The sequence below is a fragment of the Eutrema salsugineum genome, unplaced genomic scaffold (assembly GCF_000478725.1).
Source record: "Eutrema salsugineum unplaced genomic scaffold, Eutsalg1_0 scaffold_9, whole genome shotgun sequence".
In the NCBI taxonomy this organism is placed as follows: domain Eukaryota; kingdom Viridiplantae; phylum Streptophyta; class Magnoliopsida; order Brassicales; family Brassicaceae; genus Eutrema; species Eutrema salsugineum.
In genome coordinates this window covers 10329399-10394198 of record NW_006256342.1, presented here as the reverse complement: position 1 = coordinate 10394198, position 64800 = coordinate 10329399, and the positions used below count along the sequence as shown (strand labels likewise).

Genomic DNA, 64800 nt, shown 5'->3' with positions numbered 1-64800 from the left:
TTAATTGGTTTATGGGCCATACAATTAGTTTGCTCTATATAAGTGATAAAGTGATGGGCTTTCATTATACTATAACAAAGGGTTGTAAAAAAATGTGATGAACTTTGATTGTTTAACATCTGTAAAACTGTCAACAATTTTGTTTTCTATACGAAATATATATTTTAATAAATTTGCATTTTAATTTGCCCTCTTGATCGCTAACCTATACTTAAAATCTACATCTCCATATCATAAATATCATACGTATCGATGTTTAAACTACACATATCATTACATCCATAACATACAACTATATACTGAACTAAACATTATTACCATATAACTTAATATTTTTAGTTTTATATTTAGCCAACAAAAATTACGCTCGCCCACCCATGGGCGGGTTATAATCTAGTATACACATATTTAAAGACTCCTACATTAGCATCCAAATTTGTGTCATATAACTAGAAAACATTTTAAGATAATTTTGTAAGTGTGTGTGTGTGTGTGCAACCATTTCAATTAAAAAAAAAACAAAAGAATAGAGTTAGCTTTCAATAAGAAATGAGTTATTACAACGTAAAAGAGCCAACTTGGCTAAACTATCCGTTTAACTATTAGCTAAAAAAGGATTATGATGAAAAGAAATGTAGACAAAGCCACTACAAACAGCTTTAATGCCGAGAAAGAGACTGTAATTATCCAAAGCTTGTCCACCGTATTTGAGAAGAAAGATAAGTTCTAAGCAATCCGAGAAACATGTCAAGTGAATGATACCCGAAACTTTTGAAAAACAAAACACTGAGAATAGAGAAAGAAGTTCCGCCATTCAGGCGGAGAAGACAAAGTTATTCGAGGAAAATCCTTGGAATAACAGTGAATCTGACATGGTTTTAAAAACCCAACCTGAACCATAATGGTAACAATTAGTTGATTAAGCAGCATTCGATTACAACCAGTAAGCCTCATCACAAGGAGGAGTCACCGCAACCACTTGCTGCGAAGGACCTCGTGCAGGATCTTTCACCTTTGATGAACACATGAGGTCCATGATCTTTCAGCTTTGATTTCTACCACATATGGGCTTCAAAATTATATAAAAATTGAAATTACATAAGATCGTGAGTGCATTTAATATATGTCATCAGACAAAATTACAGTTTCTGTATGTTCCAGGTAAATGAAAAGCATATTTATTTTATCAGTATTTTTAATTATTATTTTTTTTAATTTTCATTCTATAATTAGTTTTATTTTGGTTTCAAAAGCTAATTTTTTTCTTTAAAGTTTGTGCTTATTTAGTTTACTTTTTTATTTGTAAATTAAACTAAAAATTTGTATTGATTAAAGTAGCTAAATTTTTAACTATCTTGCTTCTTATGTATTTCATAGATAATATATATAATGAGAATAAAATTAAATTAAATAAAAAATATTATTCACTTTGATTGGAATAAGTGAGGTATAATCACTAAAAATCATTTAAAGTTAACATAAATAGTATGATACAAAATAAAAATTGTCATGAATCTGAAAGCAATAATTGTAATTATTAATTTGTTTTTAATGTAGTATACTAAATTAGAAATTTGTATTGGTTAAATTAGCTAAGAAAGTAAAATATTTTTTTATATTATTATTTTTTGTTATATTTATAAATATATATATATATATATATGTATAACAAGGATGAAACTAAAATGATAAAAAAATGATATTTTTTGTTTTGGAAAACTGATGTAAACTTTTTAATCTTTGTATTAATATTATGATTATCAAATAGCATTTAATTATTTTGTTATATTTTTAGTTAGCTTTATATACAATTTATAAATATGTATTATACTAAATTATAAGTTTTCCGAACAGAATATATTATATATTTAAAATAAGACCATAAAACCTCACAAATTAGATATAAATTTTAAGATTAAAACTGCAACTTTTATTTTACATATTATTACATTTAATAATATACATAAAGTAATACCTTAATATATATAATTAATTGCATATAATTTTTTTATCAAAATAGTTTTTTAAAATATACCTACGCTAAAATCTGGTTATATTAAAACTACAACATTTAAAATAATGAGATGAGGTGATTTTGTTTAGGAAAAAAAGAAGACGAGGTGATTTTCTAGGCTTGCATAAAACAAAATGAAATAAAAACAAGAAAAATAATGCATCAGTCGTTTTTGCAACGACTAGGGATATAGTGGTTGTCCAGCAAAACTTTCAAATGATTACGTGATTTATTACAATAAAAAAATGTTATATTCTTTATTGGAAGTCAAATTTGGTTATCTTCCAAATAATAAAAAAATAAGATAACAAAAAAGGAAAATCACATAAAAAATTTTCAAAGTGACAGCAACTGACACTTTAAACCTCGAAGGTTTTAGACTAGCACTTTAAACCTTCAACCTTGTAACTTTAGCATATAAAACCCTCAATTTGGTTTCCGAGTATGCGTCGCCAAATTTTTAAACGGAATAGTTTACTCCGTTAACGGGAACTTTAACTCCGTCGAGAATTCTAATTTCTCCGTTTTGGGTATTCGAAAACGTGATTAAATTGATTTAAAAAAATTAATATCTGATTTATTCAATTAATTAACTAATTAAAAATACAAATACAGATATAAAAAAACAAAAAAAAAACAAAAAAGACCAGAACCCCCAAAATCAAAATCGATTTAGGGTTCGTCGTTCTCTTGAGTAAAAACCCCAGAAACTTGAAATTAGAGTTTCGAGCATAATTCGATCTGTGAAAGCTTCATAAAGGTAAGTCGATTGTCCTCTAATTGCGAGCTTATAACAGAATTGTGTATGACTTTTGTGAACTCTTAATTTACAGATGGCGCAGAGTTCAAGCTCTTCAACAATGGAGGTCAAAAACGAATTTGGTGTTTTGTGTAAATGTATGCGGGCAGCTAAGATTGTGAAAGCTTGGACAAATGACAATCTTGGAAGGAGGTTTTATGCTTGTCCAGGGCGTAAGGTTGGTAATGGATATGAGTCCTGCAACTTTTTTCGTTGGTATGATGTCGAGAAGCCTCAAGGGTGGCAACATTTAGCGTTGCTTGAGGCAAGAGATGTTATCCGTGACCTGAAAGACGAAATTATGAAGTTTAAGGAAGTGGGAAGAGCACCAAGGCGTGAGTTGAAGGAAACTTGTGAGCAGTGTGATACGCTCAAGCAAGAGGTGCTGGTTCTTACCGAGAGAAGCACCATTTACCGCAATGTCCTGTTGTCTTCAACTTTTGGGTTTGCAGTGGCATTGGGAGCCATATTTGCCATGTCGAAGATGTAGGATTTGTGTGCTGAGAAAGGCTCTAGTGGTATTGTGTCTGTTTTCTGATATGTTTTGTTGTTTTTAACCGTCGAAGTTTGGTGAAAAGACCTCGTTTGTGTTTCAGTTTGTTTTTGTGAAAGACCTATGTTATATGATGCAGTTATGGTTCACTATGATGACTTGAGAAACCTGTCTACCATAAATATAGATCATTCATGATCAATTAGGTTCTAATATAACATAGCATAATGACACAACAATGTCTACCAAAACCCATGAAATCCAATATCCAATAACAAAAAACTGAACACAAGCAAACCACTTAGATATCCAACTCCATCCAATAACAAAAGCAAGAACAAAAGCAAAAAAAAAACTAAACTCCATCGGATGGAGGCTGCGACCGAGAAGCCCTGTTCTTGAAGACGTCAAATGCTCTATCAGTGAAAGGACTCATCAATGTTGAGGTAACGCTTGGAATGTTCTCGGCCTTTGTTATCTGTAATGGTTTTCCACGGTTAGGCTTCTTCACTCGGGTTTTTTTTGGTTTTGCAGCGACTGATGGTTCAGGAGCTGTAGATGCAGCAGGATATGAGTCAATTGCTTCTACTTGCTGCACTGGCTGTGAGCTTGAAACAGCTTCATCAGTCTTCCTCTTTTTCCTTGGTTTTGTAGGCCTTTTAGGAACAACCTGTTATACGGCTCAACAAACAATTACGATCAAACTTCAAATCAAAATAAACCAGAAAACACATTAAACCAAATTGGAGAGTTAGAAACTTACATCAGCTGGATTCTTACGAGGTCTGCCTCTTCTGTTTTTAGGTCCCTCGACAACAACTTTCTCGTTTTTACATCCACTTTTAATATGTCCAGCCTCACCACAGTTGCTACAATGCATTATCCTCCCATGTCTGGTTACTTTGCCCTTGTTTTGGAGGTCTTCAAAAGGTTCCTTTCTTCTATCACGGGTGGGAGGTCTCCCTCGCGGCTTACGAAATTCTGGAATCAGGATTGGAGGCTTATGTACCTTTGGCGGCATTCATAGGTTTAATGTTATGAGCGTAGGTGGCTTGCATGAGGCTTGTAGAATAATATGGAGACACGTAGTTGACAGGCGATTCTTGATTGTCATCAAGAACACATATTGCATGACGACAAGGAATACCTGTTATAAAAAACATAAATAACAAGATAAAACACTAAAAATTTATAAAAATTAGAAGGTAAAGAAACAACTTACCAATTAGATCCCAACGTCTACAAGCACACTGGTGGCTACTTGTGAGAACGCTAAGCCTGGGTGCTCTTCCCACTTCCTTAAACTTCATAATTTCGTCTTTCAGGTCACGGATAACATCTCTTGCCTCAAGCAACGCTAAATGTTGCCACCCTTGAGGCTTCTCGACATCATACCAACGAAAAAAGTTGCAGGACTCATATCCATTACCAACCTTACGCCCTGGACAAGCATAAAACCTCCTTCCAGGATTGTCATTTGTCCAAGCTTTCACAATCTTAGCTGCCCGCATACATTTACACAAAACACCAAATTCGTTTTTGACCTCCATTGTTGAAGAGCTTGAACTCTGCGCCATCTGTAAATTAAGAGTTCACAAAAGTCATACACAATTCTGTTATAAGCTCGCAATTAGAGGACAATCGACTTACCCTTATGAAGCTCTCACAGAATGCTCGAAACTCTAATTTCAAGTTTCTGGGTTTTTTACTCAAGAGAACGACGAACCCTAAATCGATTTTGATTTTGGGGGTTCTGGTCTTTTTTGTTTTTTTTTTGTTTTTTTTTATATCTGTATTTGTATTTTTAATTAGTTAATTAATTGAATAAATCAGATATTAATTTTTTAAATCAATTTAATCACGTTTTCGAATATCCAAAACGGAGAAATTAGAATTCTCGACGGAGTTGAAGTTCCCGTTAACGGAGTGAACTATTCCGTTTAAAAATTTGGCGGCGCATACTCGGAAACTAAATTGAGGGTTTTATATGCTAAAGTTACAAGGTTGAAGTTTTAAAGTGCTAGTCTAAAACCTTCGAGGTTTAAAGTGTCAGTCGCTGCCACTTTGAACGTTTTTAATGCGATTTTCCCTAACAAAAAACGACATTTCATTATTTTTCTTGTTTTTATTCTATAGTCTATAGATTTTAAACGCCAACAAGAAGACCAAGAATTGATAAAGCCGAAAATGAAACATTATTGGCAAGAGAACAACGTCCACAGAAATATCTCCAAAGATAAAAATTTCTCAATAATATGACATAAAATTTTGTAAGGAAATGGCTTACAGAGAGATGAGAATTATACCAAACTACTACCATTCTTACACCTTCGTCTTCATGTTCATCTTCTTCGTCTTAATTCTGTTTCCTGCTTCCTCCATATCTGCAAATACTTTGTCAGCTACAGAATCTCTCACCGTCTCAAGCAAGAAAACCATCAGATCTCCTAGTGAAATCTTCGAGCTCGGTTTTTTCAATCTCGCATCAAGTTCTCGTTGGTATCTCGGGATATGGTACAAGAAAATTCCTACAAGAACCTACGTATGGGTTGCAAACAGAGACCATCCTCTCTCTAATTCCAACGGAACTCTCAAAATCTCCGACAATAATCTCGTCATTTTCGATCAATCCGGTACGCTTGTTTGGTCGACGAATCTAACCAGAGGAGATGTAAGGTCTTTACTGGTTGCAGAGCTTCTTGATAACGGTAATTTTGTGCTCAGAGACTCCAACAATCCAGATGGATTTTTGTGGCAGAGTTTCGATTTTCCGACAGATACTTTACTTCCGGAGATGAAACTGGGCTGGGATAAGAAAACCGGAATCAACAGATTCTTGACATCCTGGAAAGATCCAGATGATCCTTCAAGCGGAGATTTCTTCACTAAACTCGAAACCAGAGGGTTCCCTGAGTTTTACGTATGCAACAAGGATTCCATATTGTACCGGAGCGGTCCATGGAACGGAATCCGGTTTAGCACAATACCGGAGATGGAACCAATTGATTACATAGTTTACAATTTCACAGCGAGTAATGAAGAAGTGACTTACTCATACGAGATCACCAAAGCCAACATTTACGGGAGAGTTAGCCTAAGCACCACGGGATTATTTCAAAGATTCACTTGGATTGAGACAGCACAGAGTTGGAAACAATTATGGTACTCACCAAAGGACCTATGCGATAACTACAAAGAGTGTGGGAATTACGGTTATTGCGATTCTAACACTTCACCAGTTTGTAATTGTATCAAAGGGTTTAAGCCAATAAATGAGAAAGCATGGGCGTTGAGAGATGATTCCGCTGGTTGCGTGAGGAAGACAAAGCTTAGTTGTGACAGTAGAGATGGGTTTATGCGGTTGAAAAAGATGAAATTGCCGGATACTACGGCAACAACTGTGGACAGAGGAATTGGAGTGAAAGAATGTGAAGAGAGGTGTCTAAAAGATTGTAATTGCACGGCGTTTGCTAATACGGATATTCGTAATGGTGGGTCAGGTTGTGTGATTTGGACCGGAGATATTTTTGATATCCGAAATTATGCTAGGGGAGGTCAGGATCTTTACGTTAGGCTAGCCGCTGCCGATCTTGGTTAGTTCTTTCTCCTCTGAATTTTTAAACAGTTATTTATTTTTTTTTTTTTAAACTGTTTATTAAGATGGTATGAGCCGTCTATACATCCCCTCCGAGCGCGGACCAAATTATGTAATACGGTATTTTCCCAAGCGCGGTTTAAACTCCCTGTCTTTGGATCCAACAGAGTACTGTATATTGATGATGCTTGCTAATATTTTGTAGGTTTATTATTTGAAGAGATACTTAATATCAAGTAGGTAAACAAAATATTTAGTATAGAGAAGAGTGCTAATGAGAAACACGTTCGTATACGGATTTTGAGTATAGTTATTAACTTTTTTTTTTTGTCGGGAGTATAGTTATTAACTTGGCTAGTGAAAACTTCAATATCTCAAGATTAGTATGGATCCAATACCGAGAATAAATTATGTTTCGGTTTACCAGTGTTTTGAAAAGTGCAAAACAATTATTTTGATTGTTTTTCTTATAATTTGTTATTGAAAGTACAGAAGAATTTTATATTGAGGAAAGAAATTCTCTATTTTTGTTTGTAACTACACAGAAGAAAATATATGCTTCGTTGTTTAGTGGAATGCTTGATTTCATCAACTTTTAATCAACCTAAATGGTAATTTAGAGGAATGCTTAATTCCACTAACCTATATGCTTCATTTTATTGCAGAGGACAAGAGAACCAAAAATGGAAAAATCATAGGTTCGAGTATTGGAGTGAGCATTTTGCTTCTTTTAAGTTTTATCATCTTCTGTTTTTGGAAAAGGAGGCAGAAGCGATCAATATCAATTAAAACATCTATTGGTAAATCTCATTTCTATTATTTTTGTCTATATATTTTGAGAAGCATGTTTTGATTGTTTTTTTCGGGTCTGAATGAAACGTTAGATCAAGTGAAAAGCCAAGATTCGCTAATGAAAGAAGTGGTAATACCAAGCAGGAGATTCAAATCAAGAGAAAACAACACTGATGATCTAGAGCTTCCATTGATGGAGTTTGAAGCTGTTTCCATGGCAACAAACAATTTTTCAAACGCCAACAAGCTTGGACAAGGTGGTTTCGGTATTGTTTACAAGGTGAAAGTGAGTCAAAATTTATTGAAAATCAATTACTGCACAAGGTTTCAGTATTTTATTGTCAAATGTGTGGTAATAGGGAAGGTTAGTTGGCGGGAAAGAAATCGCGGTGAAGAGACTATCAAAAATATCTTTACAAGGGACCGATGAGTTCACAAACGAGGTTAGACTAATTGCAAGGCTTCAGCACCTAAACCTTGTCCGACTTCTTGGTTGTTGCATCGATAAGGGTGAGAAGATGTTGATCTATGAATACTTGGAGAATCGAAGCCTTGATTCTCATCTCTTTGGTTAGTGACTCAAAACAGCTATGTTCTAACTATTGAACATATTTAGGTATAAGTTAACACGTTTTTGGTTGTGGTCTATTTGTAGACAAAACTCGACGCTCTAACTTTAACTGGCAAAAGAGATTTGATATTACCAATGGTATTGCTAGAGGACTTCTATATCTTCACCAAGATTCACGGTTTAGGATTATCCATAGAGACTTGAAAGCAAGTAACATTTTGCTTGACAAAAATATGACTCCCAAGATCTCGGATTTTGGGATGGCCAGGATCTTCGGACGGGATGAGACTGAAGCTAATACGAGAAACGTGGTCGGAACTTAGTAAGCAATCATTCTTTGAAACAACAAAGAGGTTTTGTCTTAAATCCAACTCAAAAAAGAAGACCTCATGATAAATGTTTTTAATCGTTGTTATGCAGCGGCTACATGTCTCCTGAATATGCAATGAATGGGATATTCTCCATCAAGTCAGATGTTTTCAGCTTTGGGGTCTTGCTTCTTGAGATTATAATTGGTAAGAGGAGTACAGGATTCTACAACTCAACTGGTGACCTTAGTCTCCTTGGTTATGTAAGATAAGAACTCCTTGAATTTGATCTTGTATTTCTGCACTCCTAATCTGATGATAACACCAAAAGAAAAATTCAATCTTTATTGCACAGGTGTGGAGGAATTGGAAGGAAGGAAAAGGGCTAGAGATCGTAGATCCGGTCATCATAGATTCTTCATCTTCAACGTTCCGAACTCATGAAGTATTAAGATGTTTACAAATTGGTCTATTGTGTGTTCAAGAACGTGCTGAAGATAGACCAGTGATGTCGTCAGTAATGGTGATGCTTGGAAGCGAAAATACAGTTATTCCTCAGCCTAAACGGCCTGGCTTTTGCATTGGCAGCAGAAGTCCTCTTGAAATTGAGTCAAGTAAACAACCCGACAATGAATGGACAGTGAACCAAATCACTCTCTCGGTCATTGACGCTCGATAAGTGGAAATTTACCGAGCCAATATTTTATATGCATATTCTTTTCTAAGTAAGTTTCAGTAACAATGTTTTACTACATGACTCAATAACTTTCTCTATGAAATGTAACCAGGTGTTCAAATTATTTTAGAAAAAGACGCATACGTTAGAATTTGTAGTAAAATTTAAACTATCCAATCCCCTAGTCCCCTGATATTACATTTGTGAAGTGTGTTTTAACATTTACTAGATTCTAAACTCGTTCTTACTCACAATAATTGTTTTTTAAATCAAAATTTATAATGTAATTTGTATTTATTTTTGTGTTTAAATATAATTATTTCTGTAGATTTAAATTTTCTAAAAACTAAAATTTTTGTTATCATGTTTTAATAGTTCAGATTTGTATATTAGTAGAATAAGACTATGAGTTAATTAAGTACATATCAATGTAATATTGATTGTAAATTTTATACAACCAGTTTATATATTTATGAGTGTTCAAATGAGTTAACACGTCCTTTTAATGACCTCAAATAAACTTATTATCTTACATATTTTTGATAAACTAACACACATAGGAATATAATTATAAAAAACATAATATTTAAAATATACTTATTACTGTATAATATAAATCTACTTATTTTAAATATTTAAAATTTAAAATTTTAAGCTGATTGATTATGATAAATACAATAATATATTAATTTAACATTTGCACTATTATAGAAATATATTTAAAATTTGAATATTGTAATTAAATTTAAATCAATATCCAGTTTTTTCTTTTTTTATAAATATATAATAACAAATGATTTTTGTGATTTTATCTTAATATGTAAGCTGTATTTAAGAAAATCAAAATAATCAAATTAATATCTATATTTTCGGAATAAAGTTTAAACGTAAAATAAAATAAAATTTTTAATTAAATATACATCAAATCGGATTAAAATTAAAAAAAAATTTCAACAAATTTTCTTAAAAAAAATAAAGAGTGTTTGGATGAAAAGATTAAAAATGCATCCGTTTTAATAGTATAAATTAAGAGATTTTTTTCACATAAACATACTCCAATTATTGATTAAAGAAATACATTATTTTATTAGGATTGAACCCGCACTATAGCGTGAAGTTATTTTAAAAAAAAATAATTTTGACATTATTCTAACCTTTATAATATGTTCAACTAATTATTAGAAACTAGATTATGCATCATTAATATGCTAAAAAATAAGAAAATATTTAGATTTTAAAATTATTTACCTATATAGTTATAATTCATATAATTAGATTCTAAATTAAGATCACGTTAAACTATTTACAATTTATGTTTTCTGATTTTCAATTTAAAAATTAGAATTTAATCTATATTATTCATAAATCTAATAAAAAATTATTTCAAATAAATAATAAAGTTCAAAAATACAATAATTTTTATCATATTGTATTTTTTGTTACAAAGTCAATATTTTGCATAGATGAATGGTCATAGAGCCCATATATCATTATATCTTGCAGTAGTGTATGTTGCTTTTTTACTCTATATAAGGCATGTATTCGTTCATTGTAAATGACACACCAATATTCAATACAAAAATTCTCTCTCTTTTCTCTTTTATTCAAGTGGTATACACATTTCTCCACTTTTTCTTATTATTATGTTCTTTTAAAATAAACATATTAATATTATTTCTAGCAGATAGTCTTGCAAAAGGAGATTGAGCAAAATGACTAATTTTCTCCCAAATCAATCATACTGAGCCGGTCAAAGATGATTTTCAGACCATTTCTCCGACTAGCCATATTTATTTACACTATTTAATTATTATGCTTATATGGATGATTCATGTCACCATAATTCAATTATTATTGTTCTAATATGGATGAACACCATACATTTATTTACCATACCCATATGGATAACCTAAGTCACTATCATTTATTTATTTACTGTTTTAATATAGATGTTTTAGTCACCATATATATATATTTTTTAATTACTGTTTCTATTATAATTATAAATAAATTTTTATCACTTATATTTATATATATATATATATATAAACTAGTATATTATTTCATATTCTGTGTTTAAATTGTTAGTCTGATTTTATTTTATTTTTTACTTACAACGGTTGTAAACATATTTTTTTTAACTTTTTTAAACTTTTCGAACAGCTATATAACGGCTAATAAACTGTATTTTATAGTCTATAAATATATTTATCTTTCATTTATTCATTGCACTCAAACATTTCATCACTCAAGAAAATTATTTCTTTTATATAAAGATGGTTCATCCATCAGTTTTTGTAATAGGTTATATACTTTTGAAAGCAATTAAAAACATAGAAAAAATATTTCAAAACGATCCATAAAAGTGGTCAAAATACGTTGTTATCAAATATGAAGATAATCAAATACTCGACCATGGGAGATATCGTCCCAGTTACTCGACCTAAAGAGATAAGCACATCAGCGATACAATGCCCTATGTTGAGTTCGATGAACTACACCGTTTGGGCTTTACAGATGAGGGTTCTTCTCAAAATCCACAAAGTCTGGGAAGTTTTGGAAGTAGGATCAAACGACGGAGAGAAGAATGTCATAGCGATGGGCCTCATCTTCCAATCAATACCTGAAACGCTTATCTTACAAATTGGCGAACTAGATACAGCGAAGAAAGTTTGGGACGCAGTTAAGACAAGGAACGTAGGATCAGAAGAGTCAGGGAAGCTCGCCTACAAACTTTAATGGCCGAGTTAGATCGGTTGAAGATGAAGGATACCGAAACCATAGATGAGTACAGTGGCAAGCTATCCGAAATCTGCTCGAAGTCTGCAGCCTTGGGTACGAATATCGAAGAATCTAAGGTGATGAAGAAGTTCCTCAAAAGTATTCCTCGGAAGAAATACATACATATAGTAGCATCGCTTGAGCAAGTACTCGATCTTAATGCTACAAGCTTCGAGGATATCGTAGGACGCCTAAAAGCTTATGAAGAATGAATCCATGAAGAAGAAGAGGAAGCTCAAGAGAATCAGAACAAACTAATGTATGCAAATACGGAAGCACAGCCAGACCGAAACTATTACAGTGAAACCAGAGGTAGAGGTCGAGGTGGACGTTTCTATAACAGAGGAAGACGCCAAGGAAGGTCATACGAGGCAAGAGATTTGTCGAAAAATAGTGTGTTACCTGTGTGAAAAAACAGGGCACTTCGCCTCAAACTGGCCAGACAGGCTTCTAAGCTTCAAGAAGCACAAGAAACCGATGCTGATGAAACTCACGAGGCAGAGAAGTTAATGGTACATGAAGTAGTATTCCTTAACAAGAAAAACGTGAAACCTAGCAACTTCGAAACCTCAAGCGACGATGACAATATATGGTATCTGGACAACGGAGCTAGCAATCATATGACAGGAAACTGAAACTACTTCTCCAAGATTGATGATAAAATCACAGGAAAAGTAAGATTTGGAGAAGACTCCCGCATTGATATCAAAGGAAAGGGTTCGATATTGTTTGTGACTAGAGATGGAGAAAGAAAAGTGTTAGCAGACGTCTACTTTATACCAGATCTCAAAAGCAACATCATCAGTTTAGGACAGGCTACGGAATCGGGTTGTGATGTCAGAATGAAAGGTGATTACCTAACCTTGTCCGATCAAGATGGAAAATTGTTGGTGAAAGCGACAAGATCAAGAAATCGATTGTACAAAGTACGAATGGAGGTGGAGAACACAGAATGTCTACAGATACAAACGTTAAGTAATTCATCTAAGTGGCACGCGAGGTTAGGACACGTCGGTATAGAAACAATGAAGACTATGGTCAAGAAGGACTTAGTCACTGGTTTACCGAGTATGAAAGTCGAGAAAGAGACTTGCCAATCGTGTTTACTTGGCAAACAGATCGAGAAGCCTTTTCCCCAAGAAACGATGTATCGAGCAACACGCACACTTGAACTCATTCATGGATATCTGTGTGGACCCATTACACGTGCAACTGCGGCACAAAACAGATACATATTCGTCTTAATTGATGATTATTCCAGGTATATGTGGTCGATTCTTATGAAAAAAAAGGGGTGAAGCTTACAACAGATTCAAGAAATTCAAAGGAATAGTTGAACAAGAGACAGGAACAAGCATCAAGATGTTTCGAACTGGTCGTGGTGGAGAGTTCACATCCCAAGAATTTCAAGAATTTTGCGAAAACTCAGGGATACAAAGGCACTTGACTGCTTCGTATAGTCCGCAACAAAATGGGGTTGTAGAAAGACGAAACAGAACCCTTTTAGAGATGAAAAGGAGCATGATGAAGCATATGAAAGTTCCAAACTACTTATGGGGAGAAGCATTAAGACATGCTCATATCTTATAAACAGAGTTGCAACAAAAACATTGGACTCACAAATACCATATGAAGCTTACAAGGGAAGAAAGCCTAATATCGAACATCTGCGAGTCATTGGTTGCATCAGATATACTAAGATATCAGTGCCTCATTTGAAAAAATTGGATGATCAATCTCAAGTACTGGTTCATCTGGGAACAGAACCAGGTTCAAAGGTATACCGGCTGCTAAATCCAAAGACCAAGAAAATAGTGGTAAGCAGAGATGTCATCTTTGACGAGAGAAGAAGCTGGAAGTGGAACTGTTCAGGGAAAACAGGAGATGATGGAACAGATACTTTCACGCTTGAGTTTGATGGTTCTAATAATGATGACGATCTCGAAGAAGAAACAGAGGAAGACGAAAACAGAGCAGGGGAAGATACTACTAAACATGAAAGTATCGAAGAAAATGAAACTGATGTACCTGATTTCGAAAACACGGAGATTACTGAAGAAGAAACACAAGTTGAACCAACTCTTAGAAGATCAACTAGACAGACGAAGAAACCAGAGTATCTAAGGGATTTCGTGTGTTAGTTAGCAGAGGAAGAAGGTGAACGACTTTTTCTAACCATGAATGAGGAACCGTGGGATTATCAAGAGGCCAAAGAACTAAAGGTATGGAGAGACGCTTGCGGAGAAGAAATCTCATCCATTACCAAGAATAAAACGTGGACCTTAGTCGATCTTCTTCAAGGTGCAAAAGCAATCGGACTTAAGTGGGTCTTTAAGATCAAACAAAATTCTGATGGTAGCATCAATAAGTACAAGTCAAGGCTCGTCGCAAAAGGGTATGTGCAGAGGTTTGGCATCGACTTTGATGAGGTGTTTGCTCCAGTTGCTCGCATTAAAACTATTCGATTCATCATTGCTTTAGCTGCGTCTAACAAGTGGGAAGTACATCATCTTGATGTTAAAACCGCATTCTTACATGGAGAACTTAAAGAAGAGGTTTATGTGACGCAACCTGAAGGATTCATAATCAAAGGGAATGAAAGTAAACTATACAAGCTACACAAAGCTCTTTATGGATTAAGGCAAGCACCAAGGGCCTGGAACGACAAGTTGAATGAAATTCTTAGAGGATTGGATTTCACAGAGTGTTCCAAGGAACCTTCGCTATACCAAAAACAGAGAGAAGAACACCTTCTGCTGGTAGCTGTTTATGTCGACGACTTACTTGTTACTGGAACAAGTTCGAGTCTGATACATGAGTTCAAAAGGGAGATGTCAGAGAAGTTTGAAATGAGCGATTTAGGAAGGCTGACTTACTATCTTGGAATTGAGGTGTTACAGCAAGGAGGCAGTATTACTTTGAACCAAGAAAGATATGCTAAAAGAATCCTTCAAGAGAATGTTTTGGACTCATGTATCAGACTCGACCGGACTTGGCGTATTCAGTTGGGGTACTACGCCGATACATGCAGGAACCAAAAGAATCTCATGGTGTCGCAATGAAACAAGTCTTGAGGTATTTGCGAGGTAATTTAAACTATGGTTTGGTTTTTGGCAATGCAGACGAGAAAGGATTGGTTGGATACAGTGACAGCAGTCACAACGTTGACATCGACGATGGAAAAAGTACCTCAGGTCATGTCTTTTATTTGAATGCTTGTCCGATTACTTGGTGTTCTCAGAAGCAAGAGACTGTTGCATTATCTTCATGTGAGGCTGAGTTTATGGCAGCTACAGAAGCAGCCAAACAAGCGATCTGGCTTCAAGAGTTACTCGGTGAAGTCACAGGGACAGAGTGTGAGAAGGCAAAGGTGTGTATAGATAATAAGTCAGCAATAGCGTTGACAAGAAATCCAGTTTTCCATGGGCGAAACAAACATATACACCGGAGATACCATTTTATACGAGAGTGTGTTGAGAATGAGCAAATCTTTGTTGAACATGTTCTTGGAACCGAGCAGAAGGCTGACATTCTGACAAAGGCACTTGGAAGGATTAAATTCAAAGAGATGAGAGATCTCTTGGGAGTTCAAAGAGTATCCAAAGAAGACTTCAAGTTTAAGGGGGAGATTGTTGGACTAAACTTGAAGAGCAAGTTATCCAATTCCTAAATAAGTTATGTTTAGGATTAAAAGGTGTTTTTAGGAAATATTCTATTTGTAGTCCTATTAGGTTTAGGAGATATCTAAACCTATATAAAGGAGTTGCAGAGTTGTCGCAAATCCTTGAGAGAGTTTAGGAGCTTTAGTTTTGAATTATTTTCTAAAGCAATAAAGAGAAGAAGTTTTTAGTGATCTTATTGTCTAAAGTATTCGAACAATATAACGAGCTCCATATTAAAAATCATATGACACAACCTACTGGATCTAGGGCAGTTTTTGAAGCGAACGCATTGGATGTTAAGAATCCGGTGAAAGAAAACAAAGCATCTCGAAACCGTGGCTGTTGAAACTACTCCGAATGTGGGAGAAACTACAACCTGCAGAACAGGAAGTCATTCTAGTGGAACCGCTCTGAACAACCCCTGAAGGGAAAAAAAAACCAAAGAAGTACCTCCCAAAATCAAGAGGATGCTTGTCTCAGATGCAGTACCAAAGGAAATTGGTCTCGAGTATGTCGTATTCCTGCACATCTTTATGTATTGTACAAAGAATCTGCCAAAGGCAAGAGAAAAAAGTCAATCTTGCAGAGAATTCTGAGGGTACAACGCACCTCGATGCGTCCAATTTTGCAAATGATTTTGACGAGACCGTCCTTATGGAAGCCTGAAATACCCGCCATGTGATTCTTGAAGTTCCAACAAATCTCCCTTCTGGTTTACATCATTCACACAAATGAGATAGAATCAAATCTTGTGATCAAGAAAAATTCTGAAAATTTCACAATATGGCATAATTGTTTTGGTCATCCAGGCACCACTATGATTCGAAAAATCATAGAGAATTCACATGGACATTCATTGAAAATCCAGGAGATTTATCAAGGAAAAAGAATGATATGTATTGCTTGCTCTCTCAAAAACTGATCATAAGACCATCACCAACCAAAATCGATAAATAGTTACAAAGTTCATTGAACAGATTCAAGGCAATATATGTTGACTTATACATATACCATATGGACCATTCTAATATTTTATGGTAATGATTGACGCGTCAAGTAGATGGTCACATCTTTGTCTATTATCATCTCGAAATGTGGCATTTTGAAGATTTCTAGCTCAAATAATTAAACTAAGAGCTCAGTTTCCTAATGATTCAATAAAGATAGTTAGACTAGACAATACTGGTGAATTTACGTCCCATGCATTTAATGATTATTGTATGGTAACTGGAATCGATGTTCATCCACAATATGGTTTGACAAAATCATTAGTAAAAAGTCTGCAACTGATTGCAAGACCATTGATCATGAGATCAAGCTATCGACCTCCATATGGGGACATGCTATCTTGCATGTGGAAGCACTTATTTGAATAAGACCAAGTGCATATCATAAATATTCTCCACTACAGTTGGCATTTGGTTGAGAACCTAATATTTCTCATTTAAGGATCTTTGGTTGTGCGATATATATACAAATAGTACCACCACAACGTACAAAGATAGGACCACAAAGAAGGTTAGGGATATATGTTGGTTGTGATTCTCCATCAATTATATGATACCTATTACCGTAAATTGGTGATGTTTTTATACCACGTTTGCCGATTTTCATTTTGATGAAAACATATTCCTGGTGCAAGGGGAAATAACAAACAAGTAGAGAAAGATATCAAATATAGTGTATCATCTCTGTTACACCTTGATCCCCCTTCTAAAAATTCAGAACTAGAAGTTTGACGAATTATGCATTTACAAAGCATAGCCAATCAACTAGCTGATGCATTTGTGAATACCAAAATGGTAACAAAATCACATATACCAATCGCAAATGTTTATGCTCGTATAGAAATGCCACAAGAACGTGAAAGAGAAGAGGATACACATGAGTTTAGAACACACCTGAAGCATGGTAGACCTACTGAAGGAAGTTGAGAAACATAAAGATCCTAAAATAATAGAATTTGTTCCGGAAGAAACAAATCATTAATCAAAAAACAATGTAAAACATTCTGAAACCGAATAAATTCATAATATTTCTATTAACTACATTCATAATGGAAAGATATGGAATCAAAATGACATGAATGATGTTGATGAATTTTTCTAATACCTTGTACCAAAGGAAATAAAAGAGGAAACTAGAGACCCATAGCCTAAGTCTGTATCAGAATGTCAAAAGAGATATGACTGGATAAAATGGAAAAGTGAAGTTCAGGTTGAACTTGATTCACTTAATATACGAGAAGTATTCAGACCAATTGTACTCACACCAGAAGCTATGAGATCAGTAGGATACAAATGAAATTTTTTTTATTTTTTTTTGGGAAGCAAAATGAGAAAAACAAGGTTATGAGATACAAAGCTCATCTCGTAGCTCAAGTGTTTTCTCAAAGACTTGGGAACGATTACGAGGAAACATACTCTACTGTCATGGATGTGATCACATTCAGATTTTTGATGATTCTACCGACTAATGAAAATCTAGAGATGCATCGTATGGATGTTTTTATAGCATACCTATATGGATCATTAGACAAGGATAATATATGAGAATCCTTGAAGGATTTAATATGCCAAAAACATTAAGTTCCAAACCAAAAACGTTATGTGCAAGAAAATTGCAAAAGATCATTATATGGATTGAAGCAGTCTGGATGCATTTGGTATCATCGTCTCAGTGAGCATTTAACAAAAGAAGGATACGTGAATAGTCCTATATGCCTCTGTGTTTTCATCAAAAAAAAAAATATCCAGATTTGTAATTACTGTGGTATATGCTGATGATCTAAAATATTTTCGGAACTGAAGAGGAAATATAGGAAGCATCAAATTATTGTCTCGGCTTACAAATTGAGCATTCCCCAAAATATGTATTTGTGCATCAATTAAGATACACAAAAAAGTGTTAACACGTTTTAACATGGATGAAGCAAATCCTTTTAATACCCCTATGGTCGTTAGATCACTAATGTTGAATAGAATCCATTCCGACCACATGAAGGAAATAAAGACTTACTCGGTCCTGGAGTACCGTATCTACATGCAATTGGAGCTCTTATGTACCTCACAATTGCACTCGACCTGATATATCATTTGCCATTAATCTTTTGGCCAGATTTAGCTCATCTCCTACACAAAAACATTGGAATGGACTCAAACATGTTTTTCGTTACCTTTAAGGGACGATTGATTTAGGACTATTTTTTCCTAAAGGCTCAAATGGACAAATGATTGGTTTTGCTGATGCAGGGTATCTATCTGATCCTCATAAGGTCCGGTCACAGACTGGATACACTTTCACAGTCGGAGCAATTGCTATATCATGGCGCTCTCAGAAACAAACACTTGTGACCACTTCCTCAAACCATGCTGAAATCATTACTCTCCACGAGGAAAATAGAGAAAGTGTCTGACTTAGATCAATGAGCCAACATATCAAATCAAGTAGTGGATTTTGTGTTAATACAGAACTGACTATCTTATATGAAGACAATGCTGCATATGTAGCTCAGTGAAAGGAAGAATATATCAAAAGTGATAAAACTAAACATATTCCATTAAAGTTATTCTCATATATTTATCCAAGAGTTTGAGAAAAATAAAGAAATTAAAGTGAAATATATTCGATCATTTGATAATGCTGCAGACCTCTTCACAACGTCATTACCTACTTCGATGTTTCGACAACATGTCTACAACAGTGGGATGCATCATCAACGAGATTTATTAATTTCCTCTAGTCACTCGAGTGGGAGCTTGTGAGGTTGTACTTTTTGTACCTTTACTATCATTTTTTCACTGATTTTTTCCTTGAAAGATTTTTAATGAGACAATTGAAGATAAATCGCAAGAGATATGAATGACAAATACACTCCAAGGGGAAGTGTTACAAAGTCAAACCTTTGCATAGATGAATAGTGATGAAGCCCATATATCATTATATCTTACAGTAGTATATGTCAATTTTTTTACTATATATAGGACATGCATTTGTTTATTGTAAATGACACACCAATATTCAATACAAAAACTCTCTCTTTTTTATTTAAGTGGTATACACATTTTTCCACTTCTTCTTACTATTACATTTCTATAAAATAAACATATTAATATTGTTTTACATATTTATTATATAATATAAATATACGATATAATTAGGATACCGATATAATTATAACATTTTATGTTTTTTTCTTATGTTATTCGTATTTAGTAAATTTTCTTACAAAAAATAACTAAACTTTAAAATTGATATCCGCATAAGTGTAGTCTATATAATTAAATTATAAATTAAGATCTCATTAAGTTATTCCCAAATTATATTTTATATTTTCAACTAAGAAATTAAAATTGATCAATATATCCATTAATCTGATAAAATATTTTTAAATAATAAGCTTCCAACAACATAATGTCTATTATATGATAGTTTCTGGTTTTTTTTTTACCTTTAAAATTTCGTTAAGTTATTCACAAATTACATTTTGTAATTTGAGATTAAGGAATTAAAAACTGATCAATATATCTATCAGTCTGATAAAAATCCTTTTATAAATGTTAAGCTTCCAAAATACAATTTCTATTATATGGTAATTTCTGTTTTTTTTCCTTTCCTTTACTTTTTTTAATAGTAATTTTTGTTTAGAAAAAATATAATTTAGTTTTTTCATTACAACACACATGTTACGATCTAAATTAACAATGACATAAGTCATGATCTTGTGATTTATAATTGTTTTATGTATTGTGCTCCAATTAAACGCGTTCAACTTTATTTAATAAAACAAATTTCAAATCGGACTGTCCTGTTTATTTGTTTACAATGAACTAAAATATAAACTTAAACTTAACTCTTATCATTTTGTTTTGTTTGATATGTATTCAATTAAAATAATATAAATTATAGTGAAAAAATTGCAAAGTTTTGAATAAATTTTATACTTTGAATATATGTATTATGTCTTATTTAAAAATATATAATAATTTTATATTTTAATAATTAAAATTAAATAATAATATCTTACTTACTGAAAAATAAAAAATTTCCATATTCTTTTTAATAGCTTTAAAAGACATTATTTTTGATTTTAATTATTCTTTATTATTTGTAATGCTATTTCATGTAATAACTTACAAATAAAGTTTATTTTTCAATATCACTATTTAAATAACTAGGTTTGTCCCTGCGTACAACAACGCCGGATAATGATTTTGGAAACATTTTTTGTGAGATTGATTTTAATAAGACAATGGATTATTATTTGTTGTTAGTCTGTAGTGTATATTTGTGGAAAAAGAGTATGAATTAGTCTACTACCGTCTACCGATACCATAGTAACCTGAGCATATTACATAGATGTACAGTTACATTTTGCTGCGTATACAGAGCGATATGTGAAAGATAGAGGCATTGGTTTTTGCATTTTTGGCATACTTTCAGAGTTTTGAGAACTCGAAAATCTGACTGTGTATTAGACTTGAATGAGATAATGCTATACAACAAGAATTCTTTCTGGTCAGCTACCTAACAAGTTCTGGATTAAAAAAAAAAAAAAGAGTTTGCCAAGTCTTCGGTTCAGTTCATGATCTTCAGTCCCACATTAAACTTGATTATGAGTTGAGGATTTTGTAGATTCCGGATACTTTCTCCCCTGTTTATTCCAACATCATATTATCAGACATCTAGAACCAAAAACAAAAAAAACATCCAAAAGGAATCAAGTGTTCATCAGCAGCCAGATGACATACCTAACACGTCAAATTCCTCCAGCCAAGCTTCTAGATTATCTTCCTTCTTCTTCATCTCAGACCGAAACTTTCGTAGGCTGGTTAAAGTTTCTACCATGCTCTGTTCCTTTGTCTCGATGTCAGACCGAAGCTGTCCTACACTGGTTATAGTGTCCATGATGCTCTGTTTCACCTCAGCCAACTGATGTGTGAAGGAGCAAGGTTGAGGGACTTTCTTGCACTGCAAGTCTCCGGATTAGTGAGCTGTATTCTCCGTCTCGCCATGATGAGCTTTATGAAAGCTACAGCTTTGGCCGACTCGAGCTCGCTTGGGTGTCCGAGTCTCACTTTCTACAGGATTTTCTTCTTCAGCTACTGTTTCACATCACGAGGACACAGCCTCATGTCCATTCCCATTTGTAGAAGTAATAGCTGCGTTTACAGATGAGTTTACAGTCAGATGAATCATGAGGAACTGAACTTAATGAATGCTCTAGGCTCAGTCTATCTCTTAGGTACACAAGTTTACTCACAGGTAGAAACTTCTACTGCATTCTGTATATCCTGCTGATTGGAAAAATAACATCACAATTAAACAATTCATTTTTTTCTTCTACAAATCATCGAATTTCAGTGTTGCAGAGAGAAAAAAAAGCATGTCTTTATTGCCACATCCCTTGTACCTTGATGATCCTGCAGAGGACACAAAAATTGGCAAAATGGTATAAGAGCAAATGTAACTTGACAGCTCGCATAACCATTGGGTTTTGGAAACAATATTCCTCCGAGACAGATTATCTAAAAACGACAAAGGCAGATTCAAAAACCTACTTCTTTTCGATGAGCAACAACTGCGTTATGCTTCAAATCACTGAATGCTCCTTCACATATTGAAGCCACCACATTACTATACTTATCTAAAGAGATGCCTGATGATTTCACTGCTTCAGCCAGATACATTTGGAGCTTGCTATCACAGTTGATTAGAACATGTTCTGCCAACCTCCGTGATACTCGGGGAATCTGCTGCCAAGTTGAAAGAGTTACCAAAAGAGCATTGGTTTCCGAAATAGAGATACTGAGAATATGCACCTTCTTGTCATCCTTTTTAACGAAGTGTAGAATTGGTGAAAGCATCTCTAAATGTTTATCATCATCGCTTTCTTCTAAAACAAGGGTCATAATCTTCTCCATACATAAAAACACTTTCACCGGATGATGGTCCCTGAAAAGAAAAATATAAATTCATCATCTGTCAAGCGTGTATGTACAAAAAACATAAGCAATACTCAATTAAACTGCTGTGAAACTATATACAACACACATAAAGCTAAGGAACACATCATGAAGTCCATGGAGTGGCATACATAGGAGTGTTGCAAAATACAACACACATAAAGCTAAGGAACATATCCATGGAGAGGCAGACATGCGATTGTGGGAAATGATATCAAACGATATCAATCACATTGCAATAACTGATTTTGACATTCATGTTCACCATGTAGTTCACAAAATGCGCAACATCCGTGAGTCGAGCATGGCAGAAGAGATATGTAGGCAAAACGATTCAGGATTGATAAGGAAGATAGACAATTCCATGTATGCAATTCAGAAAGATTAATTCTTGCAACATAAACTGTTGCTTTTAAATCATAATTTCAGCTTTCAGCAGGAACGAAATTATCAGATTGTACCTTATTGGATGCAGTGGGCAACACAAGTTTTACCCTAGACAAGCGGCAAATGCACATCAAACGCAGTAGTACTTAGGGATCGAATCTACAGGGATTTATGTGTTGACGGCTTCTAACTGATGCTAAAAACAATAGTAGACCTAATCAGATAAAAAGGGGTTTTGGTTTGTCACAAAATCTAACTAAGCAGAGAATTAAAAAGCTTAAAATAAAATCGGGCAGGGATTAATGTTCATCTTTAGAGTTCATGTTCTATGACACAAAGAATTTAGGCAAAGATTTTCTATGATTCTGAAACTAGGATAGACACTTATAAGATTAGTCAACTCTCGTCACCCTTATCATATAATCAATTATTGTTGGCAATTAACTCTCGCTCTCATGCCAGAATAAGATCATGCATTTCAGATCAAAATCCATCTCGGCTTACGTATCCTTCGTAGGTAGTTTTCGTCTCCTACGACGGTGATGTCCATAAGATCCAGTTCAGGCACCCAGATACAACACTCTTGTGGCTTGGATTTAACCTAGGATCGGACTATGGGTGATCAATCAAGAGTTACCGCTCTGAGATTTGGATGAATGGGAGAATCATTTAAAATCGAAATCCTTTAACCTAAAAACCTAAATGTCAGTCGAAGATCCCCTTTGATGGTCCCTTCACCCAACTCGATGACTACTCAGACATGGCTGAGCTTGACATCATCATCGATTTAAGAACTAGAAAGCAGTAAAGTAAAGAAACAAAAGTTGCAGAAAAACTTCTCTTATTGAAAACAGTGTATGGCGATAAAAAGCTTCTACAGATGCATAAAAGTAAAACTTAAAACTACAATGAAGTTCTCTCTCATAAAGATGAAAGAGGCTCTCTTACAAAAGACCTCAAAATAAGTATTTATAGTGTTTCTTCAAGTCTGGGCGTCTAGGACTTGTAAAATGAGTGCAGGAAGTGTCTTGGGCCTTAGTTGGGCTTCTGAGGTTTGGAACAAGCTCCACCGCGGGTGAGGGAGGCTGAGCCGCGGTGGGTAGAAGCTTTGTCGCGGGTGAGAGCTTCTGTTCTTGACTGAACTGTGTCGATTGGCCTTCAGTGTATTGATGGTATCTGGAGATCTAACCGTTGGATTGCATTGATTCTAAGTGTGTTGGAAAGCTGGTTGTCTCCTTTATAATGTCTCCAAACTTGGAGATGATCAGACGGTGAGAAGGTCTTCTTTGGTTGCCAAACTTCTCACGGCCTGAATTTATCCAAAAGTGTACTTTTGCTCCAAAATGCACTCCAAAACTCCAAGTTTCCTGAAAAGTCTTTTAAAACTCCGAAACATGGAAAAAACTTATAAAATCTTTAAAACTGAGTGAAAACACCTGCATAATATATTGAAAGTGATCCATAAAAATGGTCAAAATCAGGTGTTATCACTTATACCCTTGAGGAAATGTTGGAACATCTCAAGAAGAAGCGCATCACATTCAAGATCCAACATCACACTGCATAACTTGAGCTCAGACACAGTTTCAAGGATCAGTATCCTCGTGGTATAGGAGGGGCTATATATGTCAGATAGATGTTGAAACGATGATACAATTAACTGGAATTCTTCATGCGCTCTAATCACTGAAGACAGTCAGTGACCATTGACCAATGCTCATTTTTCCTTAAGATAAAAAAACCTTACTTTCATCTGGTCATCATCATAGGTAATATCTGGAGCAGTTATTCTCGTTATCTGGGTGATGCAAGCAGTGACTGCGACTCTCACATCAACATCCGAAAGTCTCAAGAGTTTTGGAGCAACCAATGCTTCTATCAATGGACTTAGTGCCCTCATCGTTGAGTGAGGAGGTGACTGTTCGACATTTGAGATGCTTTGTACAACTTTCTGTAGATATAGACAGCTAAATTGATCACTAAACTACACAAAAAAATGGAATCCGAAAATTCGAGTGAAATGATATCAATTTCAATCTCAGGGGCAGTTCTAAAACAAGATGATACACCTAACAACACCAGAATAAGCAATCCACATGCTAAGATTCAATTCTACATCTTCCTAAGAAGCGAGGATAAACATAAAATCTCAAGTTGAAAGTTGACATATCTAGAATTCACAAGAACATATTACTTCATGAAACCAGAGTTTGAAATTAAGCAATACAAAAGACAAATTCTTGATAAGTTCGAGAACGGAGAAAGAACGTGAGCGAGATCTGAGTTCCAGGAAATGGTGAATGAGCGAGCTCACGTTGAGAATAGAAAGAATCTGATCAACGGAAGAAGGTGGGTCAAGAAGCTTTTTCCCAGCTTCCTCAAACTCTCTATCAGAAATCGACATGACTCCCTCTCTATATCTCTCTATCTCTCTATCTCTCTCTAAAAGATCTCTGTAAACCCTAAATCGATTCCAGGAATCGGAGGAGAGCGACACCAGGTTAAGCGAAAAGGAATGAGATATTTCCAATCTTACACTTCTGCAGGGAAAAATATAGAAAATTTCTCCCGACAGTGATTCTGTTGATGTGGCATATTCCATGTGGATGAATGTGCACTTCTAAAATGCATTTACAACCGACGTTAAAAATTTAATCATTAATTTTAGACTAAAAAATATTAATTTATTTTACTGTAAATACTAGATCTCAAATCCTTGCAAAATCGCAAAAAAAAAATCAAATATTATACAGTTTTAATTGTTTTAAATATATATAACAGAGCATACATATAACAAAAGGTAATGATACTTGGATGTGAATATTCATTTTTTAACTACTTTTGTAAAAATAAATAGGTATAACTTTATATAAAGATACAACGATAAATGAAGTTGTACAAAGCAATTAACATATATTTATATTTGAATTAATAGTTTACAATTAATGTAACAATTTATAACTCAACATATACATCCATATAAAAGATAATTATACAATTGACATTGAAAAAAAGTTAAATAACAATTATAACCAACATGATCAATTTTATCGATAGAACTACATCATTGATAGATATTTTTTTACAATGAAAAGTTTTTAAAACATTATCATGATATGAAATGTTAAAATCTACAAACAAAAAGAATAAAAATTTAGTGCAAAATCTTGTAAAACAAAAAAAATTCAAATTTATCATAGTTTGTAAATTTTTTGGAAAATACTTGGATTAAAGACCATTAGAAATAGTTTTGATACATTTTAAATCAATATTATATTTCATAAACGTAAAATTATCTTGAATTTATAACACCATATAACACTAGACATATTATTCTTAATTGTGTGATATTTTAATACATTTTGGAGATTTAGAATTTGTATGCTAAATATAATTAGTATTCATGAATGAACAAATGAAAATACAAATATTGTGGTTACACCGAGATCTAAAAACATTGTGAACTTAGACAATAATTGAATCAAGTATGAAGCACTTTCCTTAAAGAGTATTTTGACCCTTATGAAGCTTTAAATTACACAAATCCCTTGTAGGATAAGACAATCAAAAATTTCATTCTTGTTATAGGCTAAGATACAAGAGATACAAATAGAGTTTTATGTGTTTGTTATTATGTTTTCATATAGTTGTTATTTGCAATTACTTGCTCTTATCTATTTTTCTCTCCAAAGATTTATCAATCTTTTATAGAATTCCAAGGGGTATAAAAGAATAGTTGCAGTTGTTTAGAATAATCATAATTTCAATAGTTACAATGTTTTAATAATCATAAATTCAAGAGTTGTAATGGTTGGTAAAATAACCATAAACTCAAGAGTTGCAATGCTTAGTAAATAACTATAAACTCAAGAGTTGCAATAGTTGGTAAAATAACTATAATCTCAAAATTTGCAATGTTTAGTAAAATAACCGTAAACTCAAGAGTTGCAATGGTTCACTAAAATAACTGTAACATTTAATTCTCCAACATTCTTCTCCCATTTAAATGTAATCATAGATTCACTAAATAAATAACACATATACTAAATTCATGCATAAATTAAAATGTTGTGACGATTAAATTTTTATCTTATTGATATATTTACCAAAATAATTACAAGTTTTTAATATTTATGATTTCATATAAGTGGAAGAATCAGAAGAAAAAGCGTATTCGTGCAGAAAATTAAGAAGCGAATGTATTGAAGTAAATAATGCATTCACAATACTGAAGAATTACAAAAATCTTGCAGACGGTATAATGTCATCTCCTAATTATTCAATTGAGTAAAGTTTTTTTTGTCGACAATCTAAATACCTAGAATAGTTCAGTAACCCAATTCGGTGATACCGAGTTTAGCTTTGATACCATATTAAATTTCAAATATGAAATAGTCATTATTTTTATATATAATATTATTTTTCGTTCTCTGTAGTTCGAACTCTCTTTTCACGGAAAGACAATTAAACCAATTTAAAGATTACAGCAGGCTTTACTATGAAACAGACCGATAGATTTTAAAACAAAATTGGCTTTAATGATCCAATTAGAAAAAAAAATATAACATATCACTTTTAAAATACATGTAAGATCAATGAACCTATTAAAATCATCAAAAAACATCACATAAATCAGAAAATAAACTAACGACATGTCAGCACAAAAATACACATAAAATTGCTGTAAAAGCGATACATTAAATTTTTGACTTCACAAATAATAGTATAGAAGATAAATAAACCGTGTTGTATTTTTAAATAGTTGTGATATTGCTTAACACGGTAATAATGTAGACTTTTCTTATCTAATTCTATCATATAAAGAAAATATCGTAAGTAAAAAAATATACAAAGACTACCATCCATATTTAGAGAATTCTTGCTTTCAACCTCATAGATTCCCACTAATAGTCGGATTTTGAAGTCCGCAATAGTTGGTTCCCACATCTTGTGAACCAATTCAATATAATATTCCCTGGCATGAAATACTGCAATCACAAGGCGGAACACATAGATCAATCCATAGATATCATGTCAAAGACAGACTTCACCAATCACCATATATGACTAGACGATAATCAAACATGGGGTTGAAATCGGAGAGACCATTTTCCAAAAATTCCGGATGATTTTGAATATTCAAAAAAGGAGGGAACTTCAGGATATTCAGTCGTGCCTGGTCAAATCGATTACAAACCTGCCACGACTGAATATGCTGAAGTTACGTGGCAAGTCAACTCGATTACAGATATTTGATATTTCAAATACAAACAAGAAGACCAAGAAAATAAAGCTGAAAAGGAAATATAAACGATAATGATATAGAGAGAAATCGTGTACATAACGTCACGCATTTAACACGAAACATGTCTGAAATCTTCAAAGATAAATTTCTTAAATACATGTACAAAAGACTCCCAAGAAAGAAAAAAAAAACACACAAAACAGTGTCTTAGACAGAGATGAGGAGTGCACCAGACTACCACCATTCTTACACGTTCGTCTTCATCTTCTTAGTCTTAATTCTGTTTCCTGCTTTCTGTATCTCTGCCAACACTTTGTCGGCTACAGAATCTCTCACTATCTCAAACAACAAAACCATTATATCTCCTAGTGAAATCTTTGAGCTAGGTTTCTTCAATCTCGCACCAACTTCTCGTTGGTATCTCGGGATTTGGTACAAGAGAATCCCTGTAAGAACGTACGTATGGATTGCGAACAGAGACGATCCTCTGTCTAGTTCCATTGGAACTTTCAAAATCTCTGACAATAATCTCGTCATTTTCGATCAATCCGATACACCTGCTTGGTCGACGAATTCAACCGGAGGGGATGTGGGATTCCCAGTGGTTGCAGAGCTTCTTGATAACGGGAATCTTGTGCTCAGAGACTCCAATAATCCAGATAGATTTTTGTGGCAGAGTTTTGATTTTCCGACAGATACTTTACTTCCGGAGATGAAATTAGGGTGGGATAAAAAAACCGGATTCAACAGATTCTTAAGATCTCGGCAAACTCCTGATGATCCGTCAAGTGGCGATTTCTCGACTAAAGTCGAAACCAGAGGATTCCCTGACGTTTACGTATATAATAGAGAGTCGATAACGTACCGGAGCGGTCCGTGGAATGGAATCCGGTTTAGCGGCACACCAGAGGTGAAACCAATTGATTACTTAGTTTTCAATTTCACAGCGAGTAATGAAGAAGTGACTTACTCATACCGAATAACAAAAACCAACGTTTACTCGAGGCTAATCCTCAGCTCCGCGGGATTATTACAACGATTCACTTGGATTGAGACAGCACAGAATTGGAAACTATTATGGTTCCCGTCAAAGGATCTATGCAATAACTACAAAGAGTGTGGGAATTATAGTTATTGCGATTCTAACACTTCACCGGTTTGTAATTGTATCAAAGGGTTTAAGCCAATGAATGAGAAAGCCTGGGCGTTGAGAGATGATTCCACTGGTTGCGTGAGGAAGACGAGGTTGAGTTGTGACGGTAGCGATGGGTTTTTGCGGTTGAAAAATATGAAATTGCCGGATACTACAGCAACAGCTGTGGACAGAGGAATTGGGGTGAAAGAATGTGAAGAGAGGTGTCTGAAAGATTGTAATTGCACGGCATTTGCTAATACGGATATCCGTAATGGCGGGTCGGGTTGTGTGATTTGGACCGGAGATATTTTGGATAGCCGAAATTATGCTAAGGGAGGTCAGGATCTTTACGTTAGACTAGCAGCTGCTGATCTCGGTTAGTTTTTTCGCCTCTGCATTTCTAAAGGGCTTCTTCTTTTTTGTTCACTAAGAGGTTTTAAGCTGAAACCTGTACATTTTCTTGTACTACCGACCAAATCATATAATAGGGTCCCTTCCTAACCGCAGTTTAAACTCCTAATATCTGTTTTTTAAGGTTTATTTGAATCTGGTTGAATATTGAAAAGATGGTGTTGGAGATTTGCAAAACATTTGAGAAGAAAAATGTTTCTTAGTGTAGTTATTAACTTGGCTAGTGAAAATGTGTTGTTTTTGTTTTTTCGAACGTGATACTGTTGTGTAATATTGTTGAATAAACTTAGAATTTAACCAAACTTTCTCTAGTTCTGTAGTTCTTTCTTCAAACTTCTTGAACTTGATTAAGAAAGTGATTTATTAAGTCACTTTTATAGCTTAGAATTTCAGGTTTAGTGAGCTTCACTCATCTTAAAACTTGATCAAAAGTACAACAAAATTACTTTGGTAGGATTTTTTTTTTTTTTTTTTGAATGACAACTACGAAGAAGAAAATAAATGTCTCCTTTTTATTGCAGAGGACAAGAGAGCCAAAAATATAAAAATCATAGGTTCATGTATCGGAGTGAGCATTTTGCTTCTTTTAAGTTTCATCATCTTCAGCTTTTGGCAAAGGAATTACAAGCGATCAATAACAATTCAAACACCTATTGGTAAATCAATAACTTTCATTTCCTTTATTTTTTTTGTTTGTAAATTTTGGTAAATCAATAAAGATTTTATATAAAATTACTTTTTCTTTAGGTGTTTTTTTTTCTATGTTAATGAAACAGTTGATCAAGTGAGAAGCCCAGATTCGCTAATGAACGAATTGGTCATACCAAGCAGGAAATACAAATCCAGAGAAAACAAAACAGAAGATCTAGAGCTTCCATTGATTGAGTTTGAAGCTGTTTCCATGGCAACAAACAATTTTTCAAATGTCAACAAGCTTGGACAAGGTGGTTTCGGTATTGTTTACAAGGTAAAAGTGAGTCAAAAGTAATTCAAAATTGATTACTGCCCACGGTTTCATTGTATAGTCGAATGCGTGGTATTAGGGAAGGTTACTTGACGGGAAAGAAATCGCGGTGAAGAGACTATCAAAAATGTCTTTACAAGGGACCGATGAGTTCACGAACGAGGTTAGACTAATTGCAAGGCTTCAGCACATAAACCTTGTCCGACTACTTGGTTGTTGCGTCGATAAGGGCGAGAAGATGCTGATCTATGAATACTTGGAGAATCTAAGCCTTGATTCTCATCTCTTTGGTCAGTGACTCAAAACAGCTATGTTCTAACTATTGAACATATTTAGGTATAAGTTAACACGTTTGCGGTTGTGATTTGTAGACAAAACTCGACGCTCTAACTTAAATTGGCAAATGAGATTTGAGATTGCCAATGGTATTGCTAGAGGACTTCTATATCTTCACCAAGATTCCCGTTTTAGGATTATCCATAGGGATCTGAAAGTAAGTAACATCCTGCTGGATAAAAATATGACTCCAAAGATCTCGGATTTTGGGATGGCCAGGATATTTGGACGGGATGAAACAGAAGCTAATACGAGGAGGGTGGTGGGAACTTAGTAAGCACTTAATCTCCAAAACAACAGAGAACTTTTGTCTTTAATCTAAAGTAAAAGGAAAACCGCATAATGTATGAGTTTGATCTTTGTTATGCAGCGGCTACATGTCTCCAGAATATGCAATGAATGGGACATTCTCGGTGAAGTCGGATGTTTTCAGCTTTGGGGTCTTGCTTCTTGAGATTATAAGTGGCAAGAGGAGTACAGGATTCTTCAACTCAACTGGTGACTTTAGTCTTCTCGGTTGTGTAAGCTAAGAACCTCTTGTATTTAATGTTGTTCTGCACTCCTAATCTGATGATAACAGAAAAAGAATAAATTACATCTTTATCCACAGGTGTGGAGGAATTGGAAGGAAGGAAAAGGGCTAGATATCGTAGATCCAATCATCATAGAATCTTCATCATCAACGGTCCGAACACATGAAGTATTAAGATGTATACAAATTGGTCTATTGTGTGTTCAAGAACGTCCTGAGGATAGACCAGTGATGTCGTCAGTAATGGTGATGCTTGGAAGCGAAACTACACCTATTCCTCAGCCTAAACGGCCCGGATTTTGCATCGGCAGAAGTCCTCTCGAGACTGAGGCAAGTAAACAACACGGCGATGAATGGACAGTTAACCAAATCACTCTCTCGGTCATTGACGCTCGGTAATTGGAAGCTCATTTTTTATATGCATGTTATTTTCAATATAAGTTTTAATGGCCACATGATTTGATCACTTTCTCTATGTAATTTAACCAGGTAATGTAATTTATTTAGAAAAAGACGCAGAAGTTTGAAACATTACATTCCCATGTTGATTTTGTTTTCTATTTTTGGTCACCTACTATGTAAAATGGGCGTACATTTTATATATTTAACTTAGTTAGTAGATTAAAAATAAAAACGTTAGCAAAAGAAAAAGTTTGATATGGTGGTATACTGGTATAGATAAAATCGTAAAAATTAAACTTCTTAATCCCCTAATCCTTCAGACAATTATTGAATTCATCCCTAGGAGTAAACCTTTTTATTCATCCTTTTATATTAGGGATTTTTGCTAAAAATAACCTAAACTTGACTTTGAATACAAAAATAGACCCCTGAAAAAACATTTGACAGAAATAACCTAAAAGAATAGTGAAAAAACCATTAAATCCTGTATGAGTAAACAAAAAACGGATGTCCTAATTACCTTTTACACCCTGATGAAGTCTACTAAATAGCGAAAGAAGTCTAATAGTAGACTTCGTTTATCGAAATGAACTCTACTAACTAATTAAATCTGGAAATTTAATTTTAAATTTAAAAAAAATACTTTGGTATCAAATTACATTCATAAATTTCATAATTGTAACCCAAATGTACATAAAATATTTTTTCATATTGATAAATGGAAATTTATGTTTTTAAATTAAGTAGAAGAAAATCTATTATTTAGGTTTTAAAAGTTGTAGACTTCTATATTGAAGTCTGCTAAACCGAATAAATTATCTTAATCAAATTTAAACCGAAATTGAACCAAAAAATCTTTATCTTAACCGAAAATTTTATCCTACTATATATATAAACAAATGAACCATAACAAAACCCTAATTTTATCTAAAAGAGACATTCTCTAAAACGGCGCTTTCTCCAGCTTCCTTCGTCTCTCTCACCATTTCTTGTTGGGTGTCATTCTCTTTGTGAAGCTGTGTAGAAGTTTGCTCATGTGGCTGCTCTTATACTGTTTATCTGTTTTCCGGTAGCTTTCTCCGGCCATGATTACGGCCAAGCCCTTTACAAGAGTCTTTTCTTTTTGGAAGCTCATAGATCTGGTGTCCTCCCTCGCAACCTTTAGCTTCTACTCTTCCTTTGTCTCTTGAATTCGTTTATACCAAATCCGCCATTGTTGTTGCTTCGAAGCTATTACCCTACAACAACGTACTCTCTCTGTCTCTCTGTCTCTCTCTCTCTCTCTATCTTTTTTATCGCAATTTCTTTGGATTTTTACTGATTTTTTTTGCTGATTTTTAATGTGGAATCGTGAAATTGCGATGGAGAAAAGCTCGCCGGTGAGGAAACCACACACTTCGACGGCGGATCTACGCACCGGTTCTGGTTTCTAGTGAGGAGATAAGTGCTTCCTGATTACATCCACATAATTTTTTGTTCTTGATTCTTTGTAGCATCTTTGTAAAATCCATTGTTGATTTTTTTTTTCTATTTTGTTGGTTTGAGCTTGTTTTACCCTTTTATTGTCAACTTTTTAATGATTGGTTCGTAAAATTGGGGTTTTTGAAATCGAGAAGTGGTTCTCTGGTTCGGTTTTGGTGTGATGGCTGGATAATAAGTGTCTCTTTGCGTTTCGTTGATTGTGTGTTACAGCTTTTGGAGCTCATATTGTTTGTGGTGTCTGTATCAGCTTTTGAATTTTCAATTTTTTCATTGATTGTCTGTAACAGCTTATGAAGCTTGTGAAACAATGTACACCCTAAGATTTTATGTTGTTGATCCAAATATTCTCCAACAGATTTCATTTGTGATGATGTTATATCAACTATTTGTTGTGTTAGTCCAATCCCGAAGAGATCTGTTTGTTTTGTTAGTTCTCTTGAACGTTTTGATGCTAAAAATTGTAGATTTGTGGTTCTTGTCACAGGTGACGCGCTGAATACTTTGAGGGTCACTCTAGTTGATTCAAACAATGTTTTGCAGAGCTGGGATCCTACGCTTGTGAATCCTTGCACATGGTTCCACATCACTTGCAACAACGAGAACAGCCTCCCTTATTCCCTTTCTTCCTCTTATTCCCTTTCTCCCTCTTATTCCCTTTCTCCCTTAGTTTTTTGGATTTGGTGCTGATGCCTACGCCACAGCCTCTGCTGGATTGTTAATTGTAATTTTGTATGTGTATTTATTAAATGTGATGCTATTTTATGCAGAATGCCTTATTAATATAGTCAAGTTATTCTATATAGACACAAACGTCATATAGTTGAGAGTGATAATGCAAAAAAAAGTTTCACAAACTAAGTCATTAGGCAGAATCTTTATAATGCAAAAAAAACTATTTTATACAGAATGTATTATTTCAATGTCACAATTTTTTCTTTTCTATTTTATACAGAATGTATTATTTCAATGTCACAATTTTTTTTTTTAAATCACAAAGTATGTCAAATCCAAAGAAAGAAAAAAAACAGAAGAATGAGGTTGGTGTTACTAGCAAGACAACTTATAAATGTCTAACTCTACAATTTTTTAGAATTTATGAAGATTTATTTTTATGGAGTTTATCATTTTTATGGAAATTTTTGTAAGTCTAATAACACAAGAAAAATTGAAGCATAAGTATAACACAAACATATTTAATTGGTAGTTTTGTAAGAAAACATAAAAAATGACATTAGCAAACATAATTACAAAAAAAATTATAGCCAATACATAAGTATCATTTATTTTTTTTACACCGAAGACTTCATTCGAAGACTTCGTAGATTGTAAATGAAGTCTACTTTCACAAGCTAATTAGTTTATAAATAAAAAAATTTCGATTCCACAATAAATATCAATTTAAATCAAATGAAAGCCATTGAGTAATTCAATCAATTGCTAACACGCATGTCAAATCCTAAAAATTATAAAAAAACGTTATAAATATTTAAGATATGCGTTTTTAAAATAAATACAAAAAGTAGACTTCCTAAAGGGGTAATGAGAAGACCATTAAATCCTGTATGAGTAAAAAAAAAACGGATGTCCTAATTACCTTTTACACCCTGATGAAGTCTACTAAAGAGCGAAAGAAGTCTAATAGTAGACTTCGTTTATCGAAATAAAGTCTACTAAGTAATTAAATCTGGAAATTTAATTTTAAAATTTAGAAAAAATTATTTTGGTATCAAAATTACATTCATAAATTCCGTAATTGTAACCCAAATGTACATAAATTATTTTTTTCATATTGATAAATGGAAATTTATGTTTTTAAATTAAATAGAAGAAAATCTGTTATTTAGGTTTTAAAAGTTGCAGACTTCTATATTGAAGTCTGCTAAACCGAATAAATTATCTTAATCAAAATTTAAACCGAAATTGAACCAAAAAATCTTTATCTTAACCGAAAATTTTATCCTACTATATAAACAAATGAACCATAACAAAACCCTAATTTTATCTAAACGAGACATTCTCTAAAACGGCGCTTTCTCCAGCTTCCTTCGTCTCTCTCACCATTTCTTGTTGTGTGTCATTCTCTTTGTGAAGCTGTGTAGAAGTTTGCTCCTGTGGCTGCTCTTATACTGTTTATCTGTTTTCCGGTAGCTTTCTCCGGCCATGATTACGGCCAAGCCCTTTCCAAGAGTCTTTTCTTTTTGGAAGCTCATAGATCTGGTGTCCTCCCTCGCAACCTTTAGCTTCTACTCTTCCTTTGTCTCTTGAATTCGTTTATACCAAATTCGCCATTGTTGTTGCTTCGAAGCTATTACCCTACAACAGCGTACTCTCTCTCTCTCTCTCTCTCTCTCTCTCTCTCTCTCTCTTTTTTATCGCAATTTCTTTGGATTTTTACTGATTTTTTGTTGATTTTTAATGTGGAATCGTGAAATTGCGATGGAGAAAAGCTCGCCGGTGAGGAAACCACACACTTCGACGGCGGATCTACGCACCGGTTCTGGTTTCTAGTGAGGAGATAAGTGCTTCCTGATTACATCCACATAATTTTTTGTTCTTGATTCTTTGTAGCATCTTTGTAAAATCCATTGTTGATTTTTTTTTTCTATTTTGTTGGTTTGAGCTTGTTTTACCCTTTTATTGTCAACTTTTTAATGATTGGTTCGTAAAATTGGGGTTTTTGAAATCGAGAAGTGGTTCTCTGGTTCGGTTTTGGTGTGATGGCTGGATAATAAGTGTCTCTTTGCGTTTCGTTGATTGTGTGTTACAGCTTTTGGAGCTCATATTGTTTGTGGTGTCTGTATCAGCTTTTGAATTTTCAATTTTTTCGTTGATTGTCTGTAACAGCTTATGAAGCTTGTGAAACAATGTACACCCGAAGAATTTATGTTGTTGATCCAAATATTCTCCAACAGATTTCATTTGTGATGATGTTATATCAATTATTTGTTGTGTTAGTCCAATCCCGAAGAGATCTGTTTGTTTTGTTAGTTCTCTTGAACGTCTTGATGCTAAAAATTGTAGATTTGTGGTTCTTGTCACAGGTGACGCGCTGAATACTTTGAGGGTCACTCTAGTTGATTCAAACAATGTCTTGCAGAGCTGGGATCCTACGCTTGTGAATCCTTGCTCATGGTTCCACGTCACTTGCAACAACGAGAACAGCCTCCCTTATTCCCTTTCTCCCATAGTTTTTTGGATTTGGTGCTGATGCCTACGCCACAGCCTCTGCTGGATTGTTAATTGTAATTTTGTATGTGTATTTATTAAATGTGATGCTATTTTATGCAGAATGCCTTATTAATATAGTCAAGTTATTCTATATAGACACAAATGTCATATAGTTGAGAGTGATAATGCAAAAAAAAGTTTCACAAACTAAGTCATTAGGCAGAATCTTTATAATGCAAAGAAAACTATTTTATACAGAATGTATTATTTCAATGTCACAAATTTTTTTTTTTTCTATTTTATACAGAATGTATTATTTCAATGTCACAATTTTTTTTTTTAAATCACAAAGTATGTCAAATCCAAAGAAAGAAAAAAAACAGAAGAATGAGGTTGGTGTTACTAGCAAGGCAACTTATAAATGTCTAACTCTACAATTTTTTAGAATTTATGAAGATTTATTTTTATGGAGTTTATCATTTTTATGGAAATTTTTGTAAGTCTAATAACACAAGAAAAATTGAAGCATAAGTATAACACAAACATATTTAAGAAAACATAAAAAATGACATTAGCAAACATAATTACAAGAAAAATTATAGCAAATACATAAGTATCATTTATTTTTTTTTACACAGAAGACTTCATTCGAAGACTTCGTAGATTGCAAATGAAGTCTACTTTCACAAGCTAATTAGTTTATAAATAAAAAATTTCGATTCCACAATAAATATCGATTTAAATCAAATAAAAACCATTGAGTAATTCAATCAATTGCTAACACGCATGTCAAATCCTAAAAATTATAAAAAAACGTTATAAATATTTAAGATATGCGTTTTTAAAATAAATACAAAAGTAGACTTCCTAAAGGGGTAGTGAGAAGACCATTAAATCCTGTATGAGTAAACAAAAAACGGTTGTCCTAATTACCTTTTACACCCTGATGAAGTCTACTAAAGAGCGAAAGAAGTCTAATAGTAGACTTCGTTTATCGAAATGAAGTCTACTAAGTAATTAAATCTGGAAATTTAATTTTAAAATTTAGAAAAAAATATTTTGGTATCAAAATTACATTCATAAATTCCGTAAATGTAACCCAAATGTACATAAATTATTTTTTTCATATTGATAAATGGAAATTTATGTTTTTAAATTAAGTAGAAGAAAATATATTATTTAGGTTTTAAAAGTTGCAGACTTCTATATTGAAGTCTGCTAAACCGAATAAATTATCTTAATCAAAATTTAAACCGAAATTGAACCAAAAAATCTTTATCTTAACCGAAAATTTTATCCTACTATATAAACAAATGAACCATAACAAAACCCTAATTTTATCTAAACGAGACATTCTCTAAAACGGCGCTTTCTCCAGCTTCCTTCGTCTCTCTCACCATTTCTTGTTGTGTGTCATTCTCTTTGTGAAGCTGTGTAGAAGTTTGCTCCTGTGGCTGCTCTTATACTGTTTATCTGTTTTCCGGTAGCTTTCTCCGGCCATGATTACGGCCAAGCCCTTTCCAAGAGTCTTTTCTTTTTGGAAGCTCATAGATCTAGTGTCCTCCCTCGCAACCTTTAGCTTCTACTCTTCCTTTGTCTCTTGAATTCGTTTATACCAAATCCGCCATTGTTGTTGCTTCGAAGCTATTACCCTACAACAACGTCTCTCTCTCTCTCTCTCTCTCTCTCTCTCTCTCTCTCTCTCTCTCTTTTTTATCGCAATTTCTTTGGATTTTTACTGATTTTTTGTTGATTTTTAATGTGGAATCGTGAAATTGCGATGGAGAAAAGCTCGCCGGTGAGGAAACCACACACTTCGACGGCGGATCTACGCACCGGTTCTGGTTTCTAGTGAGGAGATAAGTGCTTCCTGATTACATCCACATATTTTTTTGTTGTTGATTCTTTGTAGCATCTTTGTAAAATCCATTGTTGATTTTTTTTTTTCTATTTTGTTGGTTTGAGCTTGTTTTACCCTTTTATTGTCAACTTTTTAATGATTGGTTCCTAAAATTGGGGTTTTTGAAATCGAGAAGTGGTTCTCTGGTTCGGTTTTGGTGTGATGGCTGGATAATAAGTGTCTCTTTGCGTTTCGTTGATTGTGTGTTACAGCTTTTGGAGCTCATATTGTTTGTGGTGTCTGTATCAGCTTTTGAATTTTCAATTTTTTTCGTTGATTGTCTGTAACAGCTTATGAAGCTTGTGAAACAATGTACACCCTAAGATTTTATGTTGTTGATCCAAATATTCTCCAACATATTTCATTTGTGATGATGTTATATCAACTATTTGTTGTGTTAGTCCAATCCCGAAGAGATCTGTTTGTTTTGTTAGTTCTCTTGAACGTCTTGATGCTAAAAATTGTAGATTTGTGGTTCTTGTCACAGGTGACGCGCTGAATACTTTGAGGGTCACTCTAGTTGATTCAAACAATGTTTTGCAGAGCTGGGATCCTACGCTTGTGAATCCTTGCACATGGTTCCACATCACTTGCAACAACGAGAACAGCCTCCCTTATTCCCTTTCTTCCTCTTATTCCCTTTCTCCCTCTTATTCCCTTTCTCCTTTAGTTTTTTGGATTTGGTGCTGATGCCTACGCCACAGCCTCTGCTGGATTGTTAATTGTAATTTTGTATGTGTATTTATTAAATGTGATGCTATTTTATGCAGAATGCCTTATTAATATAATCAAGTTATTCTATATAGACACAAACGTCATATAGTTGAGAGTGATAATGCAAAAAAAAGTTCCACAAACTAAGTCATTAGGCAGAATCGTTATAATGCAAAGAAAACTATTTTATACAGAATGTATTATTTCAATGTCACAATTTTTTTTTTTTTTAAATCACAAAGTATGTCAAATCCAAAGAAAGAAAAAAAACAGAAGAATGAGGTTAGTGTTACTAGCAAGACAACTTATAAATGTCTAACTCTACAATTTTTTAGAATTTATGAAGATTTATTTTTATGGAGTTTATCATTTTTATGGAAATTTTTGTAAGTCTAATACAAGAAAAATTGAAGCATAAATATAACACAAACATATTTAATTGGTAGTTCTGTAAGAAAACATAAAAAATGACATTAGCAAACATAATTACAAAAAACATTATAGCAAATACATAAGTATCATTTTTTTTACACAGAAGACTTCATTCGAAGACTTCGTAGATTGCAAATGAAGTCTACTTTCACAATCTAATTAGTTTATAAAAAAAAAATCGATTCCACTATAAATATCGATTTAAATCAAATGAAAGCCATTGAGTAATTCAATCAATTGCTAACACCCATGTCAAATCCTAAAAATTATAAAAAACGTTATAAATATTTAAGATATGCGTTTTTAAAATAAATACAAAAAGTAGACTTCCTACTTTGATAAGCTAAGTAGCTTAAAAACCAAAGTATGAAATTGGTTTGAAATTGATTTTGAACAAAAGTATGAAAATGTATAAACTTAGCAAAAACTTCACTTTTTCGTCTAAGGGGATAAACCCAAAGAAAATGTGTGAAATGGTCGAGAAAGAGAACGTAATATCGAACACCACTCACACTTGGTAAGGGAGATGTCCAGACATCAGAGTGAATTATGTCAAAAGGATGTGAAACTTTAGTTTGAGATGAAGAAAACGGAAGTTTTATTTGTTTTCCACGTTGACAAGCCTCGCAAATCAAAGGCAATCTGTCTTTATTACAAGCTAAGGAATTAGAAGAAACAACAGAACGTAGAGAATCATTAATGAGATGCCCAAGTCTCTTATGCCAAAGGTTTGGAGATTGGGCAGAGAAAGCGGAGTGAGGCGGAGGTGTGTGAGCTGAGATAGGAACAGAATAAAGGTCACCCGAGCTATTACTGCGGAGAAGCGTTCTCCGAGTGTTCAGATCCTTCACAGAGAGAAATGATAACACCGTATTTTGACCACTTTTATGGATCGTTTTGAAATATTTTTTCTATGTTTTTAATTGCTTTTAAGTACTTTTATTACGTTTTTCTAATATTTGTAGTTCCAAGACTCTTTTCAGGAAACTTAGGGAAAAGCTTAACAAAATGGATAGAAAACCAGATTTCAGCTCAGAATCAAACCGTCAAAAGTTCACCCCTGATTGAAGGCCTTCTCACCGTCTGATCCAGCAATTTGGAGACCTTAAAGATGGAAGTATCAGCTTTCCAGTGCACTTTACAGCTTGGCAATCCAACGGTTCAATCAAAAGATACGCGAAGAGCAAGATGTCCCGTAAACCAGCCGGCAAGCACTTCCACCCGCGGCCAACAAGCAATTTTCTGCGGTCAGGAGCATCCCGACCGCGGCAAACTACTCATTCCCCACGGTCAGAGCCCTCTCGACCGCGGCCATCAACCTCCGAGCCCAAAAAGCCCATTTCTGAAGCCCACATTTGGAGAAACCCTAAGTGACGTCCACAGAGGTCTTGAGCACTATAAATACATGTCTTAGGAATCCTAAACGAAGTGTAACCGAATACCACCGAAATATATACTTCATATTTTTATTGTTTTTGCTTTAGCTTTTAGGGAGAGAGAGATTTGTTCTCTTGAACCCTTGTTCTTTCTTTTTCAATTTCGGTTTCTATTCTACTTCTTAATACTATGTCTTTGATTTCGTTCATCATGTCTGAGTAGTTTTATTGTTGGGATTAAGGGATTTTCGATGGGGATTTATATGTTCGATGAGGATTCCATGAGCTTTTGAGCCGAATCTTAGAACTTTTTCTTCTGAATTCGTTTTACTGCATGAGAGTAGCGTCATGAACTACAATCTGATCCAGATGCTTGGTGACACGAAAGTGTTCATCAGGTATCAGATCTAGTTTGGGAGAGCAAAACAAACATAGGAGTGGAAACCTACCTATGGGCGATTTGTGAATTAGGACGAGTCTTAAACATAATGCATCTCTTCTCTTCCAGGGCCAGAGTGGAAACCTACTGGTCAGGGTTGAGAGAGATAGTTGTCTATGATCACGACAGTGGCGTATTCATACGTCCGTGACTCCAGTTCGAAAAGTTTAAGCTAAGATCTTATCAATTTACTCTTTAGCAATGTTTTGAATCGTTCGTACCCCTGAGAAAACTTCCCTGAACCCCAACGCCTTCTTTCCCATTGATTTACACCGATTTTTCTTTCAGCCTTAGTTCAATATTGTCTTTCCTTTTTAGTTCATCCTCATTTAAGCAATTAGATATCCGTTTTTTACATTTTTAGTCATTTTCATTAAGTTTAGTTATTACGTCATTTAATTCCCGTATTCTCTTTTAAGATTTCGTTTTTGCATTTCAAACACACTACCAAACCCCCACAAATCCGTTTTGGTTCTAGACTTCCTTACTTAATACTTATTTCAAAGGCTTTCTGAGGAAAAGATCCTCCTTCCCTGTGGATTCGATCCCTAAGTACTACAATCGATCAGCTGTGCACTTGCGGCTATTGATTTCATTTAGGGTAAAACTTGACAACCCTCACACCCCCGACAACACCAGCACACATCAAGTTTTTGGCGCCGTTGCCGGGGAAGGCACGTGTTTTCTTTTCTGAAAAACCCTGAGAAAGGTTAGTAAATCGACTCTAGAACCCCCTTTTCTGCAACTTTCCATTTTTCGGTTATTTTGTTTCCATTTCAGAAGATATGGATCCTATAAATCGAAATATACACTATGAGGAAGGTTTCTATAACACTCCTCAAGCCACCAGACGCAGAGAGAAGCATCTACGCAATCTCTACGAAAAAACTCAAAGCGAAGACTACAGATTGTCCCAGAAGAAGCTCTACGCACCTCAAATGGCCAACCCTGAACAACCTGCTCGTCGTTTGCCTCACAATAATGAAAACGTCCAACTCATTCTCCGATTGGAACTACTAGAATTGGCAGTCTCGCACTTACTCGACGTTCAAGCAAGATCCAGATCCACAATCGACGAGAAAATTGACGACTTGTCAATGTGCTTTAACAGAAAGCTTGAAGATCTTTCAGCTCAAGTCAAGACCATCGAAAGCCAACTAAACGAGGGTGCTGAAACCGTCCAGGAGAGGATGGAAACAATCGAAGAACAAGTTGGAGCACACGAAGTTTGCATTCGCAAAGCCGGTTGGAACATCCGCACCTTAGAGATCAAACTTGATGAAGCAGAAGAGACTATTAACTACCATAACAACCAAACCTATTCTTGCGTGGAAGAGATTTGGGATGGAGTACACAAGGTTCAAGAGAAAGCAGAGGCAATAGACTCAACCGTGAACAAAGTAGTCTATGCCCTCGATGAAATCGAAGAGAAGGTCGAAAAGCTTATGCAAGGACGTGAAACGAATGGTTCGACGCTTCTCATCGAAGATCTTAGCCTAAAAGAGGAGGAGACGGAGTTAGAAGGTGCAGAAATCAGTTCAGATGGCAAAGGAGCAGACAAAACGGAGGAAACAACTCGGAGCCTCCTTCCTGCGGTCGGAACTCTCGTGACCGCGGCCAACAAGCTTCCAGCCGCGGTCGTGAGCCTCCTGGCCGCAGCAAAACCCTCCTCACCCGCGGTCGTGAAGCCTTTACCCGCGGCAAATGCTCCGTCAGATACCTTTCAGCCCTTTTCCACTCCTACAGGTCAATGCTTATTTGATACATCTGCTGGGATGGTCAAAGCCCCTCTTCACGAGCAAACGGTGTATGCTATCAGCTCCAAAACATCTCAAGAAGAAAATGAAGTACTCCCTTGCAACATAGTTTTGGCATATGAGGATGAATATGAAGGGCACTACCTCGAAGATGAAGACTATCGTCTGTTCATAGAAGGAGGGAATCTAGACAAAATGGTGGAATTAAGAGCACCAATCTCCAGAGAAAGGCTCATTGAATTCAACAAGTTTGTGAAATCGATCCCTCTTTACACAGGTTTCGATGATATATGGCATCTGAGTTGTTTGCAAGTTTTCTTTAGGTACAGCAAGGAGACAAAGGAGGATATCAGAACCTACTTTGGGAGGGCCAGACGTCTGACTTTCCCCAGAACATCCCCTGATGCTGCTGTTTATTCAATCCATCTCCAAAGACCGGAAGAGTGCAGCCACTACACCAACAAAATCAGCAAGGAAAAGCTCGACGAATTCAATGATGTGGTTCGAAATTTGCCTGAAGGAATCACGTTTGCCAGAGCTTGCAAGGACTTTATGATAGGCCACTACTTCTGTGAGAGCAAAGAATCAATCCCTGAGATAGAAGACTTGTTCAATCATGCCAGAAGAGGTAAACCTGTTCGAACACTTCACAAATCGATGGTGTAGGTCAGTTTCTTATCTCTTGTTCTATTAGAGGAGAAATGTTTAAAAACGTGCTATGTGATACTGGAGCTTGTCTTAACATGATGTCCAAGGCAATTGCTTTGAGACTTGGTATTAAACACCTGCGCAGGACTAGAGCAAAGATTAGTCTAGCTGATGATTCAAATGCAACACCTCAAGGAATAGCTCATGAAATTCCTTTGAGAATAGGAGATTGCATAGTGCCTGTCGACTTCTACATTGTCGAGACGAGAGATGCAACATATCCAGTGATTCTCGGATGGTCTTTTCTAGCAACTTCCGGAGCTATAATAGACTGGCCAAACCGGAGGATTTCATTTGCTAATATTGACAAAGATGGCTTCACAGAAGCTGTTCCATACAACATCAAAGCAGGAAAACGTTCTGCAGTAGAAGAGTTTGAAGAAGAACTTTGGAGTGACGAAGAACCTGCTAAGCAAAGCAAGGAGATGTCAAAAAAGACTTGTCTCAGGACAAGGTCTTCTTCATTGGAATAAGTCACGTCCAACACCAAAAGTCGAGCTAAACGACTTAAAACAGAAGCGCTTAATGGGAAGGCAACCCATTTAGGTATTGTTTTCTTTAGGATTTTTCTTTCTTTTTCTATTGATCTTTTTCTTTTTCTTAGTTTCAGGTGTTTCTTATAAAACAAAAAAGCCAAAAAAATAAAAAAACCAGAAAAAACCAAAAAGAAGGATGGTACCTGACTGCTCGGCCCAGCAGGAACCAAGGAGAAGCAGGAAGAGGCCGTGATATAAGCCCCCGCGGTCGCAGGTGTTCGGACCGTGGGAAACCGATCATCGACCGCGGTCGCGTGAATATGACCGCGGCCAAGCGCTTGGTTGCCGCGGTCGTATGGCCCCTGACCGCGGCACTTGGTCGTTGACATCCAAACCCGACCCAAACCACCCACTTCACCCCATTCCACCTCACCAATCTCCATTCCACCTCACCAATCCCCACTCCACCTCATTCATCACCCTCCACCACCTTCATCACCACCAATCACCTTCTCAAACCCCTTCGAATGAATCCGGTTCATCTCCACCAGCATCCCGGATCCAGGTAAGTTCTCTTTGTCCTTACCAATTCGATTATCTATGCATTTTTCTCATCCAATCTCGACTTGTTTCACACTGAGGACAGTGTGATTTAAGCCTGGGGGAGGATTTCATCCTTTCTAACCACTTTCTTTTCATGAGTCTTGCATTATCTACACTTTTTGCATTTTCCTTAAAGTTTTTCAAAATCGGTTTTCAAAACAAAATACGTTTTAAAAGGGAATGGTGAACATGAATCAATGATAGTTGACTATGTGCTTTTAGACTGTTCCTAGTGACTTGCTCATTCATGATTTAGGACTAGACTAGGCGGTAGCTAAGCACATTTGAAACGAAGTACCCCAGAGGAATTTGAATGATTTCGATTTAGATGAAGGGATACACTAGCTCTGTTTTATTTGGACTTAATTTTCTCATTGAAGCATTAGACCAGGGAAACGAATCATACATTCAGGACTCCTTTATCCTTTTACCACTCTCTGTTGATCCTGAATGGCTAGTTCATCTTTAGCTAGTTCCCCACCTTAACCAATCCTCTTTCAAACCACATGCACTCTTGTTTTCTATTGTCTTATATGCAGATAAGTGCAAAAACGTTGGAGAAACAGAGGAACGACGCAGTTTTCAGTCACCAAGGACAGAAACCTGCGATTTGCCGGAAAAGTTCCCAGAAGGATTCAACACAAGAGGAAGCTCAGTTTGCCTTAGAAAAATCTCAAATTTTGGTACAATCTCGTCCTCTAGTCTCTCTCTCTTTAAAAGGCATTTCCTTTTCAAAAAAAAAAAAAAATTCGAAAATAAGAAAAGAAAAGAAATAAAAGCCTTAGAGAGTCTAGAGAGGTCGAATTTTAAGTCCCATGGCAACTGGAGTTCGATTTTATGGAGTTTTGGAGATTGTTTTCTGATTCCCGGAAAGAATCTAAGTCTGGGGGAATAGCTGTTTACAACAAAGGATGAAGGATTATGCAACAACATTTGGCAAGAAGAAGTGACTGAAAACTGTGGTCATCAATAGGTCCTTATCTCTCTTGCGGTTTTGCATATTATCTTGCATCCTCCAGATGTTCAGGTAACCCGAAACACTTTAACTCCACCACTTAAACAGCCCTTTAATGCCAAATGCCGTCTACCCTGGATGATGTCTTTAATGAGAACTCACTATTGAACTTAATGAATGTAGAGAGCTAGTTGACTGAAATCAAGATTTAAATTGTTTAAGTTTTGCATGACGGAAAAAGTGGACTAGTATCTCTTGTGCATTAGTGAGAATTTTCTAGATTAAGTTGTGGATTGATGCACTATCTTTGGTCCTAGTTTAGGAGTTCATGTCTATGAGATTTCTTTCCGATCTCTACGCATTTCACCACTCCACCTGAAATTCCCTCTGGCCCCTACCGTACTCAAGCTTGGTAGTTTCCACCGCCTGTCCAGGGTTGAGCAGTGCATTCCCTATTTTTGTTTTCACTTAACCAGTTTAAGCTTTTGCTTTGTTTGAGGACAAACAAAGGTTTACGTCTGGGGGAGATGATAACACCGTATTTTGACCACTTTTATGGATCGTTTTGAAATACTTTTTCTATGTTTTTAATTGTTTTTAAGTACTTTTATTACGTTTTTCTAGTATTTGTAGTTCCAAGACTCTTTTCAGGAAACTTAGGGAAAAGTTTAACAAAATGGATAGAAAACCAGATTTCAGCTCAGAGTCAAACCGTCAGAAGTTCACCCCTGATTGAAGGCCTTCTCACCGTCTGATCCAGCTCAAATTTGGAGACCTTAAAGATGGAAGTATCAGCTTTCCAGTGCACTTTACAGCTTGGCAATCCAACGGTTCAATCAAAAGATATGCGAAGAGCAAGATGTCCCGTAAACCAGCCGGCAAGCACTTCCACCCGCGGCCAACAAGCAATTTTCTGCGGTCAGGAGCATCCCGACCGCGGCAAACCACTCATTCCCCACGGTCAGAGCCCTCCCGACCGCAGCCATCAACCTCCGAGCCCAAAAAGCCCATTTCTGAAGCCCACATTTGGAAAAACCATAAGTGACGTCCAGAGAGGTCTTGAGCACTATAAATACATGTCTTAGGAACCCTAAACGAAGTGTAACCGAATACCACCGAAATATATACTTCATATTTTTATTGTTTTTGCTTTAGCTTTTAGGGAGAGAGAGATTTTTTCTCTTGAACCCTTGTTCTTTCTTTTTCAACTTCGGTTTCTATTCTACTTCTTAATACTATGTCTTTGATTTCGTTCATCATGTCTGAGTAGTTTTATTGTTGGGATTAAGGGATTTTCGATGGGGATTTATATGTTCGATAAGGATTCCATGAGCTTTTGAGCCGAATCTTAGAACTTTTTCTTCTGAATTCGTTTTTACTGCATGAGAGTAGCGTCATGAACTACAATCTGATTCAGATGCTTGGTGACACGAAAGTGTTCATCAGGTATCAGATCTAGTTTGGGAGAGCAAAACAAACATAGGAGTGGAAACCTACCTATGGGCGATTTGTGAATTAGGACAAGTCTTAAACATAATGCATCTCTTCTCTTCCAGGGCCAAAGTGGAAACCTACTGGTCAGGATTGAGAGAGATAATTGTCTATGATCACGACAGTGGCGTATTCATACGTCTGTGAATCCTGTTTGAAAAGTTTAAGCTAAGATCTTATCAATTTACTCTCTAGCAATGTTTTGAATCGTTTGTACCCCTGAGAAAGCTTCCCTGAACCCCAACGCCTTCTTTCCCATTGATTTACACCGATTTTTCTTTCAGCTTTAGTTCAATATTGTCTTTCCTTTTTAGTTCATTCTCATTTAAGCAATTAGATATCCGTTTTTTACATTTTTAGTCATTTTCGTTAAGTTTAGTTATTACGTCATTTAATTCCCGTATTCTCTTTTAAGATTTCGTTTTTGCATTTCAAACACACTACCAAACCCCCACAAAACCGTTTTGGTTCTAGACTTCCTTACTTAATACTTATTTCAAAGGATTTTTGCAGGAAAAGATCCTCATTCCCTGTGGATTCGATCCCTAAGTACTACAATTGATCAGCTGTGCATTTACGCCTATTGATTTCATTTAGGGTAAAACTTGACAACCCTCACACCCCCACCCCCGACAACACCAGCACACATCAAGAAACCAAAGGGATCAAATTCAACAGAACACCAATTATATCAGTTGTGAATTTTCGAACTGAGATAAGATTTTTAATAATTTGGGGAGTAATTAGAATATTGGTAAGAGAAAGAGGACGAGAGGAAGAGGTGAGGAAAGAATTTCCAGAAGCGGTGGTTGGAATTACTGAACCTTTGCCCACAATGACTGAATTTTTGGTATTATGATTAAGAATAGATGTGAGAATACCTGGATTGGAAGCTAGATGTGCTGTTGCACCTGAGTCCATATACCAATTCCCAGCTGATGGATCAGTCATCGTCATCGTGTTGAAAGCTGCAGCAAAATCTGTAGTGGGCTCAAGTTCAGTAAGATTTGCAGATGGCATAATTGGGCCTGTTGGTCGTGAGCCCAAAACACCTCTTGACAGACTTGGAGGAGGATACATGTTCCAAGGCCCAAATTGATTTGCCCATTGTTGAAATGGATTGGGCCAGTAACATTGAAGAGCCCAATTGTTGAAGGGAGGTCGCTGTTGGTAATTGTGTCGTCCTCGAAAACGATTTCCATTGCTGCGCTTGTTGCCACGGTTATTTGAGAATTTGGTCGGAGCATTCTTCTCCAGTGGTGGTTGCTGTGCTGTCGCCACCAAGACCATGGAGGAGGAAGGATGATCTTAGTGAGACACCACCGGTTTGTGCGACTTCTTCAGGCGAGATTCTTCTGATTCAAGCATTGATCGAGCCGTTTCAAAACTGGGAAAAGGTTCACGATGTTTGATAACATTGATAATATTATCAAACTTTTCATTGAGCCCATTCAACAAATACATCACCAAGGTTCGGTCTGGTACGGGAGCGTCAACGTTTGCGAGAAGATCGGAGAGCGACTTGAGGCGTTGACAGTATTCATCGACCGATTGATCACCTATTTCCATAGTCCTCAAATCGTTATCGAGTTGGACGGCACGAGCTTCCTTATTGTTACGGAAAAGATTTTCAATCCGAAGCCATATGTCTCTTGCTGAGCCTCCCATTTTAAACGCCTTGCGGAAGAGTTGCTGAGCAAGGGTGCCATAGATCCACAGCTTCACGAGGCCATCTAGCTTTTTCCAAGCTTGATCGTTGTTGCCGGTGGGCAAAGATGTCCCGTCGACATGTCCGAGCACATCGAAGGTGAGACAGTGGGTGAGAAAGAGTTCCCTCCACGCATCATAATTGTGTTCGTCTTGATCGAGAATCAGAGGGATGTGCGATTTGATGTTGGTGACACCAAACACTCGCTCAGTTGTAACAGGGACTTGAGCCATTGATTTAAGGTGGAGAGGAGAGTAGAAAAGAGACAAGTACAGAGAAGAGAAGAAAGAGAAGATGGAAGGAGAGTAACAAATAGAGAACGAGAAAGAAGAAGAAAAGTGATAGGGAAAGAAATGGTACTGTGGCGTTAGCCAATTTGCTCTGATACCATGAAATCTGATAATTTCCCCTTGACTGTATTCACATCTCTTTACACAAATATATACACAGAAATGAACAAGATTTACTCCTAATTAACAGGGCGAGATTGTCGTGATTTATAATTGATTGACACGACAAATCCCTAAAAGAATCAATCAAATTAATTACAAGATTTTCTTAATATCTATCAATATCGACCTTATTACCAATGTCAATGAAGTCTACTCTCGTGTGATTCATGAAGGTGGGACCTCATTTTGGTCAAACGGTACAATTAAAACAGAGGCTATTTAATACTCAGTGAAAACCATGACCACACATGTTACATTAGTCTTGCGACCTCATTTTCGTGATCGATCAGCTCTTCTCTACACACACTGGCATCACCGAGTTCATGAAGTAATAGAGTGTTTTCAGTTACATGGATATCCTGACTGGTACTACGAGCAAAATCATCAAGACGGTACAACAAATTATGGGTGTGGATCCTCTGGTCGTGGCTCTGGACATAATAACAACAACAGAGATGGTTGTCCATCACCTTCTAACAATGGTCGTGGATGAGGAAGAGAAACACACATCTCGTGTTGCTACATCATACGATGGTGGAACAGACCAAATTTCTCAATTGAACTCTCTTCTTAAAGCTAAACATGTCCTCTGAAAAGTTATCGGGTAAAACCAATCATACTGATGTGATTATTGACCTGTGTTTGAAATATCGCGCCTTGGCGCTAGCCATGGAGCAGATTGTAAGTGAAAATTTACATGAACCCAAGATCTTTAAACAACTAGATGATCACATAATAGATTTATAAGAATGTTTATAGGATTACCTGCATTCATAGTTGCAAAGAGAGAATGATCCTCCTTGGATGAACTCTTGGATGGAAGATGAAATGCTTAAGTTAGGTGATTAGATTTCTCTCCCCTTGCCTAGAACTTTTAAGTGTTGTTTTTCTTAAGTCTTGCCTATATGATGGTTTAATGGCAAGTATTTATAGGTGGAGAGAGGACCTAATTCCTCATTAGGGCTTCCATAGATTTAATCTCAACCATCCATCAAAGTAGAGATATTTAGGAATTACTCCTTTATTTCCAATATATTTGGACACCAATTACATTTAATAATAGTATTATTCCAATAGAAAATGGATGAATATAAGACCATATTATAGGGAAGAATTTATTCTTACAGTCTCCCACTTGGTCGTTAGAAAATCCATTAATATTTTCTTTATAGAATCATAAGGCCGGCATAATATGCTATTACTTTATTTCATTCATTTGGTCATCATAAGTGTCTTGACTACTCTAGTAAGTAATGAGAGTCATGGCGGGCACACATCATTTTGCAACATGATTCCTTCCATGTACTACTGCATTAATCACCTTCATAGCTAGACCATAAGTAAGAGTATCATAATGGTCCCATAATATCTTTAAACAAAGACTCATTCTGTTATTATAAAATCCAACCAGCAAAAATGTGTGTACACATGGAAAACAGAATATATAAATAAAAGATGTAAAAGTCATAAGAGAGCTCATATAATTGTCATATATAGGCTAGAACATAATCAAACAATATATTTAAGAACTATCCTCAAGACCCATACTTTCAGCATGCTTTATAAAGGTCTTTGGAGGTAATGCTTTCGTAAATATGTCTGCAACCATAAGCTCAGTGCCTATATGTTCAATGACAAATTTTTCTCTTTTAACATCTTGCTTAAGTGATAGATATTTAAGCTCCATATGCTTGGCGCCTTTTGATATCCTATCATGGTTAGAGAAGAAGATTACATCTTGATTGTCACAATAAAGAGTTAAAGGCTTGTCAACAAAGCTCAAAACCCCAAACTCTGACACAAAATTCCGCAACCATGTTCCTTGAATAGAAGCCTCATAACATGCAACATACTCAGCCTCCATAGTGGATGTGTAAATCAACGCTGACTTTTGGCTTTTCCAGGAGATGGCACCTCCAGCAAGGAGATACACATAGCCAAGAGTACAGTGTCTAGTGTCTTTGCATCCACCAAAATCTGAATCTGAAAATCCAACCATCTGTGGATGTGTTGATTTTCGATATGTCAACATATAGTTTCTCGTTCCCTTTAGGTATCTCAGAACTTTCTTTGCAGCTTGCCAGTGAGCGAGTCCAGGATTACTTTGAAATCTACCTAACATGCCAACTGCATGGCTAATATCAGGTCTGGTGCAACATACATCAAACTTCCCACAAGAGATGCATAAGGGTATTTTTGCATTTCATTGCGTTCCATTTCATTCTGCGGACATAGCTTAAGATCAAACTTGTCACCTTTCTGCATAGGAACAATGCTAGAAGAACATGATAGCATGCCAAATCTCTCAAGAACTTTATCAATATATGCCTTTTGAGACAATCCTAAAATTCCTAGTGATCTATCACGGAATATTTCAATTCCTATCACATAGGATGCCTCACCCATATCTTTCATGTCAAAGTTTTTAGAGAGGTAACCCTTAGTCTCATGTAATAGACCAAGATCACTACTGGCCAATAATATGTCATCAACATACAAAACCAAAAATATGAACTTACTCCCACTGATCTTGAGGTAAATACATGGATCTACAATGTTCTCTTTGAAACCGAATTTCGTTATGGTTTCATCAAACTTAAGATACCATTGCCTCGAGGCTTGTTTCAGTCTATATATTGATTTCTTTAATTTGCAGACCATGTCTTCCTGACCTTCAATTATGAAGCCTTCAGGTTGACGCATATAGACTTCTTCTTCTAAGTCTCCATTAAGAAAGGCAGTTTTCACATCCATTTGATGTAACTCGAGATCATGCTCAGCTACTAAGGCCATGATAATTCTGAAAGAGTCTTTTCTTGACACAGGTGAAAAAGTCTCACTATAGTCAATGCCTTCTTTCTGATTGAACCCTTTGGCTACAAGTCTGGCTTTATATCGTTCCACATTGCCATTACAATCGAGTTTGGTCTTAAAAATCCATTTACACCCGATTGCTTTGTGTCCTTCAGGCAATGAAACAACGTCCCAAACTTTATTCTTAACCATAGAGCCGTATTCATCTTTACTGGCATAAACCCATTTATCAGAATTAACATCTTTCATGGCTTGTGAATAAGAAACCGGATCTTTAATATTTAATTCTCCAGATTCTATTTGATAAAGCACATAATCATCAGAAATGGCAGATCGTCTCTGACGAGTCGATCTTCTTAATGATGGTTCCTCATGTGCGTCAAGAGCATTATTGGCAATATTTTCATTATGGAGTGGATGATCATTCACTTGGTTCTCCTCATTGTTTAACGGTTCAACAACTGGAGAATGTCCAACATTCGGAACTAAGGGCAATGGAACATCAACCCTAATTTCCTGAATGACCACATCTTGTACTTTATCAATCCCACTAATCTCGCCATTCTCATAGAATCTAGCATTACTGGTTTCTACTATTCTCGTACTGTGGGATGGACAGTAAAATCTATATCCTTTAGATTTCTCAGGGTAACCTATAAAGAAACCACTGATCGTTCTGAAATCTAATTTCTTTTCATGTGGATTGTATATTCTTGCTTCAGCTGGACATCCCCAAACTTGGAGGTGTTTCAGACTAGGTTTCCAGCCTTTCCACAGTTCAAAAGGAGTCTTTAGAACTGCTTTGCTTGGAACCCTGTTTAAGATATAGACTGCAGTATGTAATGCATCCATCCACAAGGATATAGGTAAGTTAGCATGACTCATCATGGATCTAACCATTCCCATATAAGTACGGTTTCGCCTTTCAGCTACACCATTCTGCCATGGAGAACCAGACGTTGTGTACTGGGCAACGATTCCTAATTTTTGGAGAAGTTTGGCAAATGGTCCAGGATGTTGTCCTGTTTCATCATATCTACCATAAAATTCACCACCTCTATCTGACCTAATGATTTTCACCTTTCTATCTAATTGTCTTTCAACTTCAGTAATGTAAGCTTGGACAGCATCCAGAGACTGAGATTTTTCATGCAATAGATATAGATAACAATAACGTGAATAATCATCAATAAAGGTAATAAAGTACTTTTCACCTCCAAAAGTTGGAACGTCAAAAGGTCCACAAATATCTGTATGTATGATTTCAAGAAGCTGTGTACTTCTTGTGGCACCTCTTTTAGTATGTTTAGTTTGCTTACCCTTAATGCAATCTATACATTCTTTATTATTAGTAAAGTCAAGAGTTGGAATGACTCCATCCTTTACCAATCTTTTAATTCTTTCACTGGAAATGTGTCCCAGCCTTTTGTGCCACAAAAAATACGAGTCATTTGTACATGTTTTATGCTTAAAGACACATTTATCTTGCAGGGTGAGATGTGTTTCAAAAGATTGATCAGCTAAAATTAACTTATAAAAGCCATCAACTAATATTCCAGAACCAATATGATTAGAGTTCAGAAATAATTTGAAACAACGATCTCCTTGAGTAGAATTAAAACCAGCCAAATCAAGTTTGCTTAATGAAACTAAATTACGAGAAATAGATGGAACATAAAGAGTTTGGGGCAAATCCAAACAAAATCCACTATCCATAATGAGACGATAAGTGCCAATAGCTTCAACTGGCGCTTGGTCTCGGTTTCCCATAAGAATATAGCTTTCACTTGGATTTATGGTACGGGTTGTAAGGAATCCCTGCAAAGAATTGGTTACATGTACATTAGCACCACTATCAATCCACCAAGTATTAGAAAAAACATGAGTAAAATTGGTTTAAAAAAAGCTTACTGAACCCATAGGGTTACCTTTCTTTTCAAACCATTCTTTTCTTTTCTGACAATCTTTCTGAAAGTGTCCAGACTTTTTGCAAAATTTGCATGGGTCATCTTTCTTTGCCTTTTTCTTCTCATTAGCTTGTTGAACTTCATTATTTCTGGGTGGTGCTCTTTTATGGCTCATTTGATGATGCCTTTTCCCAGCTTTAGATCCAGCTCCTTGGACATAGTGGGCAACCTTAATACCTCCACGGCCAAGCCTAGACTCCTCTTGGACCAATTTATTAGCCAATTCATTAGACGTCCATTTTTCTTCAATGGCGTTGTAATTGATCTGAAATGGTCCATACTGAGGAGGTAAAGAATTCAGGATAAATTGAACAAGAAATGAATCATCCACACTCATTCCCAAATTCTTTAGCTAAGCTGCAAGGTTGGTCATTTCAATGCAATGATCATGCATAGACCTTGTGCCATCATACTTTATGGTTGTAAGATCTGCCATAAGTTTCCCAGCAAGGGATTTGTCTGCAGTCTTAAACCGTTCTTCAATAGCTACTAGATAAGCACTAGCTTTTTCTGCAACTGGAAGGGATGTTTTGATGTTGCTAGCAATTGTCATCCTTAAGAACATAATGCTCAATCTGTTCGCTTTCTCCCATGCTTTATGGAAAGCCTTGTCATCCCCAGTACTATCCTCGGTAAGTGGTTGTGGCTCCTCCTGACGAAGGGCCAAATCTAAGTCTAGCACTCCCAATGTGAACTCAACTTTCTCTTTCCATTCTGAGAAGTTGGTCCCAGTGAGAAGGGGAACATTAGAGACCATGGATGACAAACTAGCGGGAAATGATGCTGCATTTATAGAGATACAATAAGTTTTAATTAGGCTTCATAATTAACACCATAAATTATTTTATGCATATGATAAGAAATTCTAGTGTTCCTGTGCGAATCACATAATCTCATAAAATTATATATGCATAAAACTTTATTGAATGATATATTGAATTACTCAGCCTAAGTTATCTGTGGATATCCTTAGCCAAAACAATACAAATATTCTAAAATATTGATAATTTCTCATGCTTATAATCTACTTATGGGTAACTAAATATTTCATAAAATTATCAAAAATTATTTAAATAATGGTTTTTATTGGCAACATATTATAGGGTAAACTCACTGAGGTGATATCTAAACCCTGGTTTTGCACTTTAAACCAATGTTATGTCACACATTATGCAGAACTGTTTGAATAAAAATATTTAATCATAATATTTATTGTATGAATATAAAATATTTTCAAAATTTGAAAAAATATTTTAATGTGAATTATTAATAATCACGACTTTAATTGTACTAATAATGTACATATTTAATTTGAAAACCGTTACTGCACTAATAATGTACAGAATATTTTCAAAAGTTGAAAAAATGTTTTAATGTGAATTACTAATCGCAACTTTAATTGTACTAATAATGTACATAACTTATATGAAAACCGGTACTGCACTAATAATGTACAGAATATTTTCAAAAATTAATGCAAAAAATATTTTCATTAACCACAATATTTACTTCATGAATTCAAAAACGTTTTTGAAAATTTAGTTACAAAATAAAAACGTTTTTATGTGAATAAATCACAACATTTATTATACAATAATGTACAAAAACGTTTTTGAAAATAAAACACAATATTTATTGTACAATAATGTACAAAACGTTTTAAAAACTTAAATTAGAAAATAAAACGTTTTTATTTAAGTAAAACATAACAATTGTTGTACAATAATGTATATTTTTTTTATTGCACAAATTATGTACGAATCGTTTTCTGCTATAGAATCTGTGATAATCTTAATTCACAGTTTGACAAAAAAAATTGCACATAATACATTAAGCGGAAAAATATTACAGATATCCGATATTCACAAATCATGAACAATATCATTATGCACTAATTATGCGAAATAAAATTCTAAGAAAAATATAGAACTCTGATTTTGCACGGATAATTGTTTCTAAAAATTATAAAATTTTCACATAATGTACGACAAGCAAGAAAATTAACAACAAAATTCAGATCAACAAAACTTTGAGTTCTACATCTATCATTTTCCATATTCAGTTCATAAATCTATTATACATAATGGATTAACTAGATGTTTATAACCATGCTCTGATACCACATGTAAGTGAAAATTTACATAAACCCAAGATCTTTAAACAACTAGATGATCACATAATAGATTTATAAGAATGTTTATAGGATTACCTGCATTCATAGTTGCAAAGAGAGAATGATCCTCCTTGGATGAACTCTTGGATAGAAGATGAAATGCTTAAGTTAGGTGATTAGATTTCTCTCCCCTTGCCTAGAACTTTTAGGTGTTGTTTTTCTTAAGTCTTGCCTATATGATGGTCTAATGGCAAGTATTTATAGGTGGAGAGAGGACCTAATTTCTCATTAGGGCTTCCATAGATTTAATCTCAACCATCCATCAAAGTAGAGATATTTAGGAATTACTCCTTTATTTCCAATATATTTGGACACCAATTACATTTAATAATAGTATTATTCCAATAGAAAATGGATGAATATAAGACCATATTATACGGAAGAATTTATTCTTACACAGATTTCGCAAGGTGCAGAAGATGTCACCATGAAAACCAAAAACAATGCACAATTGAAAGGCTCGCGCTATATGGACTTTTATATGATGCCCAAGGCGCGCTAAAGGCAAATGGCGAGGGTTTTTTTTTATCTTATCAGTAAAAATAGGTAATTAAGTCATTTAAAGTATTTTTTTAAACAATTAATAATTGATTAATTGATTAAAACCTAATTAGGTTCACAATACTCTCAGATCATGGAATTTGACAATACTCTCAATACATCAAAGATAAAAAGTCCTCTGGTTCTTCTCCTCTCTAGCGTGCATCTCTTAATTTTTGTGTTCAGGTATGTTTTCTCTTATCTCTTCCTCTTCAATAAGTTCTGTAATCATCGCTCGCTTCTTCTAAATTCTGTTCTCATGATCATCACAAATTCACGGCTCTCTAGTCTCTACACATCATGTTTTGACATTTTTTATATATTCTGAAAACAATTTCGTTTTCTTACATAATCCACATGGCTGCTGTCTTGTTCTTGTAGTTCCATGATGGCTGACGGTGAAGATAACAGAAAGACGACTGATGGTAGAAGAATGGATCTAGGCAGGAAGTTTGGAACTTTTGTTGGGAACAACAACAACTCTTGGAAGTGTAGTTTCTGCATCACGGTTACTAACGGAGGAATTTCTTGGCTAAAGCAGCATTTGGTTGGAGGTTTTAGGAATGAAAAAAGTGTAAGATGGCTCCAGATTATGTTGTGAAAGAATTGCATCAGTACATGCTCAAAAAGGATGAAGAAAAAGCAGCGAGTATGATGGCATAACAAGCTGAATTTGGTGATGAGTATGATGAAGCAGATATAAAGGAACCACCAGCCTGATCGGTTCAAACTAAGATACGGAAAGTCAGAGGACCATTGGATAAGTACTGATAGATAAGAGTTTTTAAGTCTCAGGGCTATCAATCCCCTTGTCAAAGTAGTACTAAGAGGTGTCAATCCAGACTTGTCAACGAGACACTAGTCTATGTTGTTTGTTTGTTTAAGTCAAGATAAAAAGGTGAAGGTTTTTCTAAGCTAAATAACAACGATTAAGCATGTAAGTAAGGTAAATGATGAGAATCAAACAAAGCAAAGATGCAAATGATAACTAAGCGATTCAGATGATGTTAATATGTAATAAAGCAAGAGACTTTAGACGAGATACTTGACTCGGGTGCTTCCAAGTTCAACTAGTGGGTTAATGAATCAAAACATCAAGCGGTTTCATTTAACTTTGAACTCAAGGCATGTTAATCTTCTCATGAAAGTATTAAGCATCTAAATTGATCCTCCTTCATACCAAAAATGTCTTTTGAGAAGCATCGAATCAATCAGCAATAAGAATCAGTTCAAAAATGTCACTTAAGAGAACAAACTATCACTCTCGCGATGAAAGACGCTTAAACCCTTAACCGAGTGGTTCAGACATTTCTACAAACACTTTTGATGCGAGATATGTCTCAGATCTGAACCTCAAGTGATGTGCTTGGATCCAGCCTAGAGATCTCGTCGGTTAAAGAATGAAACATGCAAGACATAGACACCTAAACCCACTAATCTACCTTGAAAGCACCCTAATCTACTCATCTAAAGCCGCTTAAACGACTACTCACTAATCATAACGAGCTCACTAAGTCCTTTGCAAGACGTGTAGCTGGTCATGATGAGGAGTTCAATGTTAGATGATAAAAGAAATAAAGAAAGAACAAGATTTCTCATGCAACAACAAGATATCGGATTAGAATCATCAAGTTTCACTAAAAAGGCAAGTTCTTCAAACTAAAAACAGGTAAGAGATAAGATGATTAGGTTTTTAGTCTCAAAATGTATATATAGCAAAGGTAAAGTGTCGCGGGTCAGCCCGGAACAAACCGGGTACTGAACCGCGATCTTGGGTTGATGGGTGAGTGCCACGGTGTGTCGGAGAGTGAAGCCGAGGTCTTCATGCCGAGGAGTGCACGTGAGTCCAGATCCAAATGAAGATCTCGTGAAGAACACGTCAAGAACATGCATGAACTCTAGTCTTTGATCCATCTTCACGTGTGTATTCTTGGGCAGCTTTGTTCTTGATTCTGGGTTTGTGACAATGGACCTCGGCATGAAATGCCGAGGCGCTTGGTAGTCGAGGGGTTTGATCGAACAGGGTCCGGCATGCACGCCGAGGTCATTGCACCGAGGTGCACGTTCAACACTTAGTCGTTTCCAACTTCATTTCTTACGTGTGCATGCCTTGATTCCAACGTGCCGAGGCGTTTGCACGAGGCCTAGTTCAGAATACTCCCAAAATATGAGCCTTGACTTGGACGATGTCGAGGTTATGATGCCGAGCCCTGAGAAAACACTTAGCGTGTATCGCAACATATTTGGGCTCGTATTGACCATGTCACCTTCCGGAAGCAGTAACTTTCATCCCACGACTCCAAATGCTCTGAGACCAGTTCCATAGTCAAGATGACTCAATAAGCTCGAACTTTGGTGAAGAAACCGTCGGAGCTTGGGAAGTGGAGGGCTTCCTGGATTTCACATCTTTGAACCGTATTGGAATCACCAGAAAATAAGCTTTTTAGACCGATGTGAACTCCAGAGACTTTATCTTTCAAACCATTGCTCCGAATTTAGCGATCCCAACTGTTCTGTAAGGGTTTTTCACAGATCTCAAACTTTGATGAAGACCGGGCAAGCTGATTTGGTCCGGAAAGGCTCCGTCCGCCGTGATCTTTGTGCTCCGCCGTTCGGTTCTCGGATGCGCGTAATGTTGGTGCATCTTCCGGAAGCTGTATTTTTCTCCCCACGGGTCCGAATTGGATGATTCCAATTGTTCTGGGATCTTTGTTTGATTATCTCCAACTTTGCTGAAGACCCCGCCAACTAGTTTGGACCGGAAGGTTCCCCGGATTGCTGATCTTTGAAATGCGCGGACAAGGACAAATTTTGGTCGAGAAAAGCTTCCCGCGGTAAGGAAAATGGCCGAGGGCTGTGTACCGCGGTAAGCTTTTTGGTCGTAAAAGTTCCTTCGCCTCGGCCAAAAACTCAACCCGTGGTATTTGCACCTGATCTTCGACCCAGGTTGACTTTGGTCGATCGGTACGGATTTTGGTCGGTGCTGAGCGATCGGTAAGCTTTTTGGTCGAGGTTGAACGATCGGTAAGGATTTTGGCCGGTAATGAGCAATCGGTAAGGATTTTGACCGAGGTTTCTGTCCGTCCGGTACGCGATTTGGCCGAGAAATCCCTCCAAGCGGTTTTCACCATTTTTGACCCTTTTCTTCATCGTTTTCTCCTCTGCTCCTCTTCTTAAGCTCCAAACGACTCCCAAAGCGCCTGATAAAGACTTCAAAACATGCAAAACTCTTTGGGACCTAATGCAAGCCCTAAATCCTATTTTCATGCCTAAAGACACAATTTACATGGGAAAACACATGATGAGGACTTTAAAATGCTCTCTAAATGATGTAAAATACAGACATATCAACTCCCCCACACTTGTCCTTTGCTTGTCCTCAAGCGAAGAGAACAAATGAGAGAAAGAGGTTGTAATGCAGATGGAGCTCATATTTCCTTTTTAGAGAGAAGTGATCACAAAGAGAACTCGGATTCATGCTCAGATATGCAATGCAAAGCTATACTCAGATATTTTACAACTAAAGCACAGAATCTCCACAAGTCATTATCACATTCAACTCTTTCACATTCATTAAGCTCGTAACCGGTGAATCAAATGACGCAATGTTCAAATAGGCTGGCTTGGCTAGGGTAAGGTCATGAGATAAAAATGATCTCATCAATATTCAAGCGGGTGTAATGCAACAATGGGATCACTCAATGAACGACCAAACTTTGGCAGAATGCTAAAGGTAAAAAGCAACCGATGCATACAAGGGCAAGACTCATCACACCCCACACTCCACTCAAAGCTTTTCTCACTTGCTCACCCTCTCAAGATCCTCACTCTCTCAACCGCTTTCTTTTTCACTAGGGGACTCACTTTTGTTCTGATTTTCAAGCCTTTGGTGTTTACTTATTCAAACAGCTCTTTTCTTTTACAGCGATTAGCCTCTTTTCTTTTCCTTTTTAGAACACTTGAGCCTTTTTGGCTTCTTTTTATTTCAGAGACTATACTTTTCTTTTTAGAACAACAGAGCTCCTCTTTTCAAATTCAAGACTCGATTCTTTTTCTTTCATTCCCCTAGCTATTCCCACTTCTCTTTTTCTCTCAGCTCACCTTTTTCCACTCACCAATAGATCTTTTCCCCCACACTTATTTCTCGCCAATACTCTCAGTTCCTTGATGTTGGAACGTAGCACTCGGTGAGACATGCCCTTGTCGCTCTAAACCTAACACTTTCTGCTAAGTTCAGTCCAAGGTGGCCTTACAATTCACACACAAACATTGGCTCGAAAAGAAAGTTGGGTTCAAGGTGAGGGAACTGATCCATGATGCGGATTCAGCTACTTGAGCTAAGGAAAAGAGGGTGGTGAAAACAATGATTCTAGCTCAAGTATGTATATCGGTATCCACAAGCCAATTCAAGCAATGCATCAAAAGATATTTACAATTCAAGTTCAGGGTTATCACTTAACTAGAGTTGAGTGTAATTTAGACTTGCTTCTCAGATTCAAATCGTTTCAAGCTTTACAAGCACAGGATGAGTTTCACAAGCATATTTAGTTCAAATTCTCAAGTGATTTACTCTCTAGGAAAAAATCTATCATTGCTCCTTGCACTGATGCAATCCTAAATGATGCAACTAGACTCGATCTTAGAATGCGAGATGCAACTAGAATGTTAATGATGCGGTTTTACCATATGTACAAAGCTAGATGAGACTCAAGAATGCAAAAGTCAAATAAAAACAAAGAAAACAAGATCAGAAAACACAAAGCTCCTCCCCCACACTTGAATAACACAGTCCCGTGTGTTATCAAAGCGTGTGAGAGAAGTAAAAAGACAAACTAAACGAATGCAGGATGATATACACAAGATGCATATGTACAAGAGTTTGAAGTCGATACCTTAGTCGGAGAGGTCTGATCCCAAGTAGTACGAGGGATTTGATGTTGAGCAGGAGGGTGTGGATTGACGTGGTGGGCTGCTATCCGAGGGTTCAGGTAAGAATGCCAAGGCAGGGTCGATCCAATCTTCTTTGCCAGGTGGAAACTCCGGGTTCCTTGCGTTTGAGCTTTCCCCAACCTCCTCCTGTGTAACTGGTGCGGTTGAGGTCCCCGAGTTCTTGTCCGGCGAAGATGGCCGTGTGAGCTGCTTGACCTTCTTCTTCAGGTGCCGTACACAGTCCACCAAGGCATGGATGGTCTTGTCTTGCCACTTACACCACTTTTGGAGAGTGTTCACTCGCAAATACAGCTTCTTGGTGTGGTATTCAGGCTCACCCCACACGTATGGATCAAAATGATATCGGCCTGCTCCCATCCTTCTCTCAGCGTGCCGTTCTTCTTCATTCTCCCCTCCGGCCGGGCCGTTCTCGTTCTGAGGCTTGTTAGGTATGGCTTTGGTGCACTTGCGCATTGGTGGGTCGAGAGATGGGTTGTACAACTGATCTTTGATGACATAGAAGGAGACGTTACACTGCTTATCAAGCATGGTGAGGCCTCGGTTAGGCAGTAGAACTTGTGTACCGTCCCTGTGCATCAGCGTGAAGTTGTAAACCCATCTATCCCCTGACTTGCCTCCAAAGAAACCACTTTTACTTAGGTATTTTTCATTAATGAGACTCGGCCTCGATGGTGAATCAGGGAGTATGAACCCTTGAGCTCTCAAGATTTTAGTGACAATCCAACCGTTCTGAAGCCTCCTTGCTCCCTTCTTCTTTCGGTCACACCACACATTGTGTATATAGGTGAGCATTTGGATCGCAAAGAACGCTCCTAAAGACGGTACATGCATTGGCCCTTGGAACTCCTTTTTGTTCTTCATTTGAGTGATGAGCGGCTTAAGTCCAAGTCCCAACAGTTCAAGCTCTGCCGTGTGAATGACACCAGGGTTGTATGTAGAGAAGAACGTAGAGGCCAGGACCCGGTTGGTGTATCTGATCGCAGGGTTCCTGATGCAGCTTTTCTTGCTCTTGCCTCCGAAGTAAGGCCCAAAAGATATCGTTTCCCACAACGCGGCCAACTCATCACGAGGGTACACAAACTTGTCAAGCGAGCTTCCATTCCTTTCAAATCCAAATATCTCATCAAGCTCCTTGAAACTGACCTTGTAGTGCACGCCTTCTATGTCAAACTCAATGTGTCCGAACCCTTTGCCATGTAGACGCTTGGGATCTCTCTTGGGGTAGATGACAACCTCCAAAGTGGCAAGAAACTGTTGTGTGATCCCCTCGTAAGCAACATCGCTCATCATGAAGAACTCGGCCAAGCCCATGTTTTGAAAGATGAGTGTAACATCATCGAGTATCTCAAGCTTCCTCAACAGCTCCATATCAGGGAACCGGCCTTGAGCTACTCTTATAGAGTTAAAGTGGTCCAAGTACTCCTCAGTAGTCGGGAAATGTTCCTCCTCGGGCTCGGGCTTTGGTTCCTTCTTGGCCTTCTTGCCACAATCGGGTTCATGAGGGACTATGGCTCTCAGCTCGTCCCCATCGTTCTCAGTGGTTGCCTGCTCCCCATTCCTTTTTGGTTCAAGGGTTGGAACCAGAGTGAGCTCGGCGTTCCTTGCTCGCTTGGCGGCTGGCTCACCATCGGACCTCACGGAGGGTTTCTTGCTTGTTCCACCATTGCGTGCCACGGCTTTCCCTTTTGTACTCCTCCTCTGGACCTCGTTTTTGTTCGTCTCATGAGTGGGAACAGCTCGGTCGCCGGTCATCTGCAAGGCAGATCCTCAAAAAGACCGTTAGAATCATGTACATCAACAAGCATATGTCTCTTAAGATAGCAAGAACAGAGCTTTTTCTCTAACAAGACCGGGGTTATAGCTTTTTCCAAACATCAAAGGAAGTAAGAACAAGCCAGAACAAGCAAAGAAAGACACGATATCTAAACAGTTCAGCTCAACATCTCAAAGCATCATTAAGACCGATTCCAAGCGCATTTTCTCAAGAATTTTAAAAATTCAAGAACAAGTGATTTTCAGAGCAAAGACCGGTTTTTCTTATGTTATCTATCGTGATAGAATTTTTAAAATTGTTCCCAAGGGCCGACATGTTCTAAAAGAATCGATTCCACATTTCACAAACAATAAAGCTTTGCAAAGAATGAAGGAAAAAGATGAGTTCTTTAGGATGCAAATACCTTTGGGAATCCAAGATTCAAGCTTAGTGGAATGCTTATGATGAATATACAACACCTTAACGAATCTAGAACGCTTGGAATCACAAGAAATGGATGAGAAATGAGAGAAATGTGCTCGTGAAATGCAGAGAAAAGAGAGAAGAAGGCGAACTCTCGGTTTTGGCTCGGGATGGAGGCTGGTATGGGCGGTTTCGCGCTTTCCAGCTGGCGTTTGGACTGTAGTGAGACTGGTCCCCCCTTCTCCTCCAGCTGCGACCGTTGACCCGCGCCAAAACAGCTTTGACCGGTCGTTTAAATTCAAATTACCGCGCAAAGCTTCCAAATGGCGCGACTTGGGAATGACGTGAGCCGTACGGACTAGAGTGGTTTTTCTCGTGTTCCCTTGAGCGGCCTCGACTTGTTCTACCCCGAGGGCACCAAGCCGAGTGGGCTAAGCTCAAGTTAACAAGA

General features: G+C 36.1%; 4 protein-coding genes across 4 annotated transcripts; 2 read left to right on the top strand and 2 right to left on the bottom strand.

Moving 5' to 3' along the window:
* The first annotated feature begins 5524 nt into the window (after window positions 1-5524).
* On the top strand, window positions 5525-9401 carry LOC18009325 (receptor-like serine/threonine-protein kinase SD1-7). The gene is made up of 7 exons (XM_006391453.2): window positions 5525-6899; window positions 7567-7701; window positions 7786-7973; window positions 8053-8263; window positions 8349-8586; window positions 8685-8835; window positions 8928-9401. The coding sequence occupies exons 1-7, from the start codon at window positions 5585-5587 to the stop codon at window positions 9249-9251; spliced, it is 2562 nt and encodes an 853-aa protein (XP_006391515.2). The 5' UTR covers window positions 5525-5584; the 3' UTR covers window positions 9252-9401.
* Window positions 9402-23906: 14505 nt separating this feature from the next.
* On the bottom strand, window positions 23907-25557 carry LOC112083982. The gene is made up of 2 exons (XM_024152230.1): window positions 25358-25557; window positions 23907-24994 (listed from the first exon to the last, which is right to left on the bottom strand). The coding sequence occupies exons 1-2, from the start codon at window positions 25445-25447 to the stop codon at window positions 24761-24763; spliced, it is 324 nt and encodes a 107-aa protein (XP_024007998.1). The 5' UTR covers window positions 25448-25557; the 3' UTR covers window positions 23907-24760.
* Window positions 25558-28484: 2927 nt separating this feature from the next.
* LOC18008807 (receptor-like serine/threonine-protein kinase SD1-7) lies at window positions 28485-32249 on the top strand. Its single transcript, XM_024152182.1, has 7 exons — window positions 28485-29799; window positions 30356-30490; window positions 30611-30801; window positions 30878-31088; window positions 31170-31407; window positions 31505-31655; window positions 31745-32249. Exons 1-7 carry the CDS (start codon window positions 28506-28508, stop codon window positions 32063-32065), a joined length of 2541 nt encoding a protein of 846 aa, XP_024007950.1. The 5' UTR covers window positions 28485-28505; the 3' UTR covers window positions 32066-32249.
* Window positions 32250-54862: 22613 nt separating this feature from the next.
* Window positions 54863-55267, bottom strand: LOC112085508. The gene has a single exon (XM_024154739.1). The coding sequence runs from the start codon at window positions 55265-55267 to the stop codon at window positions 54863-54865; it is 405 nt and encodes a 134-aa protein (XP_024010507.1).
* Between the last annotated feature and the right edge of the window lie 9533 nt (window positions 55268-64800).

Coding starts and splice junctions, on each gene's coding strand:
- LOC18009325 (XM_006391453.2), top strand. CDS start 5,585: ATGGCTTACAGAGAGATGAGAATTATACCAAACTACTACCATTCTTAC. Junction 7,974..8,052: donor GTTTCGGTATTGTTTACAAG/GTGAAAGTGAGT, acceptor GTGTGGTAATAG/GGAAGGTTAGTTGGCGGGAA. Junction 8,587..8,684: donor AGAAACGTGGTCGGAACTTA/GTAAGCAATCAT, acceptor GTTGTTATGCAG/CGGCTACATGTCTCCTGAAT.
- LOC112083982 (XM_024152230.1), bottom strand. CDS start 25,447: ATGTCGATTTCTGATAGAGAGTTTGAGGAAGCTGGGAAAAAGCTTCTT. Junction 24,995..25,357: donor AGATTCTTTCTATTCTCAAC/GTGAGCTCGCTC, acceptor CTATATCTACAG/AAAGTTGTACAAAGCATCTC.
- LOC18008807 (XM_024152182.1), top strand. CDS start 28,506: ATGAGGAGTGCACCAGACTACCACCATTCTTACACGTTCGTCTTCATC. Junction 30,802..30,877: donor GTTTCGGTATTGTTTACAAG/GTAAAAGTGAGT, acceptor GCGTGGTATTAG/GGAAGGTTACTTGACGGGAA. Junction 31,089..31,169: donor CCTTGATTCTCATCTCTTTG/GTCAGTGACTCA, acceptor TGTGATTTGTAG/ACAAAACTCGACGCTCTAAC.
- LOC112085508 (XM_024154739.1), bottom strand. CDS start 55,267: ATGGTCTCTAATGTTCCCCTTCTCACTGGGACCAACTTCTCAGAATGG.